Here is a 60,948-nt window from a genome sequence, read left to right as displayed (position 1 = left end):
ACCCATGGGTGCAGCCCCAAGTTTCCCAGGCTTGGCTGGCAGAGCTGCGGGCAGCAGCTGAACCCCCTGCCCATGGGGAAACTGAGGCACGCAGGCCCCCTCCCTCAGCACCCCCAGCACCCAGGGCCAGCTGGGGCCCCTCCTTGAATGACAAATAGGCTTGGGCAGCAAGGCCTTTGTCCGGGCCATTGTGTGGGGGCAGTGAGGCCCCAGCTTGGGGAGCGGGAAGGCAGAGGTGCCCCCCATGCACCAGGATGGGCCCCCCGCTTCCCTTCTGCCCCCCCGACCCCGCAAGGCCAGGCAGCTCAGCAGTTCTTGGCTTTATTGGAGCAAGGGAAAGGACATCTCAGTCCTCATGGAAGGGGTTGGGGTAGGGGCTGGAGCCCCGTTAGCGTCAGTCCTTCAGCCGGGGGACTGCGGTGGCCCATGCTGGGGTTGGGGGGGCAGGCGGTGCCCGGTGCCCCCCCGGCCTGATCCAGGCTCTGAAGCGAAGGTGATGGGCACAGCCCAGCCCGAGATGATGATTCCACATGATTCCACAATTCGGGAGGCCCCGAAGGTCCCAGGGCAGGGGCGGGGCGAGAGCTCAGGCGCTGTTGACGCCCATGTTCTGCATCTGCTCCTCCAGCACCCGCTCGCTGCCTCCCCCTGCCTTCTTCTTGCCCCCCTCCTGCTGCTTCTTCTGCTTCTTGGAGAGCTCCTGCTCGATGGGCGCCGGCCTCACGAACGGGATCAGCTCCCGGAGGTCTGGAAACAGGGGGGAGAACAGGCAGCAAGCATCACCTCCCCCCGCCCAGCGAGAGGAGGGGGGGCCGGGGTAAATAAGGGAGAGGGCTGGGTGCTACCTGGGGGCATGAAGCCTTGGAGCTTCTCCGGGACGCGGATGCCTTCCTCTGTCTGGTAGTTCTCCAGGATGGCGCAGATGGTGCGGGTGGTGGCACACATGGTGGCGTTGAGCATGTGCACAAACTCCACCTGCGTCGGGGAGGGAGCACAGCGAGGGGTGAGCAGCGATGGGGAGCACTCAGGAACCCCCCCAGCGAGACCCAGCAGCACCGCCCACCTCACCTTGTCCATCATCTTCTTGGTCTGCCCGTAGCGGATGCGCAGGCGGCGGGCCTGGTAGTCGGTGCAGTTGGAGCAGGACACGAGCTCGCGGAAAGCACCAGAACCAGGGAACCAGGCCTCCAGGTCCAGCTTCTTACTGGCAGCGTGGTTGAGGGAGCCTGGGAGATGGTGGTGGGGGGGAAACGGCGCTGAGGCAGGGTCCTCCTCTCCAGGAGGCACCCAGCCCAGGGGAGAGCGCAGCCTCAAAGGTGACTTGGGAACGGATACGGGGTTCCTGCTCTGCAGCGGGGCTGGGGAAGGATTTTTTACGAGGACCTGGAGTGATAGCATGGGGTGGGGGAATGGCTTTAAACTGGAAAGGGGAAGATTTAGATAAGATCTAGGGAAGAAATTCTTCACGCTGAGGGTAGGGAGGCCCTGGCCCAGGTTGCTCAGAGAAGTGTTACCTGCCCCATCCCTGGAGGTGTTCAAGATGAGGTCGGATGGGGCTTGGAGCCCCTGATCCAGTGGGAGGTGTCCCTGCCCATGGCAGGAACTGGATGGGCCTTGAGGTCCCTTCCAACCCAAACTATTCCATGATTCTATGATTTAAATAGTATAAATGTTCCTAGTAGAGCTTCCAGGAGGAGTTGGGACACTGAAATTGTCCCTTGGGAAGGGACAGCGGGGACAATCCCAGCCTAGTGGGCCCAGAGCAACGCAGTGGAGCTTCGCAGATAAACAATCTCCATCCTCCAGGGCCTGGAGCAAAGGCACTGCCTCCCCCTCGCCAGGTCTGGGGACAGACAGCATGGGAAGCTGAGCTGGTGACATGGAAAACCGAGCTGGGAAGCAGGTCAGGGCCAGGGTGACAGCTGAGGAGCTGGCAGAGCTGGCCAGTGACCTACTGGCCGAGAGAGACGGTCCCAGAGCCAGAGAGTCCCTGCCCCTACCTGAAACAATGTTGACGATGTGGTAGGGGATGCCCAGGGACTGGTAGAACTCCTCGGCTGTGGCGATCATCTCCTCAAACATCTCCCAGGATTTGTTGTCATGGGGTGAGGCATAGACAAACTGCTCGATCTGTAAAGAGAAGGGGACCTCGAGTTGGTGACGGCCCCAGATGCAGCCCCAAATTCCCAAACCCCACCCTGCTCCTCTCACCTTCTCAAACTGGTGGACGCGGAAGATGCCACGGGTATCGCGGCCGTGCGAGCCCACCTCCTGTCGGAAGCAGGTGGACAACCCCGCGTACTTGATGGGCAGATCCTCTGGTTTCAGCCACTCGTCCCTGTGCAGCGCGGCGATGGGCTGCTCCGAGGTGGCAATCAGGTATTTCTCATCAATGGAGCTGTCCTCCGCCTTCTCGCTGCCTTTGCCAATCACCTGGTGGGGGACAAAAGCCGCTGGCCCCTTCCCCAGCTGCTCCCACATCTCTGAGGAGATGCATGGACAGCCGATCTCCCTGCACCTCTCCAGGGCTGGTGGCCTGGAAGCTCTCCCAGGAACATCATCCTATTTAAATCACAGAATCATGGAATGGTTTGGGTTGGAAGGGACCTCAAAGCCCATCCAGTTCCAACCCCCTGCCATGGGCAGGGACACCTCCCACGGGATCAGGACAGCTCAGCAAAGGGAGCAGCTGCTGTTTGCTTGGCCGTCTGCAAAGCGGAGGCTGGAGACAAGCCACCTCCTTGTCACCGCATCGCCACAACAATGGCATCAGCCGTGAAGATGGAGCTCGAAGATGAGGAGCAGATGGGAGGCCTCACACTGTGCAGGGGGCCCTCAGTCGGTTCCTTCCCCGTGAGGAATCCACGCGGTGGTGGCTCAGATGGAAAGCCAGTGCTGCTCACCTTGTAGAGCTCCTCATCGAACTGGCTGAGCTGGGCCACCTCCTGCATCACCTCCTTCCGCATGAAGAACGGGGTGTAGACAGGAGTGTAGCCCTTGGCGCGGAGGCTCTGCAGGGCGTACTGGATCAGGGCCTGCTCCAGGAACACCAGGGGACCCTGGGGACAAGGGAAGCCACCAACTGTCACGCACGCAACCCACTGGGCCATCCTTTCTTGCTCAGCAGGTCCAGGAGCACATGGAGCCCACGCCAGCTCCAGGCTGCTCTGCCTGCCAGGCTCAGCATCAGCCTCTGGCTGCGGCAGCGATGTCAGAGCGGATCCAGAGGAGCCCAGGGCACAGCAGCAGCAGCACCACCGAGGCCAGAAGCCGTGATGAGCTAGCTCAGCGTGGCCTGCGGAGGCTCCCAGTGCTGCAAGCTCAGCCCAGGCAAGGAGAAGCCAGGAGTCCTGCCCCCACTCCTCCCAACCCAGTTTTCCTCAGCTCTTCTTCTGGCCCCAATTGTTTCCGTGTCCCCACGGATGTCTGGACTCGCACCTTAAGGAAGTAACCCCGGCTGCCCGCGACGATGGCCCCCTTCTCTCCCTCATAACCGTCCACCATCACCACCAGGTCCACGTGGGAATACTTCTTCCTGCAGCTACAGTCGCCCCACACCCGCTCCACCTTGTTGTCTGCATCCTGCGCAAAGACAGAAAGAAGAGAAAGGGAAGCCCATCACCCCAGCTTCCCAGTCTCTGCATTACACTGGGCCCAGTTTGAGATCCCACACTACAAAGCCTGGAACCCCAATCCTGATCCCAGCCAACCGCTCATTGTGCTGCCACTTGGCAGCTGGCCCAGCCCAATTGTGTTCCCCCAGCAAAATATTCCTGCCGGATGAATGAAGACAGCGGAGGGAGATCCCAGCCCCCGGCTGGAAGCGACTTTCCCATGTATTCCCCCAACAATGACCACGTCCAGCGTTGTCTGAGCTGCTCTTTGTCTGCTCCCGGCAGGAAACGCTGTCTTGTCATGCAGATTTCATTCACCCGCCCGCTGATCTGGGGCTGGGGGCCCTCCCCGCAGCGAGCCCCCCGCTTCCCAGCAGTTGTCCGGCTTTGATGGAGCGGCACAGCCAGCCCCAACCGCACTCTCGGGCTCTACCTCATCGTTGCTGATGGGCACCGAGGGGTGGAGGAGGTTCCCGATTTCCCGCAGGCTCTCAAAACGTTCTGCCTCCAGCCTAAGGCGCTCAGCGTCGCACTTGAGGATGGCTTCGTCAATGAGGAGACGAACTTTCTTGATCTGTGATACCTGCAGAGCCTGCACAGACGGTGGGGTGAGGCGGAGAAGGGAAGCAATGGCCGGGGGAGAGAGTGCTGGCAGCTCAGCATGATTAATCACAGATCCTCGCCCAGCTTACACGGCTTCTGGAGCAAAAGCATGGACTGAACACATCGAACAACAGCCCCGGAGGACAAAGGACCAACACAAGTCAGACTGTGAAAGGGCCTGAGCGAGCTGTGGCATCACACTGTGCCCGGCAGCACCAAGCAGGAGCAGTCAGCCCTCACGGCAGCAAAAGCTGGCCAGTATCACGCTCATTAAACATCACAGTTAACGAACTGGGAAGGGCAATGGGCAGGGAGGAAGGGACTTGCAGAGGACACGCAATGACTGAGGCTGCTCAAAGCCCCAGGGAAGCACAGGAGAGCCCCGGGCTGGTGAGCAGAGCAGGATCTGCCATGGACTGAGGCTGAAATGGTCTTTAGAATCATAGAATCACCAGGTTGGAAAAGACCCATCGGATCATCGAGTCCAACCATTCCCATCAATCACTAAACCATGTCCCTCAGCACCTCATCCACCCGTCCCTTAAACCCCTCCAGGGAAGGGGACTCAGCCCCCTCCCTGGGCAGCCTCTGCCAGGGACCAATCACCCTTTCCCTGAAAAATGTTTTCCTAACGTGCAGCCTAAACCTCCCCTGGTGGAGCTTGAGGCCATTCCCTCTCGTTCTGTCCCCTGTCACTTGGGAGAAGAGCCCAGCTCCCTCCTCTCCACAACCTCCTCTCAGGGAGTTGGAGAGAGCAATGAGGTCTCCCCTCAGCCTCCTCTTCTCCAGGCTAAACACCCCCAGCTCTCTCAGCCGTTCCTCATCAGGCCTGTTCTCCAGCCCCCTCACCAACTTCGTTGCTCTTCTCTGGACTCGCTCCAGAGCCTCAACATCCTTCTTGTGGTGAGGGGCCCAGAACTGAACACAGGATTTGAGGAGCGGTCTCACCAGTGCCGAGTCCAGAGGGAGAAGAACCTCCCTGGACCTGCTTTAGATGAAGGACACTGAGCAAGAACTCGTTATTCCTGTGTGGGATGGGGCAAATAAGGATCTCAGGACAGGAAGGACGTGGATCTGTTGGAGTCAGTGCAGAAGAGGCCATGAAGATGATCCGAGGGCTGGAGCACCGCCTGCATGAGGACAGGCTGAGTTGGAGTTATTCAGCCTGGAGAAGAGAAGGTTCCGGGGAGACCTTAGAGCAGCCTGCAGTACTGAAAGGGGCTCTAGGAAAGCTGGGGAGGGGCTCTGGATCAAGGAGGGCAGGGACAGGACAAAGAAGAACGGTTTTCAGCTGAAAGAGGGGAGATTCAGAGGAGATCTTAGGGAGAAATGTTCTGTGAGGGTGGGGAGGCCCTGGCCCAGGTTGCCCAGCGAAGTTGTGGCTGCCCTATCCCTGGAGGGGTTCAAGGCCAGGTTGGATGGGGCTTGGAGCCCCTGATCCAGTGGGAGGTGTCCCTGCCCATGCCAAGGTGGGGTCCTAATGGGCTTTGAAGTCCCTTTCAACCCAACCCATTCCATGATTCCGTGATCCTCCTGGCAGGGGTTCAGGTGGTCCCCCATCACTTGATGTTGGGTTTTGGGCACCTCACACCACCAGCTTGTGCGATTTGAGGCAACTTCTGAAGGAGCTGGGTGAGATGGGGTCAGACTCACCCCTAGGATGTCGGCTGTCAGCTCATCGAGGTTCTGTGCACTCTCTGGTACGGACTCATCTGTCCCCACAGGCTCTTTCTTCTGCAGCAGGAGGAGAAAGAAACCCCAGCAGGGTTAAAGAGTAAAGCTGCAGGGTAAAAATATTCCTCGACAATGCAAGGAAGAGGCCTGGAGAGCAGAGACCTGTGGGAGATACCACCAGTCGGTAACGTCCCAACAGTAAATCGCTGCCACGACTGCCAGCCCTCATGCCTCACCTTCATCTTGTCTCCAATCGTTTTGCTGCACAGGTTCTTCAGCTTGTTCAAGTTATCGGCACGGAACCTGCCTGGAGAGCAGAGAGGAGGGAGCCGTCAGCCAGCCACTTGAGGGGAGCGGGGCTGGGATCCCCATCGGGCATCGAGAGGGGCTGCACAGCTTCAGGAAGGAGAAAGAAAGGGGACAGCAGCTCCAGGGATGCTCATCACCATTGGCACTGGGTGTTTTGGAAGGACAGTGCAGGGTTTGCTGGTGCGAGAGCACAGTGTCAGGGCTTTGATGGTGTGAGAGTGTGGTGCGGGGCCAGCTGTGATGTGGGGCAGGGATGCAGGGGTGTCATTTGAGTGACGCTGCACTGGGCCATGGCCCCTCCAGGACCCCCACGCCAGGCTTGGATCGCTGAATGCCAAGCAGATCCAGGACTCGGAGCCACAGCGATGAGGGGATCTCCCTCTGCTCCCTTCATTCATCTGGAATATTTTGCTGGGGGAACATACTGGGTCAGGCTGGCTTGCCAGGGCGAGGAAGATCCTGGGACACAGCTGTCCCCTCCAGGCAGGGCAGCCCAAATCAGAGACACTGAGGTGTCAGGGATGTGACCCTATCAGGATATCATAGAATCATAGATTCCCTAGTTTGGAAAAGCACTTTGAGACCACAGAGCCCAACTGTACCTGTCCACTACTAAACCAGATCCCCGAGCACCTCATCCACCTGTCTTAAAGCCCTCCGGGAACGGGGACTCCACCACCTCCTGGGCCGCCTCTGCCAGGGCCTGAGAACCCCCATCGCCCCAGCAGGCTGACAGCAGGATCAAACCCACAGAGGATGATCCAGAAATGCCAAGGGCTAAGAGCCAGGGACCAGAGGGGGTCTAACATTCCCCCCAGCAGCCTCCCGCGGACCCCGCAGCACCGGCACCCGGGATTGCATCAGCCGGCTGCGCCGCAGCACGTCCGTCCTGCCAGCCCTGCGCCTCGTGATTACGCGCCAGCACCCACCACGGCCAGGGCAGGCTGGAGCCCCCCAAAGCAGGAGCTGGGGGACAACCCCCACCGCCGGCCCGGAAAGCTGCCTGCTCCCGTGGGATGAAAGGCTCGTGGATAAAATTAACGTGGTCACAGCGGCACGGCCAGAGTCAGAGACGCGCCGAGCGTGATTATGTAGGGCTGGGCTCACTCACATCAAGGCAATGAGATTCAAAGCGTGTTTAAAGCTGCCTCTTTCATCCTGCCGTGGCAGAACAAGGAACCGGGACACGCTGGGAACACGGCAGGTCTGTGGGTACCCACCCTCCGTACTTCCCCGGCACCTAAACCCTGGCTCGATGGCACCTCCCGCTGCCTGAGTGGTAACAGAGCCTTTGCTCCTGCCCCTTCAACCAACCCCAAGGGGTGGGACCCCTCAAACTGATCCCTGGGATCACTCAAATTCACCCCAAAGGATGGCACCCCTCAAATTGATCCCTGGGATACCTCAAACTGACCCCAAGGGGTGGGACCCGTCAAACCGATCACTGGGGTCCCTCAAATTGACCCCAAGGGGTGGGACTCCCTTAAACTGACCCCTGGGATCCCTCAAACTGACCCCAAGGGCTGGGACCCCTCAAACCAATCCCTGGGATCACTCAAATTTACCCCAAAGAGTGGAAACCCTCAAATCGACCCCTGGGATCCCTCAATCTGACCCCATGGGGTGGGACCCCTCAAACTGATCACTGGGGTCCCTCAAACTGACTCCAAGGGGTGGGACCCCTCAAATCAATCCCTGGGATCACTCAAATTTACCCCAAAGGGTGGAAACCCTCAAATCGACCCCTGGGATCCCTCAAACGGTCCCCAAGGGGTGGGATCCCCTTAAGCCAACCCCTGGGATCCCTCAATCTGACCCTAAAGGGTGGGACCCCTCAAACCGATCACTGGGGTCCCTCAAATTGACCCCAAGGGGTGGGACCCCTCAAATCAATCACCGGGATCACTCAAATTGACTCCAAAGGGTGGGACCCCTCAAACCAATCCCTGGGATCACTCAAATTTACCCAAAAGGGTGGAAACCCTCAAATCGACCCCTGGGATCCCTCAAACGGTCCCCAAGGGGTGGGATCCCCTTAAACCAACCCCTGGGATCCCTCAATCTGACCCTAAGGGGTGGGACCCCTCAAACCGACCCCTGGGATCCCTCAAACGGACCCCTGGGGATGGGGTGAGGGGGATCTGTCCCCAGGGCCCCCCAGTTCCAGAGGGGGGCTGGGAGGGAGGGACCCCATATGTCACCTCACCTCGGTGAAGGGACAGGGGACCGGCCTGGGGGTCCCTGCCTGGAGGGGGAGCAGAGAGAAACCCCTGAGGGACCCCACACCCCTGGGCGGTGGGGGGAGATGGGAGTCACCGCCGTGCTGGGGGCCGAGAGGGGCCCCGGTCCCAGGACGAGGGGGGTCCAGGCTCCGCCGGGCCCCAGCCCCTCTCGGGGGTCCCTTCCGGGAGGTGTCGGCTCCTCCTGGGGACCCCAAAGGCGGCGGTGTCCCCCCCCTCCGCGGCCCTCCCCACGTACACCTGCGCCAGGCGCCGTCCGCCCGCACGAGGGCATCCACGAGCGCGGGGTCCTTGAAGCGTCTCCGCTGCATCTCCCGCACCATGGCGGGGTCGCCGCCCTTGTCGGCGCGGAACAGATCCAGGTCCAGCACCATGATGGCTGCGGGCGGCGGGGCGGCGCGCGCCTGCGCGGGGAGGAGGGGCGGGGCCAATGGCGGCGGGCGGGGGCCAATGGCGGGGGGCGGGGTCAAGGGCGGTGGGCGGGGCCAATGGCGGTGGGCGGGGCCAAGGGCGGTGGGCGGGGCTAATGGCGGCGGGTAGGGCTAAGGGCAGCGGGCGGGGCTGAGGGCGGTGGGCGGGGCTAAGGGGCTGGAGGAGCGTTTGGGGCTAATAACGGTGGGCGGGGCTAATGACGGTGGGAGGGGCTAGGAGAGGTAGGCGGTGCTAAGAGCGGTGGGCGGGGCTAAGAGGGCTGGAGGAGTGTTTGGGGCTAATAGCGGTGGGCGGGGCTAATGGCGGCGGGCGGGGCTTAGAGCGATGGGCGGGGCTAATGGCGGTGGGCGGGGCTAAGGGGGCTGGAGGAGCGTGTTGGGGCTAATAGCGGTGGGCGGGGCTAATAGCGGTGGGCGGGGCTGAGAGCAGCAGGCGGGGCTGAGGGCAGTGGGCGGGGCCAATACAGCTCGCAGGGCTAAGCAGGCAGAGGGGCTGGAGCTGTGGGCGGGACTAAGAGAGGTCGGCGGGGCAAAGCAGGCAGAGGGGTTGGTGTAGGGGCAGAGGTAAGGGGTGTGGGCGGGGCTAAGAGCGGTGGGCGGGGTAGATGGGGAGAGGCTAGAGGGTGGGCGGGGCTAAGGGGTGGGCGGGGCTATTCGGGCAGGGGCCAATCAGTGGGGTGGGGCAGTAGGCGTGGTTGGAGTGGTGGGCGGGACTATGGCTGTGAGTAGGCGTGGACTGTGCGGGGGGCGTGGCTACAGGATGAACAGTCTTGGTGCAGTGGGTGTGGCTAGTGGGCTCTGGCTGCGGCGGTGGGCGGGGCTTAGTGCAGTGGGCGGGGCTTAGTGCAGTGGGCGGGGCTTAATGCAGTGGGCGGGGCTTAAACGCAGTGGGCGGGGCTAAAGGACAAGCTGAGGGAAAGGGGCTGGTGGTTCTGCGTGGCTGCAGTGGCCCAGGTGGGCGATGAGGCCAACAGCACCTGGCTTGGATCAGCCACACGGTGGCCAGGGGGAGCAGGGAAGGGATCAGCTCCTGTGCTCAGTGCTGGTGAGGCTGCACCTCGAATCCTGGCGTCAGTTTTGGGCCCCTCATTCCAAGAAAGTCCAGGAAAGTCTGGAGAGAGTCAAGCAGAGGCCATGGGGATGAGGAGGGGCTGCAGTGTCTCTGAGAGACCTGGGTCTGTTCAGCCTGGAGAAGAGAGGGCTGGGACAGGATCCCCTCAATGCTGATGGATCTGTGATGGGTGGGGGCAGGAGGAGAGGCCAGGCTGTTCAGTGGCCCCTGTAGGTAGTTAAGGCCTGGTGGTTGGAAGATCTCGCGCTGTACGGAAAGATAGGACCCCCTCCGGATAGCCAGTAGCGTTTAGTTCATGATGTAAGCGGACGGAAGTGATGTTGTAAACCCAAGCTATATAAGGCTGTGTTACCTATCAACAAACGCCATTTGCCGTCCACCACATTGGTGTCTGTGAGCTCATGGACCAAGCGGCCTCGGGTTGGTCGCTGTGCCGTTCCTGAACCAGGTCGCCACGCCTCCGAAGGCAACAGGCCCCCGGTGACAAGGGGCACAAATGAGCATGGGAATTTCCAGCTGAACATGACTGCCCCTCTTCTCCCAAGTGACAGGGGACAGGACGAGAGGGAATGGCCTCAAGCTCCACCAGGGGAGGTTTAGGCTGGACATTAGGAAAAAATTTTTCCCAGAAAGGGTCACTGGGCACTGGCAGAGGCTGCCCAGGGAGGGGGTTGAGTCCCCTTCCCTGGAGGGGTTTAAGGGACGGGTGGATGAGGTGCTGAGGGACATGGTTTAGTGATTGATGGGAATGGTTGGACTTGATGATCCAGTGGGTCTTTTCCAACCAGGTGATTCTATGATTCTGTGTGCTCCCCTCAACATGCCAGGGCCTGGCACGGGGACACAAGGACACACGGAGCCACTCTACAAACCCCACACCTGTATTTGGCATTTTCAGTGTTGGCGCTGGTGGGAGAACAAAGCGAGGGAAACGTAGAAAAGCCGTAATGAAGCTCCGGTCCGAAGCGGGTCCCTAAGGCCACATTGGGAGGTGGGCGCAGGCAGCCCCCCTGCCCCGTCACGGCTCCATGGCGCTGCTGCCGGATGATGGCTTCAGTGGGACAGAGTCGAAGCCGTCCGGTGTCCTCTATGGTGAGCCTGGCGTCAGAGCACCCTCCAACCCTCCCTCTCCACCCCTGGGAGGGGAAACTGAAGCACAGAGCTCCAGCAACCCACTCCCCTGCTGTGGCTTCTCTGGCGTCTGTTTTGGGGTTGTGCCCCCCACCTTACCTTGTAAGTGAAGGACATGATTTTGCCGAAAAGCGATCTTTTGCTGGTGAAGACCAGGTCATCCTCGGCGTCCTCTCCTTCCATGATGGCACAGCTATCCGGTGCCGGCAGCTCGTTCTCCTTGGCTGTCGCACTCATCACCAGCTTGGAATAATTATATTCCAGCCTAGGGACAGAGAATCATAGAATCATAGAATAACCAGGTTGGAAGAGACCCACTGGATCATCGAGTCCAACCACTCCGATCAATCACTAACCCATGTCCCTCAGCGCCTCGTCCACCCGTCCCTTAAACCCCTCCAGGGAAGGGGACTCAACCCCCTCCCTGGGCAGCCTCTGCCAGGGACCAATCACCCTTTCCCTGAAAAATTTTTTCCTAATGTCCAGCCTGAACCTCCCCTGGTGGACCTTGAGGCCATTCCCTCTCATCCTGTCCCCTGTCCCTTGGGAGAAGAGCCCAGCTCCCTCCTCTCCACGACTTCCTTTCAGGTAGTTGTAGAGAGCAATGAGGTCTCCCCTCAGCCTCCTCTTCTCCAGGCTAAACACCCTCAGCTCTCTCAGCCTCTCCTCTTGTTCTCCAGTCCCTTCACCAGCTTCATTTCTCTTCTCTGGACTCGCTCCAGAGCCTCAACATCCTTCTTGTGGTGAGGGGCCCAGAACTGAACACAGGATTCAAGCAGAGAGCAGTGGTGTGGTCCCTCCCGCCGTGGTGATGAGTGTCTCCCTGCCAAATTCTGGTGGCATCACTCACTTCTGGTTCTTCTTCCAGAAGTAGGTGGCGAGGGTGGCGAGCAGGAGTGCGGCGCAGGTGCCAGCAGAGATTCCCACCTTCAGCCAGAAATCCACGCTCCTGCAAGCTCTCACCTCCTCTGCCGGCAAGCTCTGCCCGCCACGGCACAGCCGGGGCTCCCGCCAGACATAGATGGTTTTCTGGGAAGGAGACAAATCATAGAATCATAGAGTAACCAGGTTGGAAGAGACCCACTGGATCATCGAGTCCAACCATTCCCATCAATCACTAAACCATGTCCCTCAGCACCTCATCCACCCATCCCTTAAACCCCTCCAGGGAAGGGGACTCAACCCCCTCCCTGGGCAGCCTCTGCCAGGGACCAATGACCCTTTCCATGAAAAACGTTTTCCTAATGTCCAGCCTGACCCTCCCCTGGTGGAGCTTGAGGCCATTCCCTCTCGTCCTGTCCCCTGTCCCTTGGGAGAAGAGCCCAGCTCCCTCCTCTCCACAACCTCCTTTCAGGTAGTTGCAGAGAGCAATGAGGTCTCCCCTCAGCCTCCTCTTCTCCAGGCTAAACACCCCCAGTTCTCTCAGCTGCTCCTTGTAATCCTTGTTTTCCAGCCCCTTCCCCAGCTTTGTTGCTCTTCTCTGGACTCGCTCCAGAGAAATGAAGAAGAATTGAATTGTCAGATTGACAGGGGGAAGCACCAGGGCCTGAGATGACAGAGGGGACCCATGGAGGATGCATGTTTGGACCAATTAGATGATTTTTTATATCGCATTTCAGTTGTGAATGAACGAGCAAATTATTCAGGACATAAATCCTCCCTGGGTCAGAGGAGTGAATGAAGTGGTGGGGTGAAGTGCCAGGGCCTGAAATGACATGGGTGACCCGTGGAGGGGTCCTATTTAGACTAAGGAGATGATTTTTGTATCACAGATTGTGAATGAATGAATGACGCCTATTGCATCGCTGTGCGCACTGTTCAGTCACTTCTCACATCACTGTGTTCAGTAGAACTGGGCTGTTCCTAATAGATAAGGATGTGAGAGAGCGTTTTGTTATCAGTGATTGTGCTGGGCTGGTCTTGGTGGAAGAAAACAGGAGAAAAAGAGGCAAGGAGCAGCTGGGGCCAGAGACCCCATGAGTTTGGGGTGATGGAAGTTGTTTGGTCAATGGTTTAAAAGCTCAGCCCCTCGCAGTGATGGTTGGAGACCTCACCACTGGGTGGGGTTCCCGATTGCCTTTCCAAATCCACACTGCGAAAAAGAAAGCCACCCCCAACCCAAGCAACTGCAGATCTGGATGATGTTAAAGCAATTAGTGATGGATCTTTCTCAATTACTATACTTATTCTCTTAAGATAACAATCAGACACGCTGCCTTTACAAGCTGCTGCTGCTAACGCATTGGCGATCACTATTGATCATTAAAAAAACTTGATTTCACCAAGTATTTGAGAGTTTGGGCTTTTCGGATGGTTTTTGCTAAGAGATCCTGAGTAAAATTTGATTTCACAGGGTATTTGAGAGTTGGTTGGGCTTTTGTGATGGTTTTTGCTAAAAGCTCTTTGATTTCAGAGAGGATTTGAGAGTTTGGGCTTTGGTGATGATTTTTGCTAAAAGGTAAAATTTGGTTTCACATATTAAGAGATTGGACTTTTATGCTAATTTTTGGTAAAAGCTCCTAAGTAAAACTTGATTTCCCATATTGAGAGTTTGGGCTCTTGTGCTGATTTTTGCTGCAGGGCCGTACCTGGATGCCACCGAGGCAGGCGCTGACGATGGGGCGATAGTGGCTGGTGGAGCAGCGGGGACACGCCTCACCCGTCACCCAGAGAAAGTGGAAGGTGCAGCCGTCGCAGGTGCCCTCAGGGCATTTGCTGGGGGGGACAAAAAAGTGGGGCTTAGCTAGCACTGGGGGACACAGGGACAGTGGGGTCCCCAACGGAGGCAGCCAAGGTTTGCACCCCATGCCCCACCAGCTGGTGGGAGCAGATTTGGGGTCACCCTGAGGGGGTGGGAGGATGCCACCTCCTCCCCAAAGCCCCCACGGTCCCCAGTGTCGCCCCCCCCTCACCTGGGCACGGTGATGGAGCCGCGGCCCGGGTGCAGCGGGTCACAGCGCAGGCGGATGGCGGTGGCTCGGCCCCCGCTGCAGGGCTGTGTGGCATCATTGGACCTGCCGGGGGGACACGAGGGGCTCAGCGCGGTGACAGCGCGGTCCCCAGGTGTGGCCGTGGGTCCTTGCTGCCCACCCTCACCTGTAGAAGAAGATGATGTCGGGCAGGTCCGAGTGGCCCGGTGGGAAGTGCTGTGGAGGGGAGGTGATGCCACCCAGCGTGGAGCGGGCAGTGACGCCTGTGGAGAGAGCGGGTGGCCCAGTGCCACCAGGATGTCCCAGTGAGTCCCAGTGGCACTGGGGTGTCCTAGAGCCACAGGGCGTCCCAGTGTGTGGGGTGTCCCAGTGGCACTGGGGTGTCCCAGGATGTCCCAGTGTCTTGGGGGTGGCTCAGCAGCACCTGGGGTGGCCCAGTGTCACTGGGTCCCCTGGGAGAGGTCGGTAAGGATGAGGGTCAAATCCCAGGGCTTCGCTCCGGGCTAGAGGGAGAAGGGGAAAGCCCCCCATGTCCCGGCTCACCCACGAGGCGGTCAGCCAGGCTGATGGGCTGCGAGGACACAGCCGTCTTGTAGCCCATGACGTTGGGGGGCACCAGGATGGCCTGGCACACGTAGGACGTCACCACCCGCGCAAAGTCCCCCTCGCTGGCCGGCAGCCCCCTGTCCGTCACATTGTCCGTGCAGGAGGCCATCCTCCTGCCCTGGGGGTGAGGAAGAGGAGGGTGAGCTGGGGGACGATGGCACGGGCGTGCACGGGATGGCACACGCGTGTGCACGTGGCTGCAAGCGAAGGTGCATGCGCACGGCTGTGAGTCATGGCACACGCGTGTATGTGGTGGCACACGTGTGTGTCACCTGGTTGCCGCAGAGGCTGATGTTGAACTGGTGGAAGTACTTGAGGCCCTTGGCGGTGAAGCTGGGGCCGCTGGTGAAGGCCGTGCTGGTGGCCAGCGCCGAGAAGTCATAGTGCAGGATGTGGCCCAGCAGCGGCAGCGAGAAACTGCAGTTGTTGTAGCAGAGGGAGCGGAGCTGAGGGATAGGAGGTGACAGTCAGGGATGGCCAGGGGCTGGCGTCACCCTGGTGAGCACAGGGAATGTCACTGCTTGGGGGCAGCCGGGGGGCTGGCATCGCCTCCCAGGGACAGCCAGGGGGCTGTCACCCATCTGGGATGGTCGGGGAGCTGGTGTCACCTTCCTGGGGACAGTTAGGGGGCTAGCATTACCCATCCAGTCATTGTCACCCACCCACAATGGCCAGGGGTGCTCGTGTCACCTCCCTGGGGACAGCTTGGGGGCTGGCATCATCCATCCACCCACCCATCCACCCAGCGTCACCCACCTGGGGCGGCCAGGGGTGCTGGTGTCACCCACCCAGGCTGTGGGGAGGGGCTGCTGTCACCCTTCTCAGCTGGCCAGCACCACCCATTTGGGACACCTCGGGTGGGGAGCCGGTGTCCCACAGCACCACCCGTTTGGGACGGTCAGGGGGCACCGGCATCACCCAAGGGGACATCCCCCACCACCCCGTGCCCCCACCCTGGAGGGACACGCAGGGACAGGCACCTGGTTGCTGCGGGTGCCGGGGCCGCAGGGGTGGCAGGCAGGGGTCCTGTTGGAAGGGTGACCCTGCAGGTAGGTGCCGGGTGGGCAGGGCTGGCAGGTGCCCGAGCTGCGTTCCACGGCGTTGCCGGGGGCACACGGGGCGCAGGATGTGGCTGTCACGGGAGCGCAGCGCCGGCAGAAGGATGCCACCCCTCCCAGCACGTTGGTGACGTTGATGGAGTAGAGCTTGGCCATGTCGCTGCTGTTCCACCGGCCCTGGCACCAAAAGCACCCGTCACCACCACCCACCGCACCGTCCCGGCACCCAGAGCCCCCCCAGGCCACCCCGTCTCTCACCGCCTCGTGGTAGGGCGTGCGCTGGAAGACCCACGTGAAGCTCATGGTGGCATTTTGCTCCACAATGTAGGTGTAGGACTGCCTCCCCTTGGGACCTGTCCACGTCTCCACTGCCATGTTGGTGCTGGAGTTGATGCCCTGTGGGGACACAGGAATAGCGGGACCCCCCCCTAAACCCAGCCTCGCCCCACGTGTCCCCCCACTCACCACCATGAAGTAGAGCTCACAGCTGCCGCTGCAGATCGTCTCGAAGATGAAGGTGATCCTGGCCACCTCCTTGCTCTCCACGTCCTGTGGCGCTGGGCTTGTGGGGCTGGGGACGGCACGGGGATGGGGTGGGAGTGCTGCCCCATGGCGCTGTCTCCAAGCTCCCTGGAGACACCCCGGTGCTGGTCCCCACCTCACCTGAAGCCCGGGACCAGCAGCGTGAGAATCATGAAGTCGTTATCGGAGGCTCTTGCTGCTGTGTAGATGTAGTCCCCGGCCACCTCCCAGCCTGTGAGGACACAGGGACGGCTCAGCTGGGTCCCCGGCTGCCCCCGCGGGAGGAGACAATGTGCAGGCATTACCTGCCATCCCCTTGTACTCGAAGTTGATGCCACTGAGGACGGTGGTCTCCATGTTGGGGGGCAGCACGTTCCACCACTTGTACTCCAACCCCAGCACCGGCTCTGTGCCCGCTGGGCAGCTGACGCAGCCTGGGGACAGGAGGGGACAACCCTGCAGTGGGGTGGCACCCACCTCCCCCAACATCTCCAGAGCCCTGACACCTCTTGGGACAATAATGGGGATGTCCATAGGGACAAGAGGGGACAGGGACCCACCCACCTCCCCCCTGGCTGCTCTGGGTGTCCTGGTCACCCCTTGGGGACAAAGATGTCATGACTGGAGCCACAGGGCAAGAGGGGACAGGGTCGTACCCTTGGCAGCTCCAGTTTCCCTTGAGGAGAGTGACATCCTTACCAGAGCCATTGGAGTAGGTTCCGTAGGGACAGGGCTGGCAGGTGGAGCCGTTGCTCTTGGCGAAGCCGGGGTTGCAGGGGGGACACGGGGTTCTGGCCCCAGGCAGGGGCAGCCGGGTTGCCTCGGGGAGCTCCTCGCTGCAGATCTTGGGCTCGGCCCACTTGAACAGCACCTGGGTCTGCAGGAGCAGGGCTCAGCATGGGGACACGGGGACACACGGACAGCCACCCCTCGGCAGCCCAGCTGTACCTCGCCACGGGCGTCACACGCTGAGTGGGTGTAGAAGTAATCCTGGTCAGTGCAGGGCGGCCGCGCGTGGCACGACGCTGAGCCGGGCTCTGCAGGTGAGGGGAGACGGTGCCTGAGCCACCAGCGAGGGGGCACTGCCACCCCATGAGGGGACACTGCCACCATATCCACTGGGTGTCCTGCCACACTATGAGAGGACATCACTACTGTCCCCAAGGGGTGCACTGCCACCCCATGAGGGGACAGTGCCACTGTCCTCGCAGGGTGTCCTGCCACCCCATGAGGGGATGTCCATGTCCCCCATCTCCAAGGGATGGCAAGGTCTCCCTGTCCCTCGCATCCTCTCTCCCTTTCACAGGGGCATCCCCGCAGGGGACAAGGAGGCGTGCGGCTGCCACCTCCCGGTGAGGGCACAGGGGAGGGGACGCGGGTGCCACCTCTCACCAGAGTAGGTGGCAGGGTCGCAGGGCTGGCAGGTGGTGGCTTCTTTGCTGGAGAAGGTGTTGGCCGGGCAGGGCTGGCAGGTGCTGGCACCAGCAGCGGAGGCGAAGGTGCCGGGTTTGCAGGGGAAGCACTCGGAGGTGTAGGCGACCCCTGCAGCAGCAGGAAGGGTTCAGGGGGAGCCGGAGGGGGGGACAGTGGGACCCCCAGCCTGCCCCTCCTACCTGTGATGCTGATGTTCCTCACCAGCACGGGCTTGGGCACCTTGGACCACACGGAGAAGGCTGTGGTCCGCCAGTAGAGCACGTTGTTGCCGTGGCTCAGCTCCACCTGGAAAAGGTTGGAGAGTGCTTAGGGGGTCGGGGGAAACGGGATGGGGGGTGCCACTGCTTGGGGAGTACACATGGGTGGGGGGCCAAGGCGCTGAGCCTTGTCTGTGTCACCCACTGCCCCCCTCTGCGTCCTCACAGAGCATCTTCTTCCCAGGGTGGGGGGACACAAGAGACCCAGGGGCTGTGCCGAGGCCCTCCCACCCTGTCCCCTCCACTCACACTGTGAAGCTCCCAGCCCTTCTCTGTCGTCCGCATCCAGCGCGACTCCTCTGCCGTGGGCTGGCACTGGTCGTTCTGCACCTGCGGGGCCTGCATGAGGATGGGGACCCCACCCATGTCCCCCCACCCCCACCTCCAGGGACCCCCATCCACATCTCCAGGGACCCTCATAACATCCCCAGAGACCCCTACCCTCCAGCCCCTGTCACCCACAAAGAACTCGAAGACGATGCCGCTGTCGGGGTAGATGTACTCGAAGGAGACGGTGCCCGACTGCTTGAGGTTGACTGCGTACATGAGGGTGGCCGTGCACTCGTCCGTGTTGGACGCCACATAGTCCCCCTGCGGCACCCACGTCGACCTGGGGCGAGGGGCACAGACCGGGGGCTCCGTTACCGCTCCGAACCCCGCAGCAGCCGGGATGGGGACAGCTGGGATGGTTCCCAGGCATTGGACATGGGTGATGGGGACAGCGAGGAAGCGAGGATGGAGAGGTGGGCGCTGGGGACAGCCCAGGGGATGTGGCACTGATCCTTAGCCCTAGGGACCTTGTCGCACCACCCCATCCACGCTGGTGAGAGGTGGGTGGGCTGTGAGGAGTAGGAGAGGGGGATCCTTCGTGTAGGAGCCACACGGAGTTGGGAGCTGAATAATTAAAGAGCTGCTGGAAGTAGGTTACATTTGCAACTTGCATAAATGCTGTGGTGCAGGGCGGCTGCCGGTGACACTGGCTGGTGGAGGGGGGCTTGGGGGGCTCGGTGCTGCCGGTGACACCAGCTGATAGGGAGGGCTTGGCGGGCTCAGAGGTGTTGGTGAGGCTGGTGGAGGTGCTGATTAAAGGGCTGTGGTGGAAAACAATGATGCTGGCTCATGCCATAAAGGCAAGGGGGCTCATGTGGATGCCCCATAGAGCTGGGGTCCTGCCACCGCGGGTCGGGGTGACTCTGCCAGGGTGTCCCCCATTGCATTGCCTCCCACGGAAGGGTGAAGGAGGGAGCATGGGAGATGGGGTGTCGGGGAATCGGAATGCTGCCACTGCACAGAGGTGTCACAGCACCCATCCCGTGTGCCCTGTTCCCAGCCCTGTTGTGCTGAGCTCCTAAGAGCCCTCCCAGGGAGGAGCAGCCAGGCTCCAGCCCCTGTTAATGAGGGGAAACTGTGCTGGTGGCAGCACAACCCACCTGGTGCAGTTCCCCACCACGCTGCCGAAGCCATCGTCAACTTCCAGGTTGGTGGCAACATTGGCGAAGCCATGGGGCACCTCATCCCACTCATCAAAGCGGATGCCGGTGCCCAGTGAGTAGGTGCCCTCGGCACAGGGCTGGCACGCCTGCGTCTTCATGTCCAGGAACTCACCCGCCTTGCAGGAGAAAGCTGTCATGCAATAAGGGTGGGAGGGTCAGTGTGGTCACCTCTGCTCCCCCAGGGCTGCTTTGGCCTCACCATCCTCAGCTCCGGTCTTCAGAGCGCTTCCCCCTAGCAGAGGTGCCCGGCTGGCTCCAAGACCCCCATAAAATCATAGAATCACTAGGTTGGAAAAGACCTTTGAGATGAAGTCCAACTGTCCCTGTCCACTACTAAACCAGATCCCTGAGCACCTCATCCACCTGCCTCAAACCCCTCCAGGGATGGGGACTCCAGCACCTCCCTGGGCAGCCTCTGCCAGTGCCCGAGAACCCTTTTGGTAAAGACATTTTTCCTGGTGTCCGATCTGAACCTGCCCACCCCTTAGCCCATGATTTTTGGCAATGCCGCAGCACTTCCCTGCTCAGTCACCAGCTCTTTAGGAATCAGCGAGCACCAGGCAGCATGTGACCCCCCTGCAAGCGCTGCAGAGCCCTGGCACACCCCAGAGCTGGCGGGGGGTGGGATTTCCATCCCCCTCATCCCATTGCAGCCTCCAGTGAGGAGCTGCCAGCACCGTGCTCATCGCTGCCGAGCAGACAGGTCCCGTCGCTGCCTTTGAAGACATCGCGCCGCGACGCAGTTGATGAAAAGCCACGCTTCATCTTGTCGCTCTTCTCCCTCCCCTCTTGCTCTCATTTTCCCCAGGAACCCTCATCCTCTCCCCCATCCCCCAGCCTCACAGCACTCGGTGCCCCTGACGGGGTCCGGGAGGCCGGTGCAGAGTCCTGGCGTGTGTGGCACGGCCACTCTCCACCGCGAGCCTGAGCTGTCGCATTCTGTGTATTCATAGTGGTACTCGGACTGGAAGAGAGAAGGCACAGGGAGAGCTGCAGCCCCCAGACCCACCCCAGGGGCTGTGACCCCCTCTCCCCAGAACGTGCCCAGCTGCCTCTTGCGTGGATGGTTTTGGTTTGAGCTGCGGTGACGTCCTACAGCGCCCAGGCTCGGGCAGCTCAGCCCAGCTCCAGCCTGGGTGCGGGAGGGGATGCTCGGGGGGTGCTCGGATCAGGGGGATGCTCAGCGTGGGAGTCCTGGGGGCAGGGGGGGTGCATAGGCTGGGGGATGCTTGGACCAGGGAGTGCTCAGGATAATGGGGTGCTGGGGGCAAGGGGGGGTTCTGCGGTGGGGGGTGCTGGGAGGATGCTCAGGACAAGGGGGTGCTGTGGTGGGGTTGCTGGGGCTGAGGGGATGCTCAGGGCAAGGGAGGTGCTTGAACCAAGGGGTGCTAGAAGTGGAGGCGTGCTCAGGCAACGGAGGTGCTCAGGGTGGTGGGGTGCTCAGGGTGGGGACAATGCTCGGATCAGGGGCTTCTAGGGTCCCAGGGGATGCTGGGCTGAGAAGATGCTGAGGGCGTGGTTTCAGGTGAGATGACTCCCAAACCACATCCCGCTGGGATGCCAAAGCCCACGGGAAGCTGTGGGGTCCCCCAGGCCACGTTGAGGCGCCCAGGGCCTCCCTAACCACCCCATGGGATGAGAGGGCCGTGGTGCAGCGAAGGTGACCGGCATCGCCACTCCGTTACTGGGCTGAGGGGCTGAAACCCCAGCACCCCCTGAGTGCCGGTGAGCAGATGGCACCGGCACAGCACCGTGTGGCCGCACGCGTTGCTCATTAAACACAGACGGGCACGACCCGGATGCGCCATCCTGCTGGGGAGCACGAACCCACCGGCTGGATATCAGAGCAGGGAGCAGCCAGGGGGAAAGGCAGGGAGCTTGGGGCACCGTGACTTCCCCCAGTGCCGCCGGCTGCCGCCAAGCCAGCGCTGCCTCAAGGCTGGCGAGGAGGCAACGCGGGCGGCAGGCGAAGCGCGGCGGCACAGTTAATCTCCAGGGTGAAGGCTGGGTCTGGCTGCTCTGCTGAGGTGGGGCTTGGCAGGCGAGGGAGCAATGCCACGGCCCCCTGCCCAGTGCAGGATCCCTTGGGGAGCAGAGCCGGGCACCGCGGCTTCGTGCTCCTGATAGATGCCGGAGCGTGGCAGGTTGGCGAGAAAACAACGCTTTGATGTTTCCCGTCGGCTGGAAACATGGCCATGGGGGAAAAGGGGGAACAGGGAGGAGGGGAGGCACTGCCTGCAGCCCCCCTGGCCCACGGACCCACCACCCAGCCAGGATGGGGACACCCATGGTGTCACCCCAGCCCCCAGTACCGCTCTTGAGGGATTCCCTGGAGAAAAAAGTGGTTTTCCCCTTCTTCCCAAACTTTCTCCTCCCCTCAGCTTGGCTGTAACGAGCAATATTAATTGTTCTCCTTCATTAAGGCTGAGAATGCTTAATAAATCGATGGGATTCAGCCCTGGGGTGGCTTGGCAGCAGGAGCGGTGAGGACCCCACGTTGCTACCGGCCCCTTGCTCTGGCCAGGGCAGGGAGAGGGTCCGTTGCCACGGTGGGGAGGGGACAGGGGACAGAGCCCCCCTAAAAGCCACCCTTCCTAGGGCCAGGTGCCAGCCAGGTCTATTGTTCCCAGCTCCGGGCCGTGGAGGACGCAAAAGAAAATTGGATCATGGCACAAAGCAATTACTGGCCCAGATGAAAAGCGGCCGCGGGGCTGGCAGGTGGGGGGAGCATGGGACGACCTTGGGGAGGGAAATTTGGAAGCTGGCACCGCTCATCCCAAGGCAGCCGAGTCCTTGTGAGCAACAGAGCTCCCCCGGATACTTTGTCTCCACCAGGGCACCACATGCCAGGCTGGGATGGGCACGTGGTGAGGGGGATGTGTGTGTCCCCTGCTGCCACCACCCCCTCAGCAGCGCTTGCATCCATTTGGGAATATCCCAATGTCTCCGGACAGGGACAAGGGGGCCACTTTGGGGGCACAGGCATGGGAATGCCCAGGATGATCCTTGGGGACACAGTTATGGAAACATGGGGACCACTTTAGGGACACAGCCTTTGGGAGCTCCACGATGATGCTCGGGGACTCAGCCATGGGGACACAGGGACCGCTTTAGGGAGTCAGCCGTGGGGACACAGGGACTGACTTTAGGGACTCAGCTATGGGGACACAGGGATCAGCTTTAGGGACTCAGCCATGGGGACACAGGGATCAGCTTTAGGGAGTCAGCCATGGGGACACAGGGATCAGCTTTAGGGAGTCAGCCATGGGGACACAGGGACTGGCTTTAGGGACTCAGCCATGGGGACACAGGGATCAGCTTTAGGGACTCAGCCGTGGGGACACAGGGACCAGCTTTAGGGACTCAGCCATGGGGACACTGGGACTGCTTTAGGGACTCAGCCATGGGGACACAGGGACTGGCTTTAGGGACTCAGCTATGGGGACACAGGGACTGGCTTTAGGGACTCAGCCATGGGGACACAAGGACTGGCTTTAGGGACTCAGCCATGGGGACACAGGGATCAGCTTTAGGGACTCAGCCATGGGGACACAGGGACTGGCTTTAGGGACTCAGCCGTGGGGACACAGGGACCAGCTTTAGGGACTCAGCCGTGGGGACACAGGGACCGGCTTTAGGGACTCAGCTATGGGGACACAGGGACTGGCTTTAGGGACTCAGCCGTGGGGACACAGGGACCAGCTTTAGGGACTCAGCCATGGGGACACTGGGACTGCTTTAGGGACTCAGCCATGGGGACACAGGGACTGGCTTTAGGGACTCAGCTATGGGGACACAGGGACTGGCTTTAGGGACTCAGCCATGGGGACACAAGGACTGGCTTTAGGGACTCAGCCATGGGGACACAGGGATCAGCTTTAGGGACTCAGCCATGGGGACACAGGGACTGGCTTTAGGGACTCAGCCGTGGGGACACAGGGACCAGCTTTAGGGACTCAGCCGTGGGGACACAGGGACCGGCTTTAGGGACTCAGCTATGGGGACACAGGGACTGGCTTTAGGGACTCAGCCATGGGGACACTGGGACTGCTTTAGGGACTCAGCCATGGGGACACTGGGACTGCTTTAGGGACTCAGCCATGGGGACACAGGGATCAGCTTTAGGGACTCAGCCATGGGGACCCCCCAGCAGCAAACCCATCCCCCGCATCCCCCTTTACCCACCCCCATCCCCCCCGTCCCTCCCGGGGACCCCGCGTAGCCCCCCCCGTTGCAGCGGCTCATCCCGGGGCTCCCCGTCCCGCAGCCGCATCCCCCGCCGCCGCGTCTGATGCTCCCGGTTCCCGGCTCCTCCCGGCTCCTCCCGGCTCCCCGGTCCCGGTACCTCCTTGCAGACGTGCAGACGCTGCCCGGTGAGGAAGGTGTTCCGGGCGGCCGCCAGGCTGAACGCCAGGAGCAGCCGCCAAGCCGCGGTGGCCATACCGGCCGTGGCGCAGCGAGCAGAGCCGGTACCGGCACCGGCACCGCCCCCAACCGCCCCGCCCCGCGCGCACCTGCGGCCCCGGGAACCACGGGAACCGCACCGGGAACCACGGGAACGGGAGCATCAGCATCAGGAACAAGGGGAATGGGAGCATCGGCACCGGGAACCACGGGAATGGGAGCAACGGTATCGGGAACAACGGGAACCGCACCGGGAACCACAGGAACAGGAGCATCGGCGCCGGGAACCACGGGAATGGGAGCATCAGCATCAGGAACAACGGGAATGGGAGCAATGGCACCGGGAACCACGGGAATGGGAGCATCAGCACCAGGAACCACGGGAATGGGAGCAACGGTATCAGGAACAACGGGAATGGGAGCATCGGCACCAGCAACCACGGGAATGGGAGCATCAGCATCAGGAACCACGGGAATGGGAGCAACGGTATCAGGAACAACGGGAATGGGAGCATCGGCACCAGGAACCACAGGAACCACACCAGGAACAACGGGAATGGGAGCATCGGCACCAGGAACCACAGGAACCACACCAGGAACCACAGGAACGGGAGCATCGGCAATGGGAACAACGGGAATGGGAGCATCAGCATCAGGAACCACGGGAATGGGAGCAACGGTATTGGGAACAACGGGAATGGGAGCATCAGCATCAGGAACCACGGGAATGGGAGCATCAGCATCAGGAACCACGGGAATTGGAGCAACGGCACCGCGAACCACAGGAATGGGAGCATCGGCACTGGGAACCACGGGAATGGGAGCATCAGCATCAGGAACAACGGGAATGGGAGCATCGGCACCAGGAACCACAGGAACCACACCAGGAACCACAGGAACGGGAGCATCGGCAATGGGAACAACGGGAATGGGAGCAACGACACCGGGAACAAAAGGAGTGGGAGTATCGGCAATGGGAATCACACCAGGAACAGAAGCATTGGCAACGAGAACAACGGGAACCCTGGGAATGGGAACATTGGCAATGGGAACCTCACCGGGAATGGGAAGCATGGGAATGGGAAGCATGGGAATGGGAAGCATGGGAACGGGAACCCCGCAAACGGCACTGGGAATGGGAACAACGGGAACGGGAGCCTGTTAACAGGAACCCCAGGAATGGCACCAGGAATGGGAACAGGAAAGGGAACCCTGGGAATGGGAATCTGACCAGGAATGTGATCCTGGGAATGGAAACACTGGGAAGGGGAGCACCGAGAATGGTGTCGGGAACAGCACCGGGAATGTGAACCCTGGGAACCGAGCTGGGAATGTGATCCCGAGAACAGCACCGGGAATGTGAACCCTGGGACCCACACCAGGAGTGGCATCGGGAATGGCACCAGGAATATAACCCCTGGGAAAGGCACCAGGAATGTTGTCCTGGGAAGGGCACCAGGAACAGCACAGGGAATGGCACTGGGAAGAGCACCAGGCATCACCCCTGGGAATCACATCAGGAATATTGTCCTGGGAATGGCACTCAGCATCACTCCAGGAACCACATGGGGAATGTTATCCTGGGAACAGCCCTGGGGATCATCCCAGGGAACAGGACCAGGAACATTATCCCAGGCATCCACAGAAACTGCACCAGGAATGTTACCCCAGGAATATCACCAGGCATCATCCCTGGGTACAGCATTGAATGTCACCCCAAGACCCGCTGCAGCAACGTCATGTCAGGAATGGCACAGTGAATGGAACCCATGGAAATAGCAGCAGGAACATTATCCCGGGAACTGCACTGGGAATGGCACTGAGCATCACCCAGGGAATCACAGAATCATGGAATGGTTTCGGTTGGAAGAGACCTCAAAGTCCATCCAGTTCCACCCCTGCCCTGGGCAGGGACACCTCCCACTGGATCAGGGGCTCCAAGCCCCATCCAACCTGGCCTTGAACCCCTCCAGGGATGGGGCAGCCACCCCTGCTCTGGGCAGCCTGGGCCAGGGCCTCCCCACCTTCATCATGAAGTTCTTCCTAAGGTCACATCTAAATCTTCATCCTCCCAATTTAAAGGCACCCCCTCCTCCCACCCTCTGCCCCCCTCCCCCCCCCCCCAGTCCTATCACTCCATGCCCTTCTAAAAAGCCCCTCGCCAGCTTTCCTGGAGCCCTTTCAGCACTGGAAGCTGCTCTAAGGTCTCCCCGCAGCCTTCTCTTCTCCAGGCTGAACAACCCCAACTCTCCCAGCCTGTCCTCATACAGAAGGTGCTCCATCATCTCCATGGCCTCCTCTGGACCCATTCCAACAGTTCCATATCCTTCTTACGTCCAGAACTGGACAAAGGACCCCAGGTGGGATCCCACAGGAGCAGAACAGAGGGGCAGAATCCCGTCCCTCACCTGCCGGCCACCCTGGATGCAGCCCAGGGCACAGCCAGAATGGCACTAGAAATGTTGACCTGGGAATGTAACCCCCAGGGACAGTACTGGACATTGTCCCAGGAAATCACACTGGTAATGTTATAGAATCATAGAATCACCAGGCTGGAAAAGACCCATTGGATCATTGAGTCCAACCATTCCCATCAATCACTAAACCATGTCCCTCAGCACCTCGTCCACCCGTCCCTTAAACCCCTCCAGGGAAGGGGACTCAACCCCCTCCCTGGGCAGCCTCTGCCAGTGCCCAATCACCCTTTCCGTGAAATATTTTTTCCTAATGTCCAGCCTGAACCTCCCCTGGTGCAGCTTGAGGCCATTCCCTCTCGTCCTGTCCCCTGTCACTTGGGAGAAGAGCCCAGCTCCCTCCTCTCCACAACCTCCTTTCAGGGAGTTGGAGAGAGCAATGAGGTCTCCCCTCAGCCTCCTCTTCTCCAGGCTAAACCCCCCCAGCTCTCTCTGTCCGTGTGGCACAGGGATGCTGGAGTGGGGATGGGGGACACAGGGACATCTGTGGTGGCATAGGGAGACCAGCAGGTACCAAGGGTATAGGGGACACGGTCATGGGGTGGGGACACACCTGGGTGGTACTAGGACATGACTGGGGACACCTCAGCAGGCAGAGACCCTACAGGACCTTGCTGAGCCGGTGTCTCACGCCACAGTGTTCCCTCCAGCAGCAGCCGCTCTCGTCCAGAGCGTGGTGGCAAATTCTCCCAGCGATGCCGGGGCCACCACCGTGACCCCGTACTTGTGACCACAAGCTGCACGTAAAGCCTGGAGAACACAGGTGGCACCCATGCCTTCTGCAAATCTCCCACGTGTGACACAGGGTGCACAGAGCCCTGTTTGTGGCTTCCACACATGGCAGAGGGTGCACAGGCCATTTCCATGCCTAGCACCAGGCGGGCAGAGCCCTGTTCATGGATTCTACACGTGGCACAGGGTGGGCAGAGCCCCATGAAGCTCCCACTTGTGGCACAGGGCTGGCAGAGCCCTCTTGGCAGCCCCGACGCGTGGCACAGGGCGGGCAGAGCCCTGTTTGTGGATTCCACTCGTGGCACAGGGCGGGCAGAGCCCTGTTTGTGGATTCCACTCGTGGCACAGGGTGGGCAGAGCCCTGTTTGCAGTTTCCCTGCGTGGCACAGGGCTGGCAGAGCCCTGTTTGTGGATTCCACTCGTGGCACAGGGCAGGCAGAGCCCCGTTTGTGGATTCCACTCGTGGCACAGGGCGGGCAGAGCCCTGTTTGTGGATTCCACTCGTGGCACAGGGTGGGCAGAGCCCTGTTTGTGGATTCCACTCATGGCACAGGGCGGGCAGAGCCCTGTTCATGGATTCCACTCATGGCACAGGGCGGGCACAGCCCTGTTCGTGGATTCCACTCATGGCACAGGGCGGGCACAGCCCTGTTCGTGGATTCCACTCATGGCACAGGGCGGGCACAGCCCTGTTCATGGATTCCACTCGTGGCACAGGGTGGGCAGAGCCCTGTTCACAGCTCCCACTCGTGGCACAAGGCAGGCAGGGCCCCGTGAAGCTCCCCCGCGTGGCACAGGGCGGGCAGAGCCCCGTGCGGTGTCGCGGCGGCGGGTCAGAATCGCAGGGCGCTCACCGGCCACGGCCTCGCCTATCTGATCGACTCATCCCGCCCGCCGCCGCCGCACAGCGCCCAGGGGCTTCGCGGGGCCTTTCTTCTCACCTCGGCCCGGCGCGAGGGCCCGGCCGATCGAATAAGATCAACGTGTAGGGTGGAGGGGGCCCGGCCGCGCGCACACGCACTCCTCTCGGGCCTCGCAGCCCGCACACACGCAAAAACACGCACACGAACAAACGCACAGACACACAAGCACCCTCACCCACCGCGCGGCCGCCCCACCCCACACGCCCTCGCCCCGCGCGCGGTTTTTATAGGGCGGCCGCGCGGGGCATGCCGGGAAGGAGGCGGAGCGCCAACCAGCCCCAGCCCCTGCCTCCTAGCGGCCGGAGGAGCGCCCCGCACCCCCAGCTCACGGGATCTGAACAGGCTGGATCCGTGGGCCGAGACCAATGAGATGAGGTTTAACAAGGCCAAATGCCGGGTCCTGCACTTGGGGCACAACAACCCTGAGCAGCTCCAGACTAGGAGAAGTCTGGCTGGAAACTGCCTGGAGGAGAAGGACCTGGGGGTGTTGGTTGACAGCGACTGACCATGAGCCAGCAGGGGCCCAGGTGGCCAAGAAGGCCAATGGCATCTTGGCTTGGATCAGACACGGCGTGGCCAGCAGGGCCAGGGAGGTTCTTCTCCCTCTGGACTCGGCCCTGGTGAGACCAAACCTCGAATCCTGGGTTCAGTTCTGGGCCCCTCACCACAAGAAGGATGTTGAGGCTCTGGAGCGAGTCCAGAGAAGAGCAACAAAGCTGGTGAGGGGGCTGGAGAACAGGCCTGATGAGGAACGGCTGAGAGAGCTGGGGGTGTTTAGCCTGGAGAAGAGGAGGCTGAGGGGAGACCTCATTGCTCTCTGCAACTCCCTGAAAGGAGGATGTGGAGAGGAGGGAGCTGGGCTCTTCTCCCAAGGGACAGGGGACAGGACGAGAGGGAATGGCCTCAAGCTCCACCAGGGGAGGTTCAGGCTGGACATCAGGAAAAAAATTTTCACAGAAAGGGTCACTGGTCCCTGGCAGAGGCTGCCCGGGGAGGGGGTTGAGTCACCATCCCTGGAGGGGTTTAAAGGGCGAGTGGATGAGGTGCTGAGGGACATGGTTTAGTGATTGATGGGAATGGTTGGACTCGATGATCTGGTGGGTCTTTTCCAACCTGGTGATTCTGTGTCAGCCCCACAGTAACCTGCAACCCATGGCAGCTCCTGGCCCCACAGCAGCCCCTTCCCCACAGCCCCTGGCTCCCCAGGCTCTCTGCACCCAGGACGAAGCCAGCGCTGTCACAGGGGAGTCCCCCCTTTATTTGCACATTGTGGTCCCATGTTTACAATCTGCGGGGTCCAAACCCCGCAGTTCCTGCTGGGGGACCCGTATCCCGCTAGTGAGGGGTGGCCGTGCCACCCCCCGTCCCCCTGCACCGCACAAGGCCGCGGTCCCGCCAGGACACTGTGTTTGGCGTCGGGAGAAGGTGCTCACAGGGCGCATCCGGATCTCCCCGCACGCTGTGGGGCCGGCACGCAGAGGCCCTCGCCACAGACCCCACTGTCACCAGCTGAGAGGTGGCCAGGTGGCTCCCACCGCGACGTGTCCAGGCTATGGCTCGTGGTGTGGGGCAGGGGCACCGCTGGCTACGGCACCGGGGCCTCTGGCTATCAGCACTGGGGTCTCTGGCAGTCAGTGTCGCTCCCGGCAGGGTCACTTCAGCACCAGGATGTAGAATGCCATGAGGACACAGGACACAGCCACGGCGACGTGCAAGCGGGTGCCGATGACGGCGGCTGCGGGACAGCAGCAGAGCAAGGTGAGGCTAGGGGGCTTGTGGGGAGCCCCCCACACACCCTCGGCACCCCCAGACTCCCCCCAGCAGCCCCACTCACCTTTGTAGAAGACGCCCCAGAGGCCGCGCTTCTCGGAGAGCAGCCAGGTGCGCAGGCGGGGCACCTTGCGCAGGTGGGCGCAGGTGCAGACCAGCAGCAGCGAGAAGGCCAGCAGCCCGTCCAAAGAATACACTGTGGGGTGGGGGTCAGGGGTCAGCCACAGCCCCTCAGGGACCCCAATTCCCCCCAGGGACCCCCATGGCCTCCCAGCCCCCGCAAAGGGCCCCAGCCCCTACAGGAAAGAAAAGGGATATCCTAGCCCCACCTCAAGGGGACCCAGGCCTCAGCTGCCTCCAATGGACACCCCCTACCCCCCAAAGGGGATCCCAACCCCTACGAAGAACCCTCCTGGCCTCAGCCCCCTACAAAGCACCCCCCTCCTGCCAAGGGACACCCCAGCCTCCGAGTGACCCCTCCCAAGAGGACCCCGGCCCCAGACCCCCAAGGGACACAAGGAACATCTCAGCCCTCCCCTCCCCGGCAGCAAGGGACCCCACCCCCCCCCGCCTCCCAGCACAGCCCCCCAGGGAACCCCAGCCCCTCCAAAGGATCCCAGCCTCAGCTCCCAACTCGGGGAACCCAGCCCCCAGCTCCCACTCTAAAGGGACCCCGGCCTCTGAGTCCCCCTTTAAGAAGATCCCAGCCCCTCCAGAGGGGATCCCAGCCACGGCAGAGGACCCAGCCTCACCCCCAGGGGACTCCAGCCCCGCCCCAAAGACCCTCCCAGTCTCCCAGCCCTCTCCCAAACGACCCCAATCCCCCCTAGAGGCTCCAGCCCCGTCCCCCAATGGGAATCCAGCTCCTTCCGCGGAGGACCCCGGCCCCCCAAAGGGATCTCAACCCCCCCCGAGACCCAGGCCTCTCCCTAAAGCAGCTCCGTCTACCAGTCCCCACAGAGGGACCCCAGCCCCGGCTCTAAGGACGCACCCAGACTCCCAGCTCCCCAAAAAGGGACCCCAACCCTTCCACAGACTCCCGATCCCCCCCTCTAAAGGGACTCCAGCCCCCCCACAGCAGACCCCATACCCCAGAGACCCGACCTCCGCCAAGGGGCCCCCATTCCTTAAATCTCCCCCCAGCCCCGAGGCCCCAGCCGCCGTTCCATGGGACCCCAAGGCCCCCAGCCCCCAAGGGGACACCACTCCGGGCCCTTAGGACCCCCCAGACTCCCAGCTCCCCCCTTCCAGAGGCCCCCGATCCCCCTGCCAGAATCCCCCCAGCCCCCAAGGGAATCCCACCCACCCCCGGGGCCTCGGCCCCCCCTCCCTGGGACCCCAAGGGGTCCTCGACCCCCTCACCGTTGGTCATGGCGACTCCCGGCCCCCCCTTCCCCCCGCCGGTCCCGGGCCGGGGACACTGCGCATGCGCGGCCCCCCCCCGCCCCGCCAGCGCGGCGCCGGAAGCGCAGGCGCGGGCAGCCGATGGCCGAGCGCGAGGTGGGAGCAGGCCGCCGCAATCGAGCCCCGATGCGGGGGAACGGCAGGATTGGCCGTGGCCCGTACGGAGGCTGCGCTGACCCAGTCCCCCCAGTAACACCCCAGGGCACCAAGTCCCCGTCCCAGTCCGCCCAGTAACACCCCAGGGCACCAAGTCCCCGTCCCAGTCTGGCCAGTAACCCCCTTATGTGCCCAGTCCACATCCCAGTCCTCCCAGTAACCCCCCAATATGCCCAGGAACCACCAGTGTATTCCCCATCCCTCTCCTTCCAGTAGCCCCCAAGGCACCCAGTCCCCATCCCTGTACTTCCAGTAATCGACCAGTGTTCCCAGCAGACCCCAGTACTCCCAGTGACACCAGTGACCCCAGTACTCCCAGTGCTCCCAGCAGCCCCCAGTGAGACCAGTGTTCCCAGCAGACCCCAGTACTCCCAGTGGCCCCAGTGCCGCGGGCGCTGTGCCACCAGCGCTGGACACGTGTCCCCATGTCCCTGGGCCCAGTGCTAATCCCTGGGCTTAATGGCTTTTGCTGACCGGAGTGGGGCTGCCGTCACCATCACTGTCACGGCCCCCGGTGGGGCGCACGGGGCCCTCGGGGGGGCTCGGTGCAGCTGGCCCGTGTCCCGTGTCCCCACGTCCCTGTCCCCCACGGGCAGCGTGGCCATGGGGCTGTTGCAGAGCAGGAGGGTGAGTAGCGGCAGCCGGGCAGCCTGGGGACACGGGGACCCCCTCAGACCTGGGCTGGCCCCCCCCCCACCCCCCCACCCCGTGTGCTGTGCTGAGGGTGGGAGGGGACAGATGGCCCCACCAGACCTGTCCCTGGGGGACCACGTCGGTGCTGGCTGGCTCCATGCCACCCCTGGTGCTCAGCCTGGGGACCCCTCGCCATCGTTAGGTTCCAGAGTTAACGGGGGAAACCCATTCTCCTTTCTGTCCCTTGCACCCACCCGGCCTCGAGCTCCCAGGGGACACCAAGGGTGACTCTGTCCCCACAGGTGACAACCATGCAGGGACAGAGGGTGTCCAGCCATGGAGAACCCATGGCCGTGCCCCCTTCTCTGCTGGGAACACTGGTCTCACTGGGGGATGCTGGGGGCACTGGTTTCAATGGGGATGTGGGTGATGAGCAGGGAGCTGGTGGTGTCCCCTGCTGTGTCCCCAGCCCAGGGATCCGCAGCCAGACACCAAGTGTCCCACTGTCACCCTGCTCTTTGCCTTCTCCAGGGGGATGACAGAGCCCCAGGGAGCAGCGCCGTGCTGGGTGGGTGCTGAATGGGGATGGGGGGCATGGGGACCCCAGGGGTGATGGGAACCTCAGGGGTGATGGGGACCTCATGGGTGATGGGGTCCTGGGGTTGGTGGGGACCTGGGGGTGATGGGGACCTGGGGGTGATGGGGACTTGGGGGATGGGGATACTGTGGGTGATAGGGAGGCCAGGGACTGTGGGGACCCCAGGGATGATGGGTAACTGGTGGTGATGGGGATCCCGGGGGTGATGGGGATCCCAGGGGTGATGGGGATCTGGAGGTGATGGGGTCCTGGGGGTGATGAGGATGCCAAGGTCAATGGGGACCTGGGAATGATGGGCACCCAATAGATGGTGGGGACCCTAAGGGTAATTAGGACCTGAAGGTGTCATGGGAGAACATGGAGACCATCGCGAGACCTGAGGACAGGGATGCTTGGAGATGGGGATCCTGGAGGGTGCCAGGTGCTGGGGGACAGCATGTGAGGACCCTGGGCTGTGACAACCCAAGACGCCCAGGCTGGGGGACATGGGGGCTGGTGTCCAGGATCTTGCTCTGTGCTGGCAAGTGGCTCTGGATGAGGGAGCTGGGCAGCATCACCCCAGCCCCTGTTGACCCTGTCCCAGGCTGTCTCTTCCCTCATGGTGATCTCATACCTTGATGACCCCGTTCCAACTGATCCTCTCTGACCCATGACCCCTGTCCCTGGTGACCCTTGCCCTGGTGACCCATCCCTTGGCGGCCCTTCTCCTGGTGACCCCATCCTCTGTTGAGGCATGGCCCTGGTGACCCCATCCACTGCTGATCCCCGATGACCCCTGCTACCCCTCCAGAGGGTGACGGGAGTGATGTCCTCTCCCCGGACATGGCCACCGATGGCCATAGGGGGCTCATCCAGCCCAAGAAGGTGCCAAACCCAATGCGGGAGTCCCGGAGCCACCGGGAGCTACACCGAGAACTGCTCTTCAGCCACAGCAGGTGAGTGGAGATGGGAACCAGGGCGTGAGAATGGGATGGTGCCAAGCTGGGTGGCCAGGTGAGGTGGTCCTGTTGGAATTCATATGTCTGTCCCCACAGGGGGATCCTGCCCCGGCACAGGGCTGAGCTCCCACGAGTGCTGGAGTGCCGGCGGCTGAGGCAGCTGAGGGAGGAGCTGCGAGGACCCCCCTCCGACCTGGAGCAGCAGCTGAGGGAACGCCACCAGAGGCTTGAGGAGGTTTGTGCTTTTCCTCTGTCCCCATCCCTGTGTCCCAGCCCTCCATCCATCCATCCATCCATCCATCCATCCATCCATCCATCCATCCATCCATCCATCCACACGTCCAGCTGTCCATCCATCCTTCCATGCATCTGCCCATGCATCCACCCATCCATTCTTGCATCCATCCTCACATCCATTCACCCTACCCCTCTTCAACCCCATCCATGCCTTGTTGTCCCACAGATTTGGGGGTGATTTAGTGATGTCACGCCAAGGGGACAGTTGGGAGAGGCCAGATCATGGGGACAGTTGGGTGATGGCTGGGCTGTTGGGACAGATGGGTGGAGGAACAGCTGAGGGAGGCTTGACTTGGAGGGTGGCAAAGGGAGGCTGCATTGATGAGGTGGGTCAAGGGATAGTCAAGGGCAGCCAGGTTGTGGGGATGGCTGAGGGAGCCTGGGTTGATGGACACCCAGGTCTGGGGGTGTTGGTTGACAGCGACTGACCATGAGCCAGCAGTGGCCCAGGTGGCCAAGAAGGCCAATGGCATCTTGGCTTGGATCAGAAACGGCGTGACCAGCAGGGCCAGGGAGGTTCTTCTCCCTCTGGACTCAGCACTGGTGAGACCAAACCTCAAATCCTGGGTTCAATTCTGGGCCCCTCACCACAAGAAGGATGTTGAGGCTCTGGAGCGAGTCCAGAGAAGAGCAACGAAGCTGGTGAGGGGGCTGGAGAACAGGCCTGGTGAGGAACAGCTGAGAGAGCTGGGGGTGTTTAGCCTGGAGAAGAGGAGGCTGATGGGAGACCTCATTGCTCTCTCCAACTCCCTGAGAGGAGGTTGTGGAGAGGAGGGAGCTGGGCTCTTCTCCCAAGGGACAGGGGACAGGACGAGAGGGAATGGCCTCAAGCTCCACCAGGGAGGTTCAGGCTGGACATTAGGAAAAAATATTTCATGGAAAGGGTCACTGGGCACTGGCAGAGGCTGCCCAGGGAGGGGGTTGAGTCCCCTTCCCTGGAGGGGTTTAAGGGACGGGTGGATGAGGCACTGAGGGACATGGGTTAGTGATTGATGGGAATGGTTGGACTCAATGATTTGATGGGTCTTTTCCAACCTGGTGATTCTATGACTCTATGAAGGTGGCCAGGTGATGGGATGGCTGAGGGATCCCAGGATTGATGGGACATCCAGGTCAGCAGATGGCTGGGTGGTGAGGGTGGCTGAGGGAGCCCAGGTTGGTAGGATATCCAGGTCAGGGGATGGGTGGGTGATGGGGAGAGCCAAGGGGACCCATGGCCACCCCTCCCACCCCACTGCTGCCACAGCACGAGCGGGAGGCAGCAGCGGGGCCTGAACCAGATCCTCGCCCCGAGTTCCTGCTGGTGCGGGACAGCCTGAGGAAGATGAACCTCGCGGAGCCGGGCGCCCGGCAGACATGAGCAGGATCCAGCCCAGCAGAGCAGGTGCTTCTCCTTCGCACTGAGCACCCCCATCCCGGCCCATCCTCATGCTGGGAACCGTGCCCAGCACCGTCATTCTGGGAGAGCTCGTGGTCGGGGGCAGCTGTGGGAGCTGCTGCCTTGGCGTCCCCAGAGCAGTGAGAACCGATGTGCCAGGGCTGGAATGAGCTGGCAGAACCGGGGGCGGCACGGGGCTGCGGCAGGCAGCACTCTCACCCCGACCGGCACCTGCTCTGGCACTCTCTGACACCAAAAAGACAAGAAAAATAAAGGTTTTCATCTGGTTTTCTTAATGCAAATGTCCTGGGTACAGTGATGGAGACAGTGATGGGGTGGCAGTGGCTTGGGTTGACGTTGCGTGGTGGGGACAGAGGGCGACCATCGTGGTAGAGCTGCAGAGCGGGTTTGGCCGCAAGGTTGGTGTCCACCCAAGGCCTTCAGCCATCACCTGGTGGCACAGAGCCTTCCTCCACACCCCCGATCTTCCTCTCCCCCCTCCTTTCTTGGGGGTTCCTTTCTTCTCGTTGTGTTTTTTAGTTCTGTTTCCAAAATTAAACGCGCTTCACCTCCTGCCCCTTCCACCCCACAGCCCTTGCCCTTTTGGAAAGGAAGTGCGAGATGCTGTTTTTCAGCAGATCTCACATCAACAACCCAACCGCCGGGCACGGCCAGCACCGCCCCGGGCACCAGGGAGGGCACCCGGCCACTTCCATGGCTCCTGAGGAGCTCTCCGGCTCAGCTGATTACGATTATCCACTGGTGACCAACACGACGGTGAACCAGGAGGTCTTCTCCAAGTGGGAGGTCATCTTCACCACCATCTTCATCCCCATCCTCTACTCCTTCATCTTCCTCCTCGGCCTCATGGGGAACCTCTTTGTCATCGTGCTGATGGCCAAGAGGAGTGGGAATAAGAGGATGGTAGACACCTTTGTGCTGAACCTGGCGGTGGCTGACGTCATCTTCATCTGCACTTTGCCCTTCTGGGTGGTGGCAGGGGCACGGGGGAACCGCTGGCCACTTGGTGAAGGGCTCTGCAAGGTAAGCAGCTACGCCATCGCCGTCAACCGCTGCTCCAGCATCCTCTTCCTCACCGCCCTCAGCGTGGAGCGCTACCTGGTCATCAGGAAGGTGCTGGACACCAAGATGATGGGTTCACGGAGGCACGTCCACATCACGTGCGGCATCATCTGGGCAGCCTCCCTCCTCCTGGGTGCCCCGTCCCTGGTGTACCGACGGCTGGACGGGGATGACTGCTGGGATGAAGATGGAGAGGACTTCAGCCTGGCCATGGTCTTCCTCACCTTCCTCCTGCCCTTGGGGGTCATCTCTTTCTGCTACTGCTCCATCTACTGCCGGCTCCAGCGCCACGTCCGGCTGGGCAGGGGCGTCCAGCGTTCCCACCGGGCCATTGTCACTATTGTCACAGCTTTCCTCTGCTCCTGGTTGCCCCTCAACACCTGCAAGGTGCTGCTCTTCTTCCTCGCCAAGGGTACGTTGGTCCTGTCCCAGGGGCAGGAGGTGGCCTTGAGGTGGGTGGTGGCCGGCAGCACCTGCCTGGCCTTCGTTAACAGCTGCATCAACCCCCTGGTCTATGCCCTGATGGATGGACGCTGCCGTCCCCGATGTCCCCGTGCTCCGGGGACGGGTCCTGGTGCAGCTGCCCCTTCCTCCACCACTGACTCCAGCCTCCTCTTTGGGGTCCGGATCTGGACCAGGTCCCCCCCGGGTCCTCGGTGCAGGAGCAGGACCCAGCTCCGGGCGGCACTGGGGGTCCCACGGGACCACCCTGGGGTGAGTCCTCAACCCTGCTCCGAACCATCCCCTGGTGCCACCTCAGACTCTGCTCCCCAGCCCTAAGCCAGGTCCAACTCGTCATCCCCAAGGGAGCTGCCACCCCGCGCCCTCTCCGCAGCCTCAGTGCAGGCAGGATCCAGCCCCCAGGATAAACCCATCGCACCCCCCGGATGCTCTGCACAAGGCGCTGCTTCAGGAGCAGGAACCCGGCTTTAATTCCAATTTAATCCCAATATAATCCCAATTAATACAGATTTACCCTTATCACTAATGATATTTCAGTCTCGAAGCCTGAAATGCGCCGGGGGGGAAAGGAGGGAGGGGCTGGGTGCTGGGAGTGGGGGGGCCACACTGAGGAAAAAACCCCTTTATTTCTCCAAATCTGCCTTTTTTTTTCTCTGAGCCTGCCCCCCCTTTTTTTTTTGCACTGCTGGGGTTCCTGTCATGTCCCCGTCCCTCATGCTGCTGGGCAAGGGGGGTGCAGAAAAGACACCCCCCTAAATCACGGGGTGGGGGGTCGGGGAGCTGTGGATAGAGGGGAAAGTTTGGGGCTGGGCAGTGCTGCCTGCGCCCCTGTCTGCATCTGCCTGTGGCTGGCTCTGCCGCTGCCTCTCCCCTGCCTGCACCCTCAGCTGCACCCTCAGCTGCACCCTTGGTCTGAATCTCCCCTGCTTGCACCCTGCCTGCATCTCCCCTGCCTGCAGCGCTTCCTCCCTGCTCCCTGCCTGCACCTCTCCTGCATTCACCCTGCCTGCACCTCTCCTGCATTCACCTCTGCCTGCATCTCTCCTGCATTCACCCTCCCTGCACCTCTCCTGCATTCACCCTGCCTGCACCTCTCCTGCATTCACCCTGCCTGCACCTCTCCTGCATTCACCCTGCGTGCACCTCTCCTGCATTCACCCTCCCTGCACCTCTCCTGCATTCACCCTGCGTGCACCTCTCCTGCATTCACCCTCCCTGCACCTCTCCTGCATTCACCCTGCGTGCACCTCTCCTGCATTCACCCTGCCTGCATCTCTCCTGCATTCACCCTCCCTGCACCTCTCCTGCCTGCTCCCTGCTTGCACCTCTCCTGCATTCACCCTGCCTGCACCTCTCCTGCATTCACCCTGCCTGCATCTCTCCTGCATTCACCCTGCTTCCACCTCTCCTGCATTCACCCTGCGTGCACCTTTCCTGCATTCACCCTGCGTGCACCTCTCCTGCATTCACCTTCCCTGCACCTTTCCTGCATTCACCCTGCTTGCACCTCTCCTGCATTCACCTCTGCCTGCACCTCTCCTGCATTCACCTCTGCCTGCATCTCTCCTGTATTCAGCTCTGCCTGCATCTCTCCTGCATTCACCCTCCCTGCACCTCTCCTGCATTCATCCTGCGTGCACCTCTCCTGCATTCACCCTGCTTGCACCTCTCCTGCATTCTCCCTGCCTGCACCTCTCCTGCATTCACCCTGCTTGCACCTCTCCTGCATTCACCCTGCCTGCACCTCTCCTGCATTCATCCTGCTTGCACCTCTCCTGCATTCTCCCTGCCTGCACCTCTCCTGCATTCATCCTGCGTGCACCTCTCCTGCATTTGCCTCTGCCTGCACCTCTCCTGCATTCACCCTGCCTGCACCTCTCCTGCATTCATCCTGCGTGCACCTCTCCTGCATTTGCCTCTGCCTGCACCTCTCCTGCATTCACCCTGCCTGCACCTCTCCTGCATTCATCCTGCGTGCACCTCTCCTGCATTCACCCTGCCTGCACCTCTCCTGTATTCACCCTGCGTGCACCTCTCCTGCATTCATCCTGCCTGCACCTCTCCTGCATTCATCCTGCCTGCATCTCCCCCACCTGCATGTCTGCTTCCTGCACGCTTGCAGCTCTTCTCCTGCCTGCACCCTGCCTGTACGCTGCCCTCCGTCCCGGTCCCGCGGGCCGTGCGGTTGTCCCGTGGGGCTGAGACACACTTTCCACCACCTGCCGTGTGCCGGCAGCGCAGGATGTGGCCAACTCGCCTGCGTCTGCCACCCTGATTCATCTCACGCTGCGCTGGTGGCCGCGGCAGGGCTGTTCCCACGGCCTGGCACAGCCCTGGCACAGCCCCATCTGCCTGGGGACATGACGGGGATGGGGACAGGGATGAAAAAAAGCCTCAGCTCCTGCCAGGTCCCTGCTCCAGGGAAGGGATGGTGGTGGCAGTAGCAGGGCAGCATGTGGCAGAGTGTGGAAAGATGTGTTATGTCAGACCATACCATACCATACCATACCATACCATACCATACCATACCATACCATACCATACCATACCATACCATACCATACCATACCATACCATACCATACCTGGGCAGTGTGCCCAGGTGGCCAAGAAGGCCAATGGCATCTTGGCTTGGATCAGAAACGGCGTGACCAGCAGGGCCAGGGAGGTTCTTCTCCCTCTGGACTCGGCCCTGGTGAGACCAAACCTCGAATCCTGTGTTCAGTTCTGGGCCCCTCACCACAAGAAGGATGTTGAGGCTCTGGAGCGAGTCCAGAGAAGAGCAACGAAGCTGGTGAGGGGGCTGGAGAACAGGCCTGATGAGGAACGGCTGAGAGAGCTGGGGGTGTTTAGCCTGGAGAAGAGGAGGCTGAGGGGAGACCTCATTGCTCTCTCCAACTCCCTGAGAGGAGGTTGTGGAGAGGAGGGAGCTGGGCTCTTCTCCCAAGGGACAGGGGACAGGACGAGAGGGAATGGCCTCAAGCTCCACCAGGGGAGGTTCAGGCTGGACATTAGGAAAAAAATGTTCACAGAAAGGGTGATTGGGCACTGGCAGAGGCTGCCCAGGGAGGGGGTTCAGTCACCTTCCCTGGAGGGGTTTAAGGGACGGGTGGACGAGGTGCTGAGGGACATGGGTTAGTGATTGATGGGAATGGTTGGACTCGATGATCCAGTGGGTCTCTTCCAACCTGGTGATTCTTTGATTCTATGATTGTACCACATCATGCTGTACCATTCCCTGCCTCTCCATGCCACCGCAGTCTACTTTGCCAGCCCAGCCGTGCCGTGCCGATCCCCGTGGCAGTGGGGCGGAGGCCATGCGCGTGGGGCGTTGCGGGCGCGGGTTGCGCCGGCGGCTCGGGAAGGTGTTGCTCACCCGCTCCTCCCCTCCACCTCAAGTCCCAGCACGTCCCTGTGTCCCGGGCGCAGCAGAGCCGGCAGCGAGCGCCCAGGTAAGGCTCCGGCCCCCAGCCCCACTGTGGCCCTCCCGAGCCCCTTCCCCTTCCCTGCCTCAGTTTCCCCAGCGGGATGGGGAGCGGTGTGGGGAAACTGAGGCACAGCCAGTGTGAACGCAACACAAGCCTAGGGGTGAGTAACCCCTCCTTTCAAGAGCAAAGGGGTCTCGGGGTGCTATGTGGAACCTACATTCCCAGCGCCGGTGGCCGCTCCCACATTGGGAGCCACCTTCGGCCCCGATGGAAAAGAAATGAAAACTGGGAGAGGCGCCCAGCGAAACCAAGTGAGGCGGGAGAGAGGCTCCCCCCCACCCCGAGCACCTTTGCCCCTGGGAGGGGTCCCATCCGGCAGCCCCGGCTGCACGTGGGCGCGCACCTTTGTTTATTGTAGGACCTAGAAGAAGGCAGGGAAAGCAAACACGGCCTCGCCTTCCTGCTCCTGCCGCCATCGCCGCGGCCGGGAAGGACGAGGCGATGCTGGGGGTTGGGAGGGTTGGGGGGGCACCCATGGGTGCTGTCTCCCCGCTGTCGCCCGTAGGATTCCGGCTCGGCATGGGGGAGGCGAGCGACACCGACAGCGGGATCACGCTGCACTCAGGTAAGTGCTGGGGGGGGCAATGGGCTTGGGGTGCCCCTGTCCCCCCCCCCCCCCCCAAGTGCTCTTACAGCCACCAAGCTGAGAACAGGGCACTTCAGTCCATGGAAGACACGTCAAAGATCCTTAAAGGGTGGGAACTGGGGGTTTCCCCAGTTTTGGGGGAGACCCAAGAGTGGCGGGGGGGGGGAGAGTTGGGGAGGCCTTGAGCTGGGTTTGACTCAGCTGAGTTCCGCTCAGGGATGGCTGAGTCAGGGCAAAACCCTCCCCGTGTCCCGTATCCCCCTACCCCCCCCTCGCTGCTCTGGGAAATCACGGCTGGGAAATCGTGAGCACCCATGGGGCACGGGGAGGGGCTCGTGGCTGATTTTGCCTGCTCTGCGGCTGGGGGAAACTGAGGCAGGGAGGCTGGGGGAAACTGAGGCAGGGAGGGTGGGGAAACTGAGGCAGGGAGGCTGGGGGAACTGAGGCAGGGAGGCTGGGGAAACTGAGGCAGGGAGGATGGGGAAACTGAGGCAGGGAGGCTGGGGAAACTGAGGCAGGGAGGCTGGAGGTGGGGAATGGGGCGGTCTGGGTTCATCTCAGCAGGCGTCTGTCTGCCCGTCCGTCTGTTCCTAGGCCCCGACAGCCCCGTGTCGCCCCTGAAGGAGCGGGCGCAGGTGGGGCGCAGGCGGCAGCAGGCGCTGGAGGCCCGGCTGGAGGGCTGTGTTCAGGAGCTGCGGCGGCTCTGCCTGCGCGAGGCGGTGAGCGGGGCTGGGGGGGTCACCCTGCCCATCCCCTCCCACCACCCCGCAATCCCCACAGCGGCGGCTCAGAGTCCCTGTGCTGTCCCCAGGAGCTGACAGGAGCGCTGCCCCGTGAGTACCCCCTGAAAGCCGGCGAGAAGCCCCCCAAGGTCCGACGCAGGATTGGAGCTGCCTTCAAGCTGGATGAGACCCTTGTCCTGCGCGGGGCGGTGAGGGGCTCCCTGGGGTGCAAGCCGGGGGGAGGGGATGTCCCTGGGATGGGCGGTGGGGAACCCTCCATCCCATCCCCGAGCCGTGGAATATGTCCAAGCGTCACCCAGAGATGCCACCAACCCCATCCCATAGGATTGGTGCTGCCTTCAAGCTGGATGAGACCCTCATCCTGCGTGGGGTGATGAAGGGCTCCCTGGGGTGTGGGAGCAGTGGGGACCCGTCTCCATCCCATCCTGGATTTGTGGGAGATGTCCAAGCGTCACCCCGAGATGCCACCCTCCCCATCCCATGGGAGAACTCCACACCCTCTTCGTTATACAAAGCCTTCATTGGCGTGCGAGTTTGGTGAAGGTGGTTGGGTGCAGTGCGCGTGTCCCCTCCATCCCCAGGACCCTCTGAGCGCCCTGGAGCGGGACCTGGCGCTGCAGCTGCAGATCGCCAAGGCTGCCCAGCGCCTCTGCCGCGAGGAGAACATCAGCAAGCGGCTCCGGAAGCGCCGGCAGACGGCAGCCCTGCTGGAGGAGCAGAAGTTGAAGGACCTGGAGAACATCCTCAACCAGCGACGGCTCTTGGCTGGCCGGCGGCCTTTGTCTGCTGGCGGTGGAATCGGTGCTGCCGATGGTGAGCCCCCTATGCCCTCCAGGAGCCCTCTGGTTTGGGGGTGCCTTGTTTGGGGGATGCTAGAGGTCAGGGAGGCAGAAATGGGTGCAGCTTGGTTGAGTGTCCTTGGTAAATTCACCCCAATTCCCCATCCCCTGATGAAAGCCCCATCCTTTGGATGCACCCTAATACACCATCCCCAGAGAATGCACCCCAACTCTCTATCCCTGATGAATACACCCCCTGATGCACCCCAATTCTCCATCCCCTAATGAAAGCCCCCCCCGGGATGCACCCCAATACACCATTTCCAGCTCAGGCACCCCAATTCCCCATCTCCAGTGGATGCACCACTCTGCATGCCCCCCTCAAATGCCACCCCTGATGCGCGCACCCCAATCTGCTCTCCCTGTGAATGCACCCCTGGTGGAAGCACCCCAAAATGCTCTTCTCATTTGGGGTGGACACACCCCAGTTCTTCATCCCTCTTGAATGCCCCCTCATGAGTGCGTCCTGACATGGGATCCCCAGTGAATGCACCCCAATATTTCATCCCTGCTGATTGCACTGAGACACATGATTCTGGATGATTGCACCCCCTGTCTGCACCCCAATACCTCATCCCTAGTGACTGCAGCCTTGTGAGTGCACCCCAAGGCTTCATCCTCCATGCACGCACCCCCGCCCTGCTGTATGCACCCCTCGAATGCACCCCAACACTTCACCCCTGCTGACTGCACCCCACGATTGCCCCCCGATGCACCATCCCCAGCGAGTGCACCCCAAGGGGTGGCAGGATTTGGTGCCCGTTGCCGTGTCCCTGTGCCAATGCCGAGTCCCCATCGTCCTCAGCGTGTGCCTCAACTTCAGCTCCATCCCCGCCACCCTCCCAGGGCTCCGTCGCCCTCAAAGACCAGGGACACGGTGGTGCCGGCTCCTTCCCACCTGGTGCCCCCCAAACCTGCCCAGCACCCCTCCTTCTGCCCGGCTCGGGCAGGCTGGGAGCTGCCTGCAGCACCGGCAACGCAGCTTGGCAAAGCCGGCCTGGCCGGTACCGCCACCGTCTCGGAGCGTGTCGGGACAGGCGGCGTGGGAGAAGGGGAGCGGAGGCCTCCAGGGACGCGTTGGGTGGCGGCGGGTGCCGTGGGAGCATTTTGGCACCCGTCGGCAGCACGGGCACCGTTCTCACCCATCCCCTGCCCCGCAGAGCTCAGCGTCTCCGATGAGAGCTCCCTGTCGGACACCGTCCTGCTGGAGGAGGGTAAGGGAGCTGTGGGGACCTTGGGGGGACATGGGGTGCCCCTCTTGTGGCCCCTCCATCCCAACCTTCCATCTCTGACACAGAGGAGACGCAGCCGCTGGGACCTGCCACCCTGCAGGCGTCCCCATCGCCTGAGGAGCCCACCGAGGCGGTGGGGTCTGGGTCCTCCCCAGCCTCCTCCAGCCCCTGGAAGGAGACCAGCCTCGACAAACACTACGAGAAGGGGAAAAAAACCAGCATAGACGCTGGGGATGGGGAAACCCAGGGCTCCCGGTGCTACCCGGGGTCCCCGCCAGCCGTCCTCCCTGTCGCCTCTGCCCCCGGCAGCCCTGACCCTGCAGCCGCGCTGGTGCCCAGGGTGGAGGACGTTCCTCCCTATCGCTTCGTCCCCATCAGGACCCTGGTGCTGTGCCGGCAGGCGGGCTCCAGCGCTCCCAGCACCCCGGAGCCATCGGGCCGGCGCGGACAATCCCAGTCCCTGAGGTACGTTCTGTGCGTGAGGAGGGAGGACACGGGCTTCTGCAAGGAACCCCATGGGAAGGAGGATGGAGATAACCTCATGAGGAAAAGGATGAACGTAACCCCATGGAGACAGAACTAAATCCATGGGGAAGAGGGTGGGAATAACCCCACAGAGAGGGCAGAGGAGGGTAGAGACAACCCCGTGGAAATGGTAGAGCTGCACTTGTGGGGAGGAGGATGGAGATAATCCATCACTGAGGACGGGCATAACCCCATCGGAGGAGCATGAAGATAATCCCATGGGGAGGATGGAGATGAACCCGTAGGGAGGAGGTTGGAGATGACTCCATGAGGGGAAGGATAGAGATATCCTCATGGGGAGGATGGAACTAAAGCTGCAGGGAGGAAAATGAAGATAATCCCAACGGGGAGGGAGATGGTGCTAGCCCTGTGGAGAGGAAGGAGCTAACCCCATGGAGAGGAGATTGGAGATAATGCCAGGGGAAGGATGGAGCTAAAGCCACGAGAAAGAGAACAGAGATAATCCTATAGGGAAGATGGGGACAACCGTGTGGGGAGGAGTCTGGAGCTACCCCTATGTTGAGGACTGACATAAATCCATGGGGAGGAGGATGGAGATAATCCTGTGGGGAGGATGGAGCTAAGCCCTGGGAGGAGGACGTTGGAGCTAAGCCCATAGGAGGAGAGGATGCAGCTAACCCTTCTCTTCCAGAGAAGAGCAACAAAGCTGGTGAGGGGCTGGAGAACAGGCCTGATGAGGAACAGCTGAGAGAGCTGGGGGTGTTTAGCCTGGAGAAGAGGAGGCTGAGGGGAGACCTCATTGCTCTCTCCAACTCCCTGAGAGGAGGTTGTGGAGAGGAGGGAGCTGGGCTCTTCTCCCAGGTGACAGGGGACAGGACGAGAGGGAATGGCCTCAAGCTCCTCCAGGGGAGGTTCAGGCTGGACATTAGGAAAAGTTTTTCAGGGAAAGGGTGATTGGGCAGTGGCAGAGGCTGCCCAGGGAGGGGGTTGAGTCACCTTCCCTGGAGGGGTTTAAGGGACGGGTGGATGAGGTGCTGAGGGACATGGTTTAGTGATTGATGGGAATGGTTGGACTCAATGATCCAGTGGGTCCTTTACAACCTGGTGATTCTATGATTCTATGGAGATGGTGGAGCTCACACTGTGGGGAGGTTGGAGTCAACCCCACAGGGAGGAGGCCGGAGCTGACCTCATTGGGACGCTGCACCCATGGGGTCCTCAGCCTTCACCCTTCTGTCTCGCTCTGACTTTTGGGTGGGTGGCAAGGAGAAGGGTCACCAGAGCCATCCCGCCCACAGGGTGGAGGCATGCTGGCAGCCTGGCGAGCCGCGTGGCCGCAGCGCCGTCCCCCGCCGGCGCCCCACGTACTACACGGTGACGGTGCCCACCTCCTGCATCCCGACCCCTGGCCCCACGTGCTGCTCCGGCTCCGACGACAGCATCTCCGACCTCTCCAGCGTCTCCCATGCTACGTCCCCCCGCAGCAGCAGCCCCGACGTCTCCTTCCTTCGCCCCCCAGTCCCACCACCACTCATCGAACCCGGTTATTACCCACGGGGTACCCACCGGTTCCTGCCACCCTCCGGCCCTCCAGCTTTCCTCTATGAGCAGGACCTGGCCCCGCTGCGCTACCAACGCCTGGTGCCCTCGCACAGCCGCATCGTGCGCACGCCCTCGCTCAAGGACTACGCGCCGGTGGGCAGCCGCGGGATCTCCAAGGCGACTGTGACCGAGGAACTCAAGTCATGGCACCAGCGCGCCCGGCTGCGGGGTGCCCGTCCCCACTCCCTCGACCGCCAAGGCGCCTTTCGGGGACCGCGTGGTGGCACCACAAGCGACGTGACCATCCCTCGTGGAGTCCTGATGCGGGCTCAGGTAGGACGTGGGGTCCAGCTGGTGTGGGGACATCGGGGTGTAGGACAGTAGGCAGTGTGTGCCCCCTGGGTGCTGCCCTGTGGGTGACTGGAGTTGTCACCCTGAGGTGGTTCAGTTACAGCTGGCTCTGGTGGGGTCCCATGAGGGTCCCCAGAGCAGGAATAGGGCCCTGAGGGGGTCTATGGGGAAGAATTCCGGTTCCGTAAGCGTCCAGGTCTAATGAAGGTTCCTGGGGCAGGACTATGGTCTCAGAATGGTCTTGGGGACAGGACCAAGATCTCTTTGAGGGTCCCTATGGCCAAGCCTGGAGTCCCCCAAGGTTCCCTGGGGCAGGAGGAGGATCCCTTTGGGCAGGATCGGGGTCCTGAGTGGGTCCTAGGGGGAGGCTTGGGGTCCTGAGGGGATTGTGGGAGGAAGAACTGGGGTCTCATGAGGGTCCCCTGAGGCCAAAACTGAGCAGGTTCCTGGAACAGGACAGGTGAAGGTACCCTGGGACAGGCCTAGGGTCCCAGAAGGGTCAGGAGGTGATCCCACCACCACGACTGGGGTCTTGTAGGGTCTTGGGGCCAGGACCACATACCCACAAGGTCCCTTGGAGCAGGATGTGCACCTTCTGGGTGTCTCTCTGGGCAGGTCCAGGGTCCTATCAGTAGGTCTCTGGGGCATCACTGGGATCTCCTGGGCAGGGCTGTCCCTACAGTCATTTTTGGGTCCAAGTCGCCCCCCTCCACCTGGGATGTCCTGTTGGGATGGGTGCATGCCGTAGCCTGCATGGTGAGCTGGGATGGCTGCCCCCTTGGCACAAACATTCTGAGCAAGCTGGGACCCGCAGCCTTGCCCCCCCAAAACATCCCACCCCCCTGTCCCCCTGGGATGTGCCCTGGCATGAGGCATGAGGGTGGCACCCATGGGTTCCTTCTCCCACGCAGGTGCCCCCGCTGCACGTCCTGCGGCGCTCGGCGGACGGCGTGCCCGTGCAGGTCTATGTGCCTGAGAACGGCGAGATCGTCACCCAGGTGTAAGCGCGGACACCCCCCCCTCCATCCTGGGGGGGGACACAGCCTGGCTGGCCCAGGGACAGCGGGGACGGGGCCGTGTTCCCCCCATCATCATGGGGTTGGGGACATGGGTGGGAGGTGCAGCCGCCCTCCCAGCGCCCCTGGGGTGCACGGGGCTGGGATGGGGTGGCTAGGGCTGGCCCCCCCCCATCCCCTCTCTGGCACTGTGACCCCAGCACTGATGCTGTCACCATGACCCTGATGCTGACAGTGCCACCGTCACCCTGATATTGATGGTGTCGTTGTGACCCCAATGCTGACGGTGCCACCAGGACCCCAATACCGGTGGTTTTGCCACTGTCCTCACTTTGGGTCTCTAATAAAACGTGGTTGTTGAGGTGCTCCTGTCCTTGCCATCCCCTTGGGGTGCGTTACCTCTGTCCCCAGCCCTGTCCCCAACCAGGTCCCCCATCCCCTGGAGCTGGTGCCAGGTCGGCATTGCCAGGATGGGGACTGGCTGTGCCTCTGTGGGATTGGGATGGTGGGACCTGTGTGCCAAGGGGGCTCCCCAGGTCCAGCTGTGCCCCCCAGCACCCAGTGAGGGGAGGTAAGGATGTGGGAGCTGAGAAAGTGGGTGCAGGGAAGGGAAGAGGTGGAGAGAAGGGATGGGACACAGGGGTGGGACATGGGGATCCTAGAATAATAGAATAACAGAATCATAGAATCACCAGGTTGTAAAGGACCCACCGGATCATTGAGTCCAACCATTCCCATCAATCACTAACCAATGTCCCTCAGCACCTTGTCCACCCGTCCCTTACACCCCTCCAGGGAAGGGGACTCAACCCCCTCCCTGGGCAGCCTCTGTCAGTGCCCAATCACCCTTTCCCTGAAAAACTTTTCCTAATGTCCAGCCTGAACCTCCCCTGGTGGAGCTTGAGGCCATTCCCTCTCGTCCTGTCCCCTGTCACTTGGGAGAAGAGCCCAGCTCCCTCCTCTCCACAACCTCCTTTCAGGGAGTTGGAGAGAGCAATGAGGTCTCCCCTCAGCCTCCTCTTCTCCAGGCTAAACACCCCCAGCTCTCTCAGCCGTTCCTCATCAGGCCTGTTCTCCAGCCCCTTCCCCAGCTTCGTTGCTCTTCTCTGGACTCGCTCCAGAGCCTCAACATCCTTCTTGTGGTGAGGGGCCCAGAACTGAACACAGGATTCGAGGTTTGGTCTCACCAGTGCCGAGTCCAGAGGGAGAAGAACCTCCCTGGCCCTGCTGGCCACGCCGTTTCTGATCCAAGCCAAGATGCCATTGGCCTTCTTGGCCACCTGGGCCCCTGCTGGCTCATGTTCAGTCGCTGTCACCAACACCCCCAGGTCCCTCTCCTCCAGGCAGTTTCCAGCCAGACTTCTCCTAGTCTGGAGCTGCTCAGGGTTGTTGTGCCCCAAGTGCAGGACCCGGCATTTGGCCTTGTTAAACCTCATCCCATTGGTCTCAACCCATGGATCCAGCCTGTTCAGATCCCTTTGGAGCCTCCCAACCCTCCAGCAGATCGACACTTCCACCCAGCTTAGTGTCATCCGCAAACTTGCTAAGGGTGCACTCGATGCCTTCATCCAGGTCATTGATAAAGACATTGAACAGGGCTGGATCGGGGCAGGGGTCCAGAGAGGGTGGAGAGGAAGAGGGGCAAGGATGTGGCGCATGGAAAGAGAACAGTGGTAGGGGAAGGACGGGATAGGAGAAGGGGTGCTGGGGAGGAAAACGATGGGGATTGGGGAGCAGGGATGGGGTGTGTGCAAGGGAAGGGGAGCAGGGGCTGTGAAACTCAGGGAGACAGGGAAGGGATGCTGGGATGGGGGAAGAACACCTTCCCTGGAGGGGTTTAAGGGACGACGGGTGGATGAGGTGCTGAGGGACATGGTTTAGTGATTGATGGGAATGGTTGGACTCGAAGATCCAATGGGTCTCTTCCAACCTAGTGATTCTATGATTCTAAGAAAGGGGTGCAGGGGAAGGGGTGTGAGGATGAGTGAAGGGATGGGATGTGGTACAGGGGAAGGGGTGCAAGGACAAGGGATGGGGTGCAGGGGAGGGAAAAGGGGAAATAAGGGGTGCCAGGGAGGAGTGTGAGGATGAATGAATGGATGGGGTACAGGAGGAGGTGGAATGAGGGGTGCAGCGGAAGGGAGGGGTGCTGGGGAGGGAGATGATGGGGAGCAGGGAAAGGATGGGGTGCAGGGAAAGGATGGGGTGCAGGGAGAGGGGAATGATGGGTGTAAAGATGAGCAAAAGGATGGGGTGCAGGGAGGAGAAGGGGAAATAAGGAGAGGGGTGCAGCGTGAGCGAATGGAGGGGGTAGAGGAGGAGGGGGAATAAGGGGTTCAGGGCTGGGGAGGGCTGTGCAGTGGTAGGATGTGGGATGCCTGGGAGGGATATGATGGGGATCGGGGGCGGGGGAGGAAGGGGGGGGATGGGGAGCAGGGGGAGGGGGAATAGCGGGTGTCAGGAGGCTGAACGGGATGGGCTGAGGGGAGGAGAAGGGGGAACCCCGGCTGCGGCGGGGCCGGGGGGAGCCCCGGGGAAAGGGAGGAGCCGCGGGGGCACCGGGCACAGCGTCACCGCGGGCCTGCGACACCTCCGGCACCGGGACCTGCTGGCACCGGGGACTGCGGCTCCGACCGGCACCGGGGCTGCGGCTCCGACCGGGACCGGGGCTGCGGCTTCAACCGGCCCCGGGACTGCGGCTCCGACTGGCCCCGGGGCTGCGGCTCCGACCGGCACCGGGACCCACTGGTAACGGGACCCGCCGGCCCCGGGACTGCAGCTCCAACCGGCCCCGGGACTGCGGCTCCGCCGGCTCCGCCCCGGGGCTCCGGCTGCTCCGTGATTGCGGCTGCACCGGGACCGACCCCACCGGGACCGCAGCGGGACTCGACTGCACCGGCCCCGGGCGCTGCGGCTGCTCCGTCCCCGGTCCGGGTGTCCCCGGGTGTCCCGGGCGCGCCCCGCGATGGGGCCCGGCGGGGCTCGCTGGCCCCTGGCTACCACCGTGCTGGTGGCCGTGGCCACCACGCTAGGTAAGAGACACGGGGGTCGGTGTCACCGGCTGTGGCCGTGGGGCACCTTGGGGTGGGACCCGGGGCCACCTGCTCTGGGCGCTGGCACTGTGGCGGCGCGTTCCCCCCCCTGGCCCCTGACCCCCGCTTGCTGCTTTTGGGGTGTCCCCGAGAGCCACCTGCCCCCGGGAGCTCCCAGTGCGCGGAGCCGGTGGCCGCTCGAGTCGGGCTGCCCAGTCCTGGGGCGTTTCGGTGGTTCCCACGCGTGAGGCTTGTGCCTCAGTTTCCCCACTCGGCTCTGAGCGGCTCCGGTGCTGATGGGTGGGGAGTGAGCCACGTCTGAGCACCCCAAGGAGACCTTTGGAGCCAGAGAGGAGCGAGGGAACCAGCTCAACTCCAAGGGCTCGCTGACAGCTGTCCTGGCGCCTCCGGCTGCCTGCCAGGCCTCATCCTGGGGCTATTTTTGGGGACACAAGTGGTCTGGGCCAGAAATGGAGCTGGGAGGCATCCCGGAGCAGCTGGGGAGGCCTGCAGGCTGCGTGTGACAGAGGGGGGTGTTGTGGGGCAGCACTGGGGGCAGGATGGAGTGGGATATGGGGGATGGAGCCTGGGGTGTGGGGATCGCAGGATGGAATGCGATACAGAGGGGCACGGGGACAGGAAGGAGCGGGCTATGGGGTCCATGGGGCAGGATGGGGTGGGGTATGGGGGCAATGGGGCAGGATGCAGCAGGATATGGGATCCATGGGGCAGGGTGCAGTGAGGTATGGGATCTATGGGGCAGGGTGCAGTGAGGTATGGGATCTATGGGGCAGGATGCAGCAGGGTATAAGGGTCCATGGGGCAGGATGCAGTGAGGTATGGGGTCCGTGGGGCAGGATGGAGCAGGATATGGGGTCCATGGGGCAGGGTGCAGTGAGGTATGGGGTCCGTGGGGCAGGGTGCAGTGAGGTATGGGGTCCGTGGGGCAGGGTGCAGTGAGGTATGGGGTCCATGGGGCAGGGTGCAGTGAGGTATGGGGTCCGTGGGGCAGGGTGCAGTGAGGTATGGGGTCCATGGGGCAGGGTGCAGTGAGGTATGGGGTCTGTGGGGCAGGGTGCGGTGAGGTATGGGGTCCGTGGGGCAGGATGGAGTGAGGTATGGGGTCCGTGGGGCAGGTTGCAGTGAGGTATGGGGTCCGTGGGGCAGGATGGAGTGAGGTATGGGGTCCGTGGGGCAGGATGGAGCAGGATATGGGGTCCATGGGGCAGGGTGCGGTGAGGTATGGGATCTATGGGGCAGGATGGAGTGAGGTATGGGGTCCGTGGGGCAGGATGGAGCAGGATATGGGGTCCATGGGGCAGGGTGCAGTGAGGTATGGGGTCCATGGGGCAGGGTGCAGTGAGGTATGGGGTCCGTGGGGCAGGGTGCAGTGAGGTATGGGGTCCATGGGGCAGGATGGAGTGAGGTATGGGGTCCGTGGGGCAGGGTGCAGTGAGGTATGGGATCTATGGGGCAGGATGCAGTGAGGTATTGGGTCCATGGAGCAGGATGGAGCAGGATATGGGGTCCATGGGGCAGGATGGAGTGAGGTATGGGATCCATGGGGCAGGATGGAGCAGGATATGGGGTCTGAGGGCAGGATGCAGCAGGATATGGGGTCCGTGGGGCAGGATGGAGTGAGGTATGGGATCCATGGGGCAGGGTGCAGTGGGGCATAGGCTGTCCCCGGAGACAGCGTTTGGGGCCTGGAGGCCGTGGCCGGGCTGGCAGTGCCCAGAGGCCCTGGTGACGGGCGGCTGTCCCCAGTGGCCGGGGACGAGGACTGCCTGTGGTACGTGGACAGGAACGGCTCGTGGCACCCTGGCTTTGACTGCGAGTTCTTCACCTTCTGCTGTGGCACCTGCCACCACCGGTACTGCTGCCGCGACCCGCTGCGCCTGCTCACCGAGCGCCAGCAGCGCCACTGCCTTGCCTTCAGGTGCCCGGGGCTGGTGCTGAGCTGCGGGCAGGGGTGCTGGGGGCTTCTCTTTGGGTGCTGGGGGCTTCTCTTTGGGTGCTGGGTCATGGGGCTGGGTGCTGGGTGCTGGGCGCTGGATGCTGGGCGCTGGATGCTGGGCACTGACTGTTTGCCTGTACCCCAGTCCCTAGTGGGAGCCCCAAGGATGCCCCATGGTGCTGGGCACTGGTGTAACTGGGCAGGGGGCAGCAATTCCTTGCAGTGGGGGGGGGGGTATGTGCCCCAGGTGCCCCACTCCCCGATGTCCCCCCAGCCCCAAGACCATCGCGGGCATCGCCTCAGCCGTGGTGCTCTTCATCGCTATCGTCACCACCATCGTCTGCTGCTTCATGTGCTCCTGCTGCTACCTGTACCAGCGCCGGCAGCGCCTCCGCACCCCCCTGCAAGGTAGGGGGTCAGGGGGGCTGCAGAGATGGGGGGGCTGGGGGTACAGTGGGGAGGGATTGGGGGGGCGAGGTAGGGACACCTGGAAAGATGAGGGGGGGGGGGTGTCAGGGTGCAGGGGGAGCACTTGAGGTTGGACCCCCCCTGTGCAAGGAGGGGGTCCTCGAAGGAGGAGGAGGGGGCGCTTGGGGATGGAGGGGGGGATTTGGGGTGCGAGGAGGGGGGGCCTGAAAGGATGAGGAGGGGATCAGGGCGCAAGGGGGCCACTTGGGTCTGGACAGGGTGGGATTTGGGGTGCAAGTTGGGGGGCATCTGGAAGGATGAGGAGGGGGAGTTAGGGTGCAAAGGGGGGCACTTGGGTCTAGAGGGGGTGGGATTTGGGGTGCAAGGTGGGGGGACCTGAAAAGGTGAGGAGGAGATGGGGTCAGGGTGGTGTTGGGGCACTTGGGTCTGGTGGGGGGGTTAGGGGTCCAAGGAGGGGGGACCTGAAAGGATGAGGTGGGGGGGTCAGAGTGGTGGTGGGGTACTTGGGTCTGGAGGGGGTGGGATTTGGGGTGCAAGGTGGGGGGATCTGGAGGGATGAGGAGGGGGAGTTAGGGTGCAAAGGGGGGCACTTGGGTCTGGAGGGGTGGGATTTGGGTGCTGGGGGGTGGCTGTGTCCCCGAGCCAGGGTGCCGCAGTCCCCCCCATCTCTCCCGCAGGCCCAGAGATCCCTCTGTCCAGCTACCCCCCTGCTCCCACGCCAGCCCCCTTCCCCATAGACCCCAAAGCTGGCCCCGTGCCCCCCCAGCCCGGCTTCACCCCTATGGCCATGTACCCACCGGCTGCCCCCACCGCCCAGTACCCACTGTACCCCTCGGGGCCCCCCGTCTACAACCCCACAGGTGAGCCGTGGGGCAGGGGGACCCCTGGTTCCCAGGGAGGGGGGCACGGTGACTTTGCAGGGGGCTGACCCCATCCTGCTCCCACCGCAGCGCCGTCACCCTACGTCCCGGCACAGCCCAGCTACCCTGGAGCCTGAGCACCCGCGGGCACCCGCAACGGGGCTGGGGACCCTCGTTTCCCTGCCAAGGGGACAGGATCAGGCCCTTCCCGGCTGTCCCGGTGATGATTCCGCGCCAGCAGCACAGGGCTGCTCTTGTCCCGCACACTGAGCCCTTTGTGGGTGCCCACACGCCGGCGCTGGGTGCCAGCGGCCCCCTGGCACCCCTGGAGGGGGACAATGCCCGGGGTTGGGGGGGTGGGGAGGGCAGGCCCTGTGCATCCTTGCACCCCTGCATGCCCGGGTCCGGATTCGTCCATGGCTCTTTCCACACCCACGCCTCCCCCTGGGTTGGCATTAAACCACATCTTGTACCCCAAACCCCGTTTCGTCTCGGTGGCTCCATGGGGAGAGGGGCAGACCACCATACACCCTTCCTGGGGAGGTGTAATGAGGGGGGCTGTGAAGTTTTCCCCCCTCTCTTTATGCTTCTTCATCCAAATATTGGGTTGGGATGACTTCCCACCAAACCAGCCTGAGTGTCCGTCTGTCTGTCCCCTTCTTTTGGGGCAGAAAGCAGGGAAAAGGGCTCAGTGCTGGGTCCAGCCATTCAATGTCTTTATCAATGACCTGGATGAAGGCATCGAGTGCACCCTTAGCAAGTTTGCGGATGACACTAAGCTGGGTGGAAGTGTTGATCTGCTGGAGGGTAGGGAGGCTCCAAAGGGATCTGAACAGGCTGGATCCATGGGCTGAGACCAACGGCATGAGGTTTAACAAGGCCAAATGCCGGGTCCTGCACTTGGGGCACAACAACCCTGAGCAGCTCCAGACTAGGAGAAGTCTGTCTAGAAAGCTGCCTGGAGGAGAGGGACCTGGGGGTGTTGGTTGACAGCGACTGAACATGAGCCAGCAGGGGCCCAGGTGGCCAAGAAGGCCAATGGCATCTTGGCTTGGATCAGACACGACGTGGCCAGCAGGGCCAGGGAGGTTCTTCTCCCTCTGGACTGAGCACTGGTGAGACCAAACCTCGAATCTTGTGTTCAGTTCTGGGCCCCTCACCACAAGAAGGATGTTGAGGCTCTGGAGCGAGTCCAGAGAGGAGCAATGAAGCTGGGGAAGGGGCTGGAGAACAGGCCTTATGAGGAACAGCTGAGAGAGCTGGGGGTGTTTAGCCTGGAGAAGAGGAGGCTGAGGGGAGACCTCATTGCTCTCTCCAACTCCCTGAAAGGAGGTTGTGGAGAGGAGGGAGCTGGGCTCTTCTCCCAAGGGACAGGGGACAGGACAAGAGGGAATGGCCTCAAGCTCCACCAGGGGAGGTTCAGGCTGGACATTAGGAAAAATTTTTCACAGAAAGTGTCATTGGGCAGTGGCAGAGGCTGCCCAGGGAGGGGGTTGAGTCCCCTTCCCTGGAGGGGTGTAAGGGACGGGTGGATGAGGTGCTGAGGGACATGGGTTAGTGATTGATGGGAATGGCTGGACTCGATGATCCGGTGAGTCTTTTCCAATCTGGTGATTCTATGAATTCAGCACTGGGCTGGGGCATGAAGCCATTCCTCCATCCACCTCCACTCTGTGCTGAATCCCTGGAGCTGGCTGCGTCTCCCTTCACAGCCAGAGGAACAGACACCCAGGCCGTGTGACTCATCCTGGTTATTTTGGATGGCTGCTTCCAGGATGATTCATCTCCCACCCTGCACTGTGGCTGGGAAGAGGGGTCCAGCCACTGGATAAATTTGGGACCATGGACTTCATTGCTCCTAGCAGGTGAAAAGCCATGCAGACGCCCCTTGCGGGGTGGAGGGGGGAATGTTACCCCATCTCATAGGGGACCATAGGTCCCTGCATCCCATTGCTGGTCCCAGACTCCCACCACAAGTCCCACCATCCCATCCCCCGTGCCTGCATCTGATCCCTGATACCTGCACCTCATCCCTGATCCCTTCATCCCATCACTCTCCAAAACCCTGCAATGAGCCTGGGGAGAGGGAAGCCGGGGGGGGTGAGCGAAGCTGCTCATTTTATTTAAGTGAGATGGAGGGGAAAGACAAATAATAAAAATAATCAAAGAAGCGAGGTGGGCGCTGGGGGGGACAGGGAGGAACCCCCAACCCCAGGGCGGTCCCCGGGCGCACACAGCCAGCTGCGTGGGGGCTCAGGGTTTGGGGACCGCCTGCTCCCGGAGGTAGAGGTCACGGATTTCAGCCAGGCTGCGGCTGAGGCCGCCCAGCGCCTGGGCGATGACACGCAGGACGGACGTGGTCTCCCGGCGGCTCTCGGCGTATTCCCGTCGGAAAGCTCGCATCTCCTGCACCAGCCGCTCGTTGGACTGGACGATGCGCCTTTCGGCCGGCGTGAGGTGGGCGCAGTCGCGGACGCCGGCCGACAGCCCCGCCGTCCCCGTGGGTCCCGCTTCTCCTGTGCCGCAGTTCTTGAGATGCTCAGCCTCGTGCTCCAAGAGGAGGCTCGGGAAATCGGAGCCCAGCGGCTCCTGCTGCTCGCCCAGGTCGCCGAGGGACAGTTCGGGGGGTGCTGGGCGTGGGGGGCTTCGGTTCCAGCTCTCGCACAGCTCGGGGGGCGGGCGGAGGCCACTGTGGGGTGGCCGGCACTCCGTGCCGCGGCCGGGGACGCTGGTGGCGCCTGGGCTGGGGAAGGGCTCAGTCTTCACCTCCACGGGCTCCTCCTTCACCACCTCCTCCTTGAGGCCTGCAGGATGGATGGAAAGCATGGGGCAGCTGGTGGAAACCCCTTGTCTCCAGTGTCCCACGGACCGAGCCACTCGACCCCCGGCTGCCTCTGCCTCCCCTGTCCCCGTCTCCTTTGTCCCCACCCCTGCCCTGCCCTGTCCTCTCCCCCACACCAGTCTCGGTCCCATCCATACGGTCCCATCCATACGTGTGTATCCCCATTGCCTCGTGTCCCTCACCACGTTCCAGCCCCACCCCATGTCCCTTGTCCCTCTCCTGGTCCCAGCACTCCCACATCGCTGTCCTGAATGCGGTGCCTCCATGTTCCCGTGTGGCACCAGTCCCCCCATATCCCTGTCCTGGTACCAGTAACCCGTGGCTGTGTCTCAGTCCAGAGCTCCATGTTCCTTCCTGTGCTGGCCCTGCCCATGTCCCCATCTCTCTCCTGGTCCAGCCCATGTCACTGTCCCATTCCCCCCATGTCCCTGTTCTGTTCTCACCCTCCTCTTATCCTTGTCCTACTCCCAGTATCCCCTGTCCCTTGTCCCCATCCCAGTCACCCATATCCCTGGCCTGATCCTGTCCCCCTTGTGCCCCCCATCCCTGTCCTATTTTCAGTCCCCTCCTGTTGCTGTCCCAGTGCCAGTCCCTGTCCTGGCCAAGGACTCCTCCATGTCCTTGACCTGGTCTCTGCTCCTGGCTCTGTCCCTGTCCCCTGCTGTGGTGCCGTGTCCCTTGCCTCTGTCCTGGTTCCAGCACCTCCAGATTCAGATATTTCTGTCCTCGACCCTGTGTCCTATGTCCCCATGCTGGTCTCCCCGTGTCCCTGTCCAGGTCCTCCATGTCCCTGTCCTCCTCTGCTGTGTCTTTGCCCCTCCATGTCCCTGACCCCTGTCTTTGTCCTGATCTCCCCTGTCCCTGCCCCAGTCCCTCCATACACGTGTCCTGGTCCCAGTGTTCCCACGCCCCAGTCCCTGTCCTTCAAACCCCAGCCCTGATCCGCCCCACAACCTCGTTCTTGTCCCTCCACGTCCTGGTCCCTGTCCCTCCATACACCTGTCCTGCACCTGGTCTCAGTCCTGGTCCCCCGTGTCCCTGTCCCAGTCCCTCACATCCTGGTCCCAGAGTCCCTGTCACTGTCCCGGCCCCTCCACATACTGATCCCACTGGCCTCACATCCTTGTCCCAGTCCCCCATGTCCCTGTCCTGTCCCCCATGTCCATGTCCATGTCCTTTTCCCTGTGTTGTTGTACCAGTTCCCCATGTCCCTGTTGCCCCATCCACCTGTCCTGGTCCCTGTGTCCATATCCTAGTTCCCCAAGTCCTTGTCCTGTCACCCCAGATCCATGTCCTGTCCCTTGTGTCCATGTCCTACTCCTCGTGTCCCTGTCCCCCATTTCTGTGTCCCTGTCCATGTCATGCCACATCCCTGCCCTGTCACCCCGAGTCTCTGTCCTGTCCCTTGTGTCTCTGTCCCCCATATCCATGTCTCTGTACCCCATATCTGTGTCCCTGTCACCCCATGTTCCTGCCCTGTCCCTTACATTCCTGTCCCCCATAGCTGTGTCCCTGTTTCTGTCACTCCCTGTTCCCAACATCTGTGTCCCTGCTGTGTCAACCCCTGTCTGTCACCCCATCCCTGTTCTGCCACCCCACATCCCTGTCCCCCATAGCTGTGTCTATGTCCTGTCACCTGTGTCCCCATCCCCTCGTGTCCCTGTCCCCTGTATCTGTGTCCATGTCACCCCATGTCCCTCTCCTGTGTCCCTGTCCCCCATATCCGTGTCAATGTTCATGTCACTCTGTGTCCTATCCTGTCCCTCACGTCCCTGCCCTGTCACCCTGTATCCCCGACACTGTCCCCCCATGTCCTCATCCCCATATTTGTGTCCATGCCCTGTCCCCCCATGTCCCTGTTCCCCCAACTCTGCCCCTCTCTTCTCCCCCTGTCCTCCATATCTGTGTCCCTGCCCTGTTCCCCGTGTCCCTGTCCCTCCGTGTCCCTGTCCCAGCCCTGTTGTCCTGTGTCACTGTCCCCCATAGCTGTGTCCCTGTCCACCCCATGTCCCTGTCTTGCCCTCTCATGTCCCCATCCTGTCCCCCAGTCCCTGTCCCGCCTGTGTCCCTGTCACCCCATGTCTCCCACTGCCCCCTGTGTCCCTGTCCCCCATATCTGTGTCCCAGCCCTGTCCCCCAGTGTCTTTGTCAGCCTGTGTCCCTCTCTCCCATGTCCCTGTCCCCCATACCCGTGTCCCTGTGCCCCCACATCCCCCCCATGTTCCCCTCCTTCTCCCTGTGTCCCTGTCCCCCATATCCTTGTCCCTGAGCCTTGTCCCCCTGTGTCCCTGTCCCCCACGTCCCTCTCTCCCATGTCCATGTCCCTGTCCCCTCACGTCCCGCATACCCATACCACCCTCTCCAAGTCCCTGTCACCCATACCCGTGTCCCTGTCCCTCACAGCCCGTGTCCCTGTCCCCCCATGACCTCCTCCTGTGCCCCTCTGTCCCTGTCCCCCCACATGCCCCTCCTGTCCCCCCATGTCCCTGTCCCCTCGTGTCCCCTTCTTGTCCCCCTCCTGCCCTCCATGTCCCCTTCTTGTCCCCCCACATCCCCTCCTGCCTCCCGCCCCCCTCCTGTCCCACCATGCCCCCTCCTGTCCCCCCTTGTCCCTCCAAGTCCCCCCTGCTCCCCTCCTTGTCCTGTCGCACCCCTCTCCTGTCGCCCTCCACCCCCCTCCTGTCCCACCTTGTCCCCTCAAGTCCCTCTCCTCCTCCATGTCCCCTCCTGCCCCTCACATCCCCCACTTGTCCCCCACATCCTCCTCCTGTCCCCCCATGCCCCCCTAAGTCCCTCTTGTCCCCTCCTGCCCCCCACGTCCCTTTCTTGCCCCCCGCGTCCTCCATAGAATCATAGAATAACCAGATTGGAAGAGACCCATCATGTCCCCTCCTCTTCCCCCACGCCCCTCTCCTGACCCCCCACATCCCCTCCTGCCCCCTACATCCTCCTCCTGTCCCCCCATGTCCCTCCAAGTCCCGCCTTGTCCCCTCACACCCCTCTCCTGTCGCCCTCTACCCCCCTCCTGTCCCTCCTTGTCCCCCTCCTGCCCTCCATCTCCCCCTCTTGTCCCCTCCTGCCCCCCACATCCCCTTCTTGTCCCCCCTTGTCCCCTCCTGCCCCCAGGTCCCCTTCTTGTCCCCTCCTTGTCCCCTCACACCCCTCTCCTGTCACCCTCCACCCCCCTCCTGTCGCTTCTTGTCCCCTTCTTGTCCCTCTCCTGCCCCCCACATCCCCTTCTTGTCCCCCCTTGTCCCCTCACACCCTCTCCTATCGCCCTCCACCCCCCTCCTGCCCTCCAAGTCCCCCTCTAGTCCCCAGGTCCCCTTCTCGTCCCCCTCCTGTCCCTCCACGTCCCCTCTCCGCCCCCATCTTGTCCGTCCCCCCCCCTCCCCGCTCACCGTGCGGGCCCGGCCCGTCGTGCCCGCCGTTCCCGGAGCCGTTCCCGGAGCCGTTCCCGGAGCCGTTCCCGGAGCCGTTCCCGGAGCCGTTCCCGGAGGTGTTCCCGGGGCCGTTCCCGGTGTTCCCGGGGCCGCTCCTGCCCCTCCCGGGCGGTCCGAGCCGCTCCTGCCGGTGCCGGCTGATCTTGTCCCCGGCGCGGCGCCGCAGCCCCCGCCAGCGGTTCTTCACCTCGCCGATGTCGCGCTGGTTGCGGCCGGCGGCGTTGATCTTGTTGGTGATTCGCCACCAGATCTTCTGCTTCTCGTAGGCGTTCACGGTGCTGGCGGCGGCGCCGAACAGCAGCTGCTCGTACTTGAGCACCTCGCTCATCAGGATCTCGATCTCCTGCAGCGTGAAGTTCGGCTTCCTCTTCAGCAGCCCCCGCCGCCCCAACGCCCCGACGCCGCCGCCGCCGCCGCCCGCCGCCATCCCCGCCGCCTCATGGCGCCGCCGCGCCGCCCATCGCCCCCCGGCACCGGCACCGGCTGCGGCGGCGGCGGGCGGGCGGGGGGACCCAGCGCCGCCGGCGGCTTCCGGGCGCGGCTGATTGGACCCGAGTCCCTCCGAGTCCTTCCGAGTCCCTCCGAGTCCTTCCGAGTCTTTCCGAGTCCTTCCGAGTCCTTCCGAGCGGAAATGACGGCGCCCAGGCGGCGCCGAATGTTACCGAGCGAAGCCGAGTCGTGATGACGTCATAGAACCGCCAGGTTGTAAAGGACCCACCGGATCATGGAGTCCAACCGTTCCCGTCAATCACTAACCCGTGTCCCTCAGACCGCGTGCCCGTGCAGGTCTGTGTGCCTGAGAACGGCGAGATCGTCACCCAGGTGTAAGCGCGGACACCCCCCCCTCCATCCTGGGGGGGGACACAGCCTGGCTGGCCCAGGGACAGCGGGGACGGGGCCGTGTTCCCCCCATCATCATGGGGTTGGGGACATGGGTGGGAGGTGCAGCCGCCCTCTCAGTGCCCCTGGGGTGCACGGGACTGGGATGGGGTGGCTAGGGCTGCCCCCCCCCCCCCATCCCCTCTCTGGCACTGTGACCCCAGCACTGATGCTGTCACTGTGACCCTGATGCTGACAGTGCCACCGTCACCCTGATATTGATGGTGTCGTTGTGACCCCAATGCTGACGGTGCCACCAGGACCCCAATACCGGTGGTGTTGCCACTGTCCTCACTTTGGGTCTCCAATAAAACGTGGTTGTTGAGGTGCTCCTGTCCTTGCCATCCCCTTGGGGTGCGTTACCTCTGTCCCCAGCCCTGTCCCCAACCAGGTCCCCCATCCCCTGGCGCTGGTGCCAGGTCGGCATTGCCAGGATCTGGCCCTGATGGGGACTGGCTGTGCCTCTGTGGGATTGGGATGGTGGGACCTGTGTGCCAAGGGGGGTCCCCAGGTCCAGCTGTGCCCCCCAGCACCCAGTGAGGGGAGGTAAGGATGTGGGTGCTGAGAAAGTGGGTGCAGGGAAGGGAAGAGGTGGAGA

The 60,948-nt window shown here is 62.2% G+C and overlaps 7 protein-coding genes and 1 non-coding gene across 12 annotated transcripts; 3 read left to right on the top strand and 5 right to left on the bottom strand.

The window, feature by feature from the left end:
* Positions 1–305: 305 nt before the first annotated feature.
* SARS1 (seryl-tRNA synthetase 1) lies at positions 306–14,255 on the bottom strand. 2 transcript variants are annotated; one of them, XM_069875772.1, is made up of 12 exons: positions 14,252–14,255; positions 8,679–8,826; positions 6,128–6,198; positions 5,871–5,951; positions 4,048–4,206; positions 3,439–3,582; positions 2,904–3,059; positions 2,212–2,433; positions 2,001–2,130; positions 1,069–1,226; positions 846–975; positions 306–747 (listed from the first exon to the last, which is right to left on the bottom strand). In XM_069875772.1, exons 2-12 carry the CDS (start codon positions 8,812–8,814, stop codon positions 587–589), a joined length of 1,548 nt encoding a protein of 515 aa, XP_069731873.1. In that variant the 5' UTR covers positions 8,815–8,826; positions 14,252–14,255; the 3' UTR covers positions 306–586. The 2 variants fall into 2 exon arrangements, with proteins under 2 accessions (XP_069731873.1, XP_069731872.1); XM_069875771.1 differs by having other exon boundaries at positions 846–1,226.
* On the bottom strand, positions 10,822–26,823 carry ELAPOR1 (endosome-lysosome associated apoptosis and autophagy regulator 1). 2 transcript variants are annotated; one of them, XM_069875742.1, is made up of 22 exons: positions 26,806–26,823; positions 20,218–20,338; positions 19,312–19,504; positions 18,344–18,491; positions 18,131–18,211; positions 17,804–17,909; positions 17,583–17,732; positions 17,139–17,227; positions 16,890–17,067; positions 16,496–16,624; positions 16,332–16,422; positions 16,134–16,239; positions 15,927–16,064; positions 15,591–15,845; positions 14,883–15,056; positions 14,548–14,728; positions 14,171–14,267; positions 13,987–14,088; positions 13,663–13,789; positions 11,925–12,103; positions 11,174–11,339; positions 10,822–11,030 (listed from the first exon to the last, which is right to left on the bottom strand). In XM_069875742.1, the coding sequence occupies exons 3-22, from the start codon at positions 19,470–19,472 to the stop codon at positions 10,962–10,964; spliced, it is 2,727 nt and encodes a 908-aa protein (XP_069731843.1). In that variant the 5' UTR covers positions 19,473–19,504; positions 20,218–20,338; positions 26,806–26,823; the 3' UTR covers positions 10,822–10,961. The 2 variants fall into 2 exon arrangements, with proteins under 2 accessions (XP_069731843.1, XP_069731842.1); XM_069875741.1 differs by lacking the exon at positions 26,806–26,823 and adding an exon at positions 23,720–23,842.
* Positions 26,824–27,812: 989 nt separating this feature from the next.
* LOC138730771 (small Cajal body-specific RNA 2) lies at positions 27,813–28,136 on the bottom strand. Its single transcript, XR_011339093.1, has one exon. It is a non-coding gene; the product is annotated as a small Cajal body-specific RNA 2 (non-coding RNA).
* Positions 28,137–29,139: 1,003 nt separating this feature from the next.
* On the bottom strand, positions 29,140–31,091 carry TMEM167B (transmembrane protein 167B). Its single transcript, XM_069875866.1, has 3 exons — positions 31,040–31,091; positions 29,742–29,873; positions 29,140–29,642 (listed from the first exon to the last, which is right to left on the bottom strand). Exons 1-3 carry the CDS (start codon positions 31,047–31,049, stop codon positions 29,560–29,562), a joined length of 225 nt encoding a protein of 74 aa, XP_069731967.1. The 5' UTR covers positions 31,050–31,091; the 3' UTR covers positions 29,140–29,559.
* Positions 31,092–33,509: 2,418 nt separating this feature from the next.
* GPR25 (G protein-coupled receptor 25) lies at positions 33,510–37,103 on the top strand. Of its 2 annotated transcripts, none has more exons than XM_069875848.1 (2): positions 33,510–33,641; positions 35,720–37,103. In XM_069875848.1, the coding sequence occupies exon 2, from the start codon at positions 35,796–35,798 to the stop codon at positions 36,942–36,944; it is 1,149 nt and encodes a 382-aa protein (XP_069731949.1). In that variant the 5' UTR covers positions 33,510–33,641; positions 35,720–35,795; the 3' UTR covers positions 36,945–37,103. The 2 variants fall into 2 exon arrangements, with proteins under 2 accessions (XP_069731949.1, XP_069731948.1); XM_069875847.1 differs by having other exon boundaries at positions 33,552–33,641; positions 35,674–37,103.
* A 3,136-nt stretch (positions 37,104–40,239) lies between these two features.
* On the top strand, positions 40,240–47,268 carry INAVA (innate immunity activator). The gene is made up of 8 exons (XM_069875680.1): positions 40,240–40,678; positions 41,294–41,418; positions 41,511–41,630; positions 42,024–42,255; positions 43,442–43,495; positions 43,579–43,978; positions 45,298–45,874; positions 46,804–47,268. Exons 1-8 carry the CDS (start codon positions 40,555–40,557, stop codon positions 46,894–46,896), a joined length of 1,725 nt encoding a protein of 574 aa, XP_069731781.1. The 5' UTR covers positions 40,240–40,554; the 3' UTR covers positions 46,897–47,268.
* A 2,521-nt stretch (positions 47,269–49,789) lies between these two features.
* On the top strand, positions 49,790–53,665 carry SHISA4 (shisa family member 4). Its single transcript, XM_069875840.1, has 5 exons — positions 49,790–49,940; positions 51,708–51,879; positions 52,172–52,305; positions 53,004–53,186; positions 53,277–53,665. Exons 1-5 carry the CDS (start codon positions 49,874–49,876, stop codon positions 53,321–53,323), a joined length of 603 nt encoding a protein of 200 aa, XP_069731941.1. The 5' UTR covers positions 49,790–49,873; the 3' UTR covers positions 53,324–53,665.
* A 1,611-nt stretch (positions 53,666–55,276) lies between these two features.
* LOC138730518 (myb-related transcription factor, partner of profilin-like) lies at positions 55,277–59,935 on the bottom strand. 2 transcript variants are annotated; one of them, XM_069875802.1, is made up of 3 exons: positions 59,538–59,934; positions 59,430–59,489; positions 55,277–55,990 (listed from the first exon to the last, which is right to left on the bottom strand). In XM_069875802.1, exons 1-3 carry the CDS (start codon positions 59,896–59,898, stop codon positions 55,440–55,442), a joined length of 972 nt encoding a protein of 323 aa, XP_069731903.1. In that variant the 5' UTR covers positions 59,899–59,934; the 3' UTR covers positions 55,277–55,439. The 2 variants fall into 2 exon arrangements, with proteins under 2 accessions (XP_069731903.1, XP_069731902.1); XM_069875801.1 differs by having other exon boundaries at positions 59,430–59,935.
* Positions 59,936–60,948: the final 1,013 nt, after the last annotated feature.

Source organism: Phaenicophaeus curvirostris, chromosome 24 (assembly GCF_032191515.1).
Source record: "Phaenicophaeus curvirostris isolate KB17595 chromosome 24, BPBGC_Pcur_1.0, whole genome shotgun sequence".
Taxonomy (NCBI): Eukaryota; Metazoa; Chordata; class Aves; order Cuculiformes; family Cuculidae; genus Phaenicophaeus; species Phaenicophaeus curvirostris.
The sequence above is the reverse complement of the archived record's forward strand: the minus strand, read 5'-3'. Positions and strand labels throughout refer to the sequence as shown.

Excerpts from the sequence above, each read along its gene's own strand:
- SARS1 (XM_069875771.1), bottom strand. The coding sequence starts at position 8,814 with ATGGTGCTGGACCTGGATCTGTTCCGCGCCGACAAGGGCGGCGACCCC. Across the intron at positions 2,434-2,903 it reads TCGATGAGGAGCTCTACAAG|GTGATTGGCAAAGGCAGCGA; the intron begins GTGAGCAGCACT and ends GTCCCCCACCAG. Across the intron at positions 1,227-2,000 it reads CATCGTCAACATTGTTTCAG|GCTCCCTCAACCACGCTGCC; the intron begins GTAGGGGCAGGG and ends ACCATCTCCCAG.
- ELAPOR1 (XM_069875741.1), bottom strand. The coding sequence starts at position 23,815 with ATGGCCACCGCGGCTTGGCGGCTGCTCCTGGCGTTCAGCCTGGCGGCC. Across the intron at positions 20,339-23,719 it reads GTCTGCACGTCTGCAAGGAG|TCCGAGTACCACTATGAATA; the intron begins GTACCGGGACCG and ends TCTCTCTTCCAG. Across the intron at positions 11,031-11,173 it reads TCATGTCCTTCACTTACAAG|AGGACACCGGACGGCTTCGA; the intron begins GTAAGGTGGGGG and ends GGCTCACCATAG.
- TMEM167B (XM_069875866.1), bottom strand. Across the intron at positions 29,643-29,741 it reads CTGGGGCGTCTTCTACAAAG|CCGCCGTCATCGGCACCCGC; the intron begins GTGAGTGGGGCT and ends GCTGTCCCGCAG.
- GPR25 (XM_069875847.1), top strand. The coding sequence starts at position 35,703 with ATGCTGTTTTTCAGCAGATCTCACATCAACAACCCAACCGCCGGGCAC.
- INAVA (XM_069875680.1), top strand. The coding sequence starts at position 40,555 with ATGCTGGGGGTTGGGAGGGTTGGGGGGGCACCCATGGGTGCTGTCTCC. Across the intron at positions 43,979-45,297 it reads GGACAATCCCAGTCCCTGAG|GGTGGAGGCATGCTGGCAGC; the intron begins GTACGTTCTGTG and ends TCCCGCCCACAG. Across the intron at positions 45,875-46,803 it reads GAGTCCTGATGCGGGCTCAG|GTGCCCCCGCTGCACGTCCT; the intron begins GTAGGACGTGGG and ends TCTCCCACGCAG.
- SHISA4 (XM_069875840.1), top strand. The coding sequence starts at position 49,874 with ATGGGGCCCGGCGGGGCTCGCTGGCCCCTGGCTACCACCGTGCTGGTG. Across the intron at positions 49,941-51,707 it reads GGCCGTGGCCACCACGCTAG|TGGCCGGGGACGAGGACTGC; the intron begins GTAAGAGACACG and ends GGCTGTCCCCAG. Across the intron at positions 51,880-52,171 it reads CGCCACTGCCTTGCCTTCAG|CCCCAAGACCATCGCGGGCA; the intron begins GTGCCCGGGGCT and ends ATGTCCCCCCAG.
- LOC138730518 (XM_069875801.1), bottom strand. The coding sequence starts at position 59,898 with ATGGCGGCGGGCGGCGGCGGCGGCGGCGTCGGGGCGTTGGGGCGGCGG. Across the intron at positions 55,991-59,429 it reads CGACGGGCCGGGCCCGCACG|GCCTCAAGGAGGAGGTGGTG; the intron begins GTGAGCGGGGAG and ends TCCATCCTGCAG.